We start from the raw sequence: 72,089 nt of genomic DNA on the forward strand, positions 1-72,089 counted from the left end.
TTCCTCCTTGGAATAAACTGATCCTGTACCTTCCGCATTATTCCCAGAAACACTTGCCATTGCTGTTCCACTGTCATCCCTGCTAGGGTATTGATTCATTGAACTTTGGCCAGCTCCTCCCTCATAGCACCATAGTTCCCTTTGTTAACTGTAATACTGACACTTCTGAGTTTCCCTTCTCCCTTTCAAATTGTAGATTAAAACTTATCATATTATGGTCACTACCTCCTAATGGCTCCTTTACCTCGAGGTCCCTGATCAAATCCGGTTCATTGCACAACACTAAATCTAGAATTGTGTTCTCTCTGGTAGGCTCCAGTACAAGCTGTTCTAAGAATCCATCTCGGAGGGACTCCACAAACTCCCTTTCTTGGGGTCCAGCACCAACCTGATTCCTCCAGTCTACCTGCATGTTGAAGTCCCCCATAACAACTGTAGCGTTACCTTTGCGACATGCCAATCAATTTTAACTCTTGATTCAACTTACACCCTACATCCAGACTACCGTTTGGGGGCCTTCTTCCCCGGGTGGCTGAAACAGGCTGTAAACGGTGCCCAGCAAGTCCAGCTCTGCTGCAATAAGCAACTGGCTCGTGGAGTAGGTCTGCCGTACTTGATCAGCGGCAGTGTCTAACAATCGTAAAAAAAAATGTAAAGGATGAACAATTACACTTTGGTTCAACGCAGGGACACCTCTGCATTCGAGCACGGCGCCATCTTACTGGCACAGGAGGTACCTAATAAAGTGGCCACTGAGTGTCTCTCTGTAATCGATTTATTTTGTATATTCATACGTGTGATGTAATGGGCCCTCACTAATCCTTCCCGGGCTTTTAAGGCTATGGCTTCAGCCGCTCTTTCCCCTCTGTCAGTTTTACTCGCTGTTAACTCAAAGCACCAGACAGCTGCGTGCACACATCGCAGGCGAGAGGCGACAAAGATGTCTTGAACTAAATATATGACTGATGTAGGATGCACAAGAACTTGGAATCGATTAGACCCGCTTCTGGGACTGGGAGAGTCTGAGAGAGGGCAATTAGGACCCACACACATTTCACCGTCTCTGTGGGAACAGGCTGGTTTCTGAACGCAAGTTAGAAGGCAACGTAAAGAAAGTTGTAAAAAAGTGGGATTTACCAAAGACCAAAGCTCAGGTAAGAGATGGAAAACTTTTAACTCTTTTGCTCAGGCTGCACAGAATCTAGAGGAGCAGAGGAACACAGGGGAAAGAACAAGTAATTTTTCTAGGAAAGAGATGAACACTTTTGATAGGGCAGGGAATAACTCTCTTTTAGTTACATATCGCTATTTATTGTGTTTGTGTTAATAGTTCACAAAATAAAATTATTTCCTCTGCCTTTTGATCCTGATGTGAGGATTGTGCAGTGGCACTGAAATTGGTTTATTATTGTCAGGTACACAGCTATACAAAATTATGACGGGTATTGATAGGGCAAATGCAAGCAGACTTTCCCACTGAGGTTGGGTGAGACTAGAACTGCAGGTCATGGGTTATGGGTGAAAGGTGAAATGTTTAGGGAACATGAGGGGAACTTCTTCACTCCGAGGTTGGTGCGAGTGTGGAATGAGCTGCCAGCACAAGTGATGGATGTGGATTCGATGTTAACATTTGAGAGAAATTTGGATAGGTACACTGATGGGAGGGGTATGGTCCAGGTGCAGGTCGACGGAACCAGATTAATAGTTCGCCATGGACTAGATGGGCTGAAGGGCCTGTTTCTGTGCTGTAGGGCTCTATCGCTCTGTGACTCTATGTAAGAAAGAAAAAATATTCAAAGGGGAGGGTGAGGTAACCGTGACTGACAAGGGAAGTCAAAGACAGCATAAAAGCAAAGGAGAGGGCATATAACATAGCAAAAATTAGTGGGAAGTTAGAGCATTGGAAGCTTTTAAAGACCAACAGAAGGCAACTAAAAAAGTCATAGGGACAGAAAAGATGAAATATGAAGGTAAGCTAGCCAGCAATATAAAAGAGGATGCCAAAAGTTTTTATAGATATATAAAGAGTAAAAAAAGAGGCAAGAGTAGATATCAGACTGCTAGAAAATGACGCTGGAGAGGTAGTAATGAGGGCCAAAGAAATGGTGGCGAACTTATTAAGTATTTAGCATCAGTCTTCATTGTGGAAGGTACTTGCAGAATGCCATAAATTTGAGAGTGTCAGAGGGCAGTAGTGAGTGCAGTGGCTATTACGAGAGAGAAGGTGCTTGGGAAACCGAAAAGTCTGGAGGTAGATAAGTCACCTGGACCAGATGGTGTACACCCCAGGGTTCTGAAAGAGGTGGCTGAAGAGATTGTGGAGGCATTAGCAATGATCTTTCAGGAGTCACTAGATTCTGAAATGGTTCCAGAGGACTGGAAAATTGCAAATGTCACTTCACTCTTTAAGAAGGGAGGGAGGGAGGGAGTGAGGCAGAAGAAAGGAAACTACAAGTCAGTTGCTCAGGTTCCCTCTCACATTCCAAAGGCAAATGGGGTTAGAAGGTTAATTGGTCACATGGGTGTAATTGACTCTTTGGGTGCTACTGTGCTGTATCTCTAGAACATATACTGTATGTGTAGCCCCATTGCCTGCACCTGACCCATATCTTGCTAAACCTTTCCAATCCACTTACTGTATCTGCCTGTCGGATCTGGAGATCTTGTGATGCAGGGGTTCTTCAGAAGTCAAGAATGAAGCATGAACCTTGCTGGTTATGACCATTGTCACAAGTGTTATAGGGTCACAAAGTCATAGAGCAGAGAAATAGGACCTTTGGCTCATCTAGTCTATGCTGAAATACTACTTTGCCTCGTCCCATTGACCAGACCCATGCCACAGCTCTCCATACCTAACCAAATTACTCTTAAATGTTGAAATCGACCCCAGATCCACCACTTCTGCAGGTCGTTCCACACTCTGTTCCTCGTGAACATTTCACCTTTCACCCTTAACCCATGACCTCTAGTTCTGATCTCAGCCAACCTCAGTGGAAAAAGCCTGCTTACATCTACCCTCATACACTGTGATATAGGAACAGAGAACAAATAAAGAAAAAGACAGGTAACAAAGAAGCAGTGGTAGTCCCATACTAGAAAGCTAGCTCAGATTAGACAGATAACAAGCCATTCCAGTGATAACAATTAACCCAAGAGATAGCCAGATTCAGTGATGTGACACCTGCCGTGGACAAACTTCTCGAAAAATTGTTGGTTGTTCAACGTATCCAATGATGAGAGAACTATGCAGGAGAGTTTTTAAAATGGAAAAGCTTTGCACTGGGGTGGTTCCACTCTCTCGACCCCGGAAGTGTGGGTCCAGTGGTTTGAACAAGCATCACAAACTGGGATCAGATCATTACAGTGTATTGAGGTAGAACAAGGGGAAACAATAACAGGATGCAGAATAAAGTGTCGCAGTTACAGAGAAGGAGCAGTGCAGGCGGACAATAAGGTGCAAGTTCATAACGAGATAGATTGTGAGATCAAGAATCCATCACATGTATCAAAATACAGTGAAACACTTGGTGATAGTAGGTGATTCTAACTTTCCACATAGTCACTGGGACTCGCACTGTAAAAGGGCTGGATGGAAAAGAGTTTGTCAAATGTGCTCAGGAGAGTTTCCTCAATCAGCACATACAACAGAAAATCTGCAGATGCTGGAAATCCAAGCAACACACAAAATGCTAGAGGAACTCAGCAGGCCGGGCAGAATCTCTGCAAAAAAAGTACAGTCGACGTTTCGGGCTGAAACCCTTCGGCAGGACATTGCAGTCCCAACTAGAGAGAGAGCGAAACTGGATCTCCTGTTAGGGAGTGAGACGGGACAGGTGACAGAAGTTTGGAAAGGGGAACTCTTTGCACCTAGTGATCATAACGCCACTAGTTTCAAAGTAATTATGGAAAAGGATAGGTCAGGGCCTCCATTTGAGATTCTAACTTGGAGAAAGGCCAATTTTGATGGCGTCAGAAAGGATCTGGCAAGTGTGGATTGGGATAAGTTGTTTTCTGGCGAAGATGTGAGTGGGAGGCCTTCAAAAGTGACATTTTGAGAATACAGAGTTTGTACTGTATGTTCGTATCAGAATAAAAAGCAAAGACTGTGCAATTCTGGTCACCTACTTACAGGAAAAAAGTCAATAAGATTGAAAGAGTACAGAGAAAATTTACAAGGTTGTTGCCAGGACTTGAGAACCTGAGTTAAAGGGAAAGATTGAATTGGTTAGGACTTTGTTCCCTGGAGTGTAGGGAAATGAGGACAGATTTGATAGAGGTATACAAAATTATGAGGGGTATAGATAGGGTAGACTTTTTCCCTTGAGGTTTGGAGAGACTAGATCTAGAGGTCATGGGTTAAGAGTGAAAGGTGAAATGTTTAAAGTGAGCATGAGGGGGAACCTCTTCACTCAGAGGGTGGTGAGGGTGTGGAACGAGCTGTCAATGGAGGTAGTGGATGTGGGTTTGATTTCAACACTTAAGAGAAAATTGGATAGATACATGGATGGAAAGGGTATGGAGGGCTATGGTTCAAGTATAGGTCGTTGGAACTAGGCAGACTAATGGTCTGGCACCGACTAGATGGGCTGTTTCTGGCCTGTAGAATTCAATGACTCTATGACTCTACAGGATCAGCTATACTGCAATTACTAAAAGTTTCACTGAACTATTAAATGTATAGTGAACTGAGCAGCAGTGAACCATCTGATTGGCCTATCAGAGTTCTCTTTGGGAACTCGTTGACTTGATCAGCGTTTCTGATCTGGCTATTGTTCACGATTGCACTTAATAAAAAAAACGTGATTATATAAAAATACCAGCGAGCATAGAAAAAGATTAAAATATAACAATTTTACACTCTTTTCCAAAACATATATCACTTCTTCTGGCAGGTCATTCCATAAACCCACAACTCTCTGAGTAGCAAACAGGTCCTCTTTAAATGCCGACAACACAAGAGGCTGCAGGTGTTGGTGCCTGGGGCATCAAACAATCTACTCAGTGGGTCGAGCAGCTTTTCTGGGTGGAAAGGAATTGTCCATGTTTGGGTTAACTATTCCTCTTTACATCTCTATAAAACCCTGGTTACACCGGACTTGGAGTAGCGAGTTCGGTTCTGGTCACCTCATTACAGGGAGGATGTGGGACCTTTAGAGAGGGTGCAGAGGAGGTTCACCAGGATGCTGCCTGGATTAGAGAGGGTGCAGAGGAGGTTCACCAGGATGCTGCCTGGATTAGAGAGGGTGCAGAGGAGGTTCACCAGGATGCTGCCTGGATTAGGGAGGATGCAGAGGAGGTTCACCAGGATGCTGCCTGGATTAGAGAGGGTGCAGAGGAGGTTCACCAGGATGCTGCCTGGATTAGAGAGGATGCAGAGGAGGTTCACCAGGATGCTGCCTGGATTAGAGAGGGTGCAGAGGAGGTTCACCAGGATGCTGCCTGGATTAGAGAGGGTGCAGAGGAGGTTCACCAGGATGCTGCCTGGATTAGAGAGGGTGCAGAGGGGGTTCACCAGGATGCTGCCTGGATTAGAGAGGGTGCAGAGGAGGTTCACCAGGATGCTGCCTGGATTAGAGAGGATGTCTTATGAGGAGAGGTTGCGCGAGCCGGGGTTTTCTCTTTAGAGTGAAGGAGGATGAGAGGTGACTTGATAGAGGTTTACAAGATGATGAGGCATAGATCGAGTTACAATGTAGGGAAGTGTATGGTTATGCTCTTTGGCAGAAGAAATAAACGGGCAGACTATTATTTAAATAGGGAGAGAATTCAAAGTTCGGAGATGCAACGGGACTTGGGAGTCCTCGTACAGGATACCCTTAAGGTTAACCTCCAGGTTGAGTCGGTAGTGAAGAAGGCAAATGCAATGTTGGCATTCATTTCTAGAGGAATAGAGTATAGGAGCAGGGATGTGATGTTGAGGCTCTATAAGGTGCTGGTGAGACCTCACTTGGAATACTGTGGGCAGTTTTGGTCTCCTTATTTAAGAAAGGATGTGCTGACATTGGAGAGGGTACAGAGAAGATTCACTAGAATGATTCCGGAAATGAGAGGGTTAACATATGAGGAACGTTTGTCCGCTCTTGGACTGTATTCCTTGGAGTTTAGAAGAATGAGGGGAGACCTCATAGAAACATTTCGAATGTTGAAAGGCATGGACAGAGTGGATGTGGCAAAGTTGTTTCCCATGATGGGGGAGTCTAGTACGAGAGGGCATGACTTAAGGATTGAAGGGCGCCCATTCAGAACAGAGATGCGAAGAAAATTTTTTAGCCAGAGGGTGGTGAATCTATGGAATTTGTTGCCACGGGCAGCAGTGGAGGCCAAGTCATTGAGTGTATTTAAGGCAGAGATTGATCGGTATCTGAGTAGCCAGGGCATCAAGGGTTATGGTGAGAAGGCAGGGGAGTGGGACGAAATGGGAGAATGGATCAGCTCATGATAAAATGGCGGAACAGACTCGATGGGCCGAATGGCCGACTTCTGCTCCTTTGTATTATGGTCTTATGGAGTTGACAGCCGAGATGGCTAATAAATGGTTAATAAATGGGGAACATATTTCTAAGATGTTGGAGGAAAGTATAGGGGAAAGTCAGAGAAGATCTTTACACAGTGAGTGGGAATCCTGTGTGCATTCACTGTGTTGGTGCCCCTAGAAGAACAGTGGTTTCTCAGCCAATGTTTATTCCTCAGTTGACATGCCAAGTGCCGCGTCTCCTCTGACATGACAAGGACAGCAAGATGGCACAGTGCATAGATCCACTTCCTCACTGCTCTAGAGCCCCAGGTTTGATCCTGACCACTGCACTGTCTGTGTGGAGGTTGAACATTCTCCCAGAAATGCATGCTTTCCCCCAGATGCTCAGCTTTCTTCGCATAACCCAGAAACACGTAGGTCTCCAAGCAGACACTATCAGCATCGATTTTTCTAACTCCAGGTAACCATGCTGCTCTGTCCCCTTATCCCACTGACTCCCATCACCTCTCCTCTTTCCCCCTCTGCCCTCTTAATCTCCTCATCACCCACATTTCTCCCGCTGGATCCTCTCTCCAACTCCCTCCCTCTTTTCCACGGTCCATCCTCTCCTGTCAAATTCCAACTTCTTCCGCTCTTTTTCATGTCCATCTATAACCTCCTAGCCTCTTACACCATTCCCACTCTCCCCCTCCCTCACTTGGATCCACCTATCACCTGCCAACCTCCGCTACACCTTTCCCCCTCACCACCAGTCACCAGCAGTCAACCAGAATTGGCCGCCATTATTCCCACTCTTTGCCTTCTGCCAATCAGCCAATGCCCTGTCCGTGCTAGTATCTTTCCTATCATACCATGGGCACTTATTTTGTGAAGCAGCATCATGTGTGGCAGCTTGTCAAAGGCCTTCTGAAAATCCAAGTAAACAACATTCACCAATTCCCTTTTGTCTATCCTGTCTTATTTTCCTCAAAGCATTCCAACAGATTTGTCAGGCAAGATTTCTCCTTAAGAAAACCATGCTGACTTCAGCCTATTTTTCCACGTGCCTTCAAGTTCAATGAAACCTCATCCTTTATAATGGTCTCCAACATTTTCTCAACCACTGAAGTCAGGCTAACTGACCTGTAATTTATTTTCTTCTGCCTCTCTCCCTTCTTAAAGAGTAGAAAGACATTTGTGATTTACCAGTCCACTGGAACCATGACAGAATCTAGTTATTCTTGGAAGATCACTACTGAAGCGTGTTCTGATGAAGGGTCTTGACCTGAGATGTCATCTGTTCATTTCTCTCCGTAGATATTGCCTGATCTGCCAGTTTTTCCACCATTTTCTATGTGTTGTATCCAGATAAGCTGCTTTCTATAGTCCATCAATAAAAATTGATAAGGGTCGAGGGGTCATGCCGAATTCTTTTGGCCTCCTGAGGAAATAGAGACATTGATGACCTTTATTGGCCATGACATCAGCTTGGTTCCACCTGTTTGTTGATGTCACTACTAGGGCCTTGAAGTTCTGGCTAGCACACATAGTGCAGCAGTTAGCATAATGCTTTACAGTTGGGGTGTTAGGGAGGGCTAGCACCTCTGGTGAATGGGCTTGTCGTGTCCAGTCTGGGGCAGCTCACTCACCTTTGGGCACTCACTGGGCACTCAATGCTCATTTGCGGTTCCAAGTAGCTGTTTGCATGCAACTGTGGCCACACCCCGGTGTACCACTTGGACAGGTGGGATAAACCAGGAGAGGGTAGCTGGTGGGCCTCATACCCCAGTGAGATAGAGACAACCTGTTTTCTAGCTCCGGCTGGCTGGGAGATGAGAGCCACGGTGACATCTGATGGCCAGGGATGCCATACTGCAATGTTGCATGGAGAGTGAAGGCAATAATGAGGCACAGAAGTCACAGTCGTCCACTGCAACCATGGAGGACTCCATTCGTACCACTGCACCTGGGCATCTGAGTGCCCCAGTGCACTACGTTGAAAGCTCTCCTGCACACGGTTCCTGTCATCATCGGACACAATAGACAACCACCAATATTACAACCCCAACGATCGGAGTTAATTTCTGCTGCTGTATGTAAGAGGTTGAATGTTCTCCCCATGACCACGTGGGTTTCCTCCAGGTGCTCCAGTTTCCTCCCACATTTCAAAGACGTGCGGGTTGGGTTAGTGAGTGCTGGACATGCCACGTTGTCAGAAACATGGCGACATTTGCAGGCTGCCCCAACATAATCCTCGGACTGTGTTGGTCGTGGATGCAAACAGTACATTTCACTGTGTGTTTCGATGTTTCAGTGTAGATGTGACAGTCTTAATCATAAGCTTAATCTGAGGAAAATGACCCCTCATCCTCAGCACCATGTTACAGGCACATTAATGCAAATGTCCAATCAGCCAATCATGAAGCAACAACTCAATGCATAAAAGCATGCAGGCATGGTCAAGAGGTTCAGCCATTAGTTAGAATAACATCAGAAGGCTGAAGAAATGTGATCTAAGTGACTCTGACTGTGGAATGATTGTTGGTGCCAGATGGGGAGGTTTGAGTATCTCAGAATCTGCTGATCTCCTGGAATTTATGTGTATAACAGTTCCTAGAACTTACAGAGAATGGTGCGGAATACATATAAAACATGCAGTGAGCTGCAGTTGTGTGGAGGGAAATCGTCTTGTTAACGATAGAGGTCAGAGGAGAATGGCCAGACTGGTTCAAGCTGACAGGAAGGTGACAGTAACTCAAATAACCTCACATTACAACAGTGCTGCGCAGAAGAGCATCTCTGAACGCCCATGTTGAAACTTGAAGCGGATGGGCTACAGCAGCAGAAGATCACAGAATCGAGTCATAGAAAATCACAGCACAGGAACTGGCTATTTGGCCCTTCTAGTCAATGCTGAACTATTTAAAGTGCCTAGTCCCATCAACCTGCACTGGGCCCATAGCCCCCCATACCCTTCCCATCCATGTACCCATCCAAATTTCAGTTAAACACTGAAATCAAGCTCACACCCATCACTTCCACTGGCCGCTCGTTCCACACTCTGAGTGAAGAAATTCCCCCTCAGGTTCCCCTTAAATATTTCACCCTTCACCCTTAACCCATGACCTATAGATGCAGGCTCACCCAACCTTAATAGAAAATTCCTGCTTGCATTTTTTTTTGTGTGCCATACTCTGCCAGAGTCTCGGCAAACACTTCTTCACGTGGTTGTCTTGGAGGAAAGAACCTGTGAGTGGTCTCACAGCGCAGGTTTTTTTTACGAGGCCAAGTTTCGAGCTCGACACTCAACCCAGCACGGATGGAAAGCGTGCCCGGGAGCAAACTCGGGAACCTTTGCTGCGGAGTCCGGCGCTGATGTCACTGCGCCACCAGCCGGCTGGCATTTACCCTGTCGATACTCCTCATGATGAGCACACGCTCGGTGGCCATTTTGCGAGGTAAGGAGGTACACAATAACCTGGCCACTGAGTGTTTACCGTATGTGCACCGCCAACACACAAAGTCAACGGGGAGCTCCTTTGTGCTGCCGACATTGAGGGGAAGCTGGTTGTGACTAGATTCTCGATCTCCTCCCCACCGCAGTCCCTCTAGTTCCATTCTATTTGAGAGTGTAAAGTTGAGAAGATAAATATTCCGTGCCAGCCGTGGCGACAATGATGACTGACTGGCCTGATTTATCGTGGCCTTCCAGTTCCCAATTTACTTAGTGCTTACATGGGGGAATGTGATCTGCCTCACAGGGACGGTACGATTAACTGCTACACCCCTGTTCTCACATCTTAGAGTGAGAGGATCAGAGAGTCAGACACCACAGAAACAGGCCCTTCGCCCATCAAGTATCTACTGACCAGCAGCAACTTTCACAAAATGCTGGAGGAACTCAGCAGGTCAGGCAGCATCCATGGAGATGAATAATCAGTCGGCGTATCAGGCCGAGAGTCTTCAACAGGACTGGAAAGGAAGGGGGAAGGAGCCAGAAAAAGAAGGTAGGAGGGGGGGGATGAAGTGAGACACTGGGAGGTGATAGGTGAGACCAGGTGAGGGGGAAGGTGGGTGGGTGGGAGAGGGGGATGAAGTGAGACACTGGGAGGTGATAGGTGAGACCAGGTGAGGGGGAAGGTGGGTGGGTGGGGAAGGGGGGATGAAGTGTGAAGCTGGGAGGGGACAGGTGGAAAAGGTAAAAGGCAGGAGTGGAGAGGAGAGTAGATCATGGGTGAAAGTGGTGGGGAACCAGGGGAAGTGATAGGTCGGAGAGGAGAAGAGGAGAGATATAGAAGGTGCCAGAGTGGGGAATGGAGAAAGAGGGAAGGGGGAGTGGGAAAAATTATCGGAAGTTAGAGAAATCAATTTTTGCCCAGCAAGAATTTTTGCCCTGACAGTCTATATCAGTACAGCTCCTGAGTGTGATAAGATGGACTACTGATTTCACATTCTGCGTTGTTATGGTTTTGTACCTCACTGTCTGCCTGCTCTGCACTTTCTCTGTAACTGTGACACTTTATTCTGCATCCTGTTATTGTTTTACCTTGTTCTACCTTCATGCTTGAGTCTGAGGCCTCTGTCGGTCAGTCAACCATTGATGTTGTGTCCTAGCTGTCTAGATACGCCAGCCGGGGCAGTACGATACCCGTGTAGCCATCTCCCCCTCTTCACACATCTGATGATCCCAAAGGAACGGCAGAGACCCAGCAGCCTCACACCGTGTAATGAAATCATCTGTAGAGCTGACATGCAAAACAAAGCTTTTTACAGTACCTCAGTACACATGACAATAATAAACCGTTATCACAACATCAGGGTAGTAAACAGAAAACAGAACGCAGTTACCTTCACAGAGAAAGTGCAGGGCAGGCAGACAAGCAGCATTCAAATGTGACGATGAAGTGGGTAGGAAGATCGAGGTCAGTGTTTAGAGTATGAAGTGTCTGGTCAACAGTCTGATAACAGTGAGATAGAACTGGAATTCCAGCCCAAGGCCATGCTAACCTCACTGCTGCCATTGGGAAGGACGAACAGGAGCCTTAGATCTCACACTACCAGGTTCAGGAATTGTTATTACCCTTCAACCATCGAGTTCCTGAACTCATCTCAACACTAAACCGAATCAGTTATAATGATCGAGCCTGGGCCCAAAACATCGGCCTCAGAAGGGGTGAGATGAGGCAACACACACCAATCCTCATGGAGGGATCGGTAGTGGGGAGGGTGAGATGAGGGAACACACACCAGTCCTCATCGGTAGTGGGAAGGGTGAGATGAGGGAACACACACCAGTCCTCATCGGTAATGGGGAGGGTGAGATGAGGGAACAAACACCAGTCCTCACGGAGGGATCGGTAGTGGGGAGGGTGACCACTGCCAAGGTCCTGGCTGTCAACATGTCAGGAGGCGTTAGGGGAGAACTGATGAGGAGACACTGACAAAAAAGACAGATGCACTGTGGAGGGCATTCTAACTGGCTTCCTGGAGCCATGCCTCAAAAAGGCAGCATCCATCAATAAGGACCCCCATCATCCAGGACATGCCATGTTCTCATGTTCAGGTACAGGAGCCTGAAGACACTCACTCAACGATTCAGGAACAGCTTCTTCCCCTCTGCCATCTGATTTCTGAATGAACAATGAACCCATGAACACTACCTCACTATTTTTCTCCTTTTGCACTACTGATTTAATTTAACTTTTTAAATACAAACACCTTTTGCTGTAGTTACAGCTGTTTTATCATTATGCAATGTACTGCTGCCACAAAACAACAAATTTCACGACATAAGCCAGTGATATTAAACCTGATTCTGATGCTAAATCACAAAGAAGCCAGTCACTCTACTTCATTCACAGTTTGAGGAGGTTCCGTATCTCACCAAAGACTCTTGCAAATTTCTACAGATGCAATGCACAGAGCATCCTAACTGGCTGCATTGCTGTCAGGTTTGGAAGGGCTGCTGCCCAGGATCGGAAAAGGCCGCCAAGGGTTGTAAACCCAGCCAATTTCATCATGGCCACCAGCCTCCCCAGCCTCAAGGATGTCTTGAAGAGTTGATGCCTCAAGAAGATGGCATCAATCACTAAGGGTCCTCACCACCTGGGACCTGCCCCCTTCTCATCGCTACTATCTGGGAGGAGGTACAGGAGCCTGAAGACACACACTCAACGGTTCAGGAACAGCTTCTTCCCCTCTGCCATCCGATTTCTGAACAGTCCATGAAACCATGGACACTATCTCAGTATTCCTTTTTTTTGCACCATTTATTTATTTTGAAATGTATGGTAATTTGATGTGTTTGCGCTGTGCTTTATATTCCATGTAATGAAACAGCAGGGGAGATGAGGCTGAGTACAGGGCTACGGTGGGAAACTTTGTCACATGATGTGAGCAGAATTATCTGCAGCTTAATGTGAAAAAAGACTAAGTAGCTGGTGGTGGACCTGAGGAGGGCTAAGGTACCGGTGACCCCTGTTTCCATCCAGGGGGTCAGTGTGGACATGGTGGAGGATTACAAATACTTGGGGATACGAATTGACAATAAACTGAACTGGTCAAAGAACACTGAGGCTGTCTACAAGAAGGGTCAGAGTCGTCTCTATTTCCTGAGGAGACTGAGGTCCTTTAGCCGGATGATGCTGAGGATGTTCTACGAGTCCGTGTTGGCCAATGCTATCATGTTTGCTGTTGTGTGCTGGGGCAGCAGGCTGAGGGTAGCAGACACCAACGGAATCAACAAACTCATTCGTAAGGCCAGTGATGTTGTGGGGATGGAACTGGACACTCTGACGGTGGTGTCTGAAAAGAGGATGCTGTCTAAGTTGCATGCCATCTTGGTCAATGTCTCCCATCCACTACATAATGTACTGGGTGGGCACAGGAGTACATTCAGCCAGAGACTCATTCCACCGAGATGCAGCACAGAGCGTCATAGGAAGTCATTCCTGCCTGTGGCCATCAAACTTTACAACTCCTCCCTTGGAGGGTCAGACACCCTGAGCCAATAGGCTGGTCCTGGACTTATTTCCTGGCATAATTTACATATTACTATTTAATTATTTATGGTTTTATTACTATTTAATTATTCATGGTGCAACTGTAACGAAAACCAATTTCCCTCGGGATCAATGAAGTATGTCTATCTATCTATCTATAATGTGAGTAAATGCAATTGGTATAGATGAGCAAAGAGGTTAGCATGGATGATGTGGGCAGAAGGGCCTGGTTCTGTATTCTATGACTCTGACACTGACAGAATTCATAGTTTAAAGTAAATTTATTGTCAAAGTACGTACATGTCACTGGGTAGCCAACGGCCTCGTAGGAACATGCCTGTCCTAGCATGAGAATCTGCTCTGGCGGACTGGGCAGATGACATCTCCAGTGAGATCCAACGGCCAGGAAGCTGGCACTGCGATGCTCCATGGAGAGCGAAGAGTATCGAGGCACAGAAGACATCGTGGTCATCCAGTGCAACCACCAAGGAAGATGCCAGTTTGTGACACTTGTTCGTACCACTGGACGTGGACTTCTGAGGTGGAGATAGTGGAAGTGACCCAGTGCAGCGGCGTTTCCACTTTAAAAACTCTCCCACACAGCTTTCCTGTCATCACTGAATACATGATGGACAACCACCATCATACATCGTATGACCCTGAGATTCATTTTCTTGCAGGCATTCACAGAAGAACAGAGAAATACAATAGAATCAATGAAAAAAATACACACAAAAGACTGACAAACAACCAATGTGCAAAAGAACTCCATCTCTGAAAATAAAAATAAATAAGGCAATAAATAATACTGAGAACATGTGCTGTAGAATCGTTGAGGGTGAGTCTGTAGATTGTGGAATCAGTTCAGAGTAGTGGTGAGTGAAGTTCTCTACTCTGGTTCAGGAGCCTGATGGGTGAGGGATAATAACTGTTCCTGAACCCGGTGGTGTGGGTCCTGAGGCTCCTGTATGTCCCTCGTGGCAGCAGCGAGAAGAGAGCACGTCCTGGATAGTGGGGGTCTTTGATGACAGCAGCGTTCCATGTAGATGTGTTCAACAAATTTCACAATGTACCGTCTGCTGACGATATTAAGCCTGTTTCTGATGGGGGGGGGAGGGATTTTCCTGTGATGGACTTGGCCGTGTCCACCACTTTTTGAGCGCTGGTTTTTCTGTCCCTGGGCATTGGTGTTTCCATACCAGGCTTCAGGACACTCTCCACTGTGCATCTGCAGAAGTTTGTTAAAGTTGGAGATGACATGAGTTGTGCTGTGGAGAAAGAGGCTCTCTCCTCCTGAAGGACTATTGTAAACCCAACAAGGTTTTTAAACCCATTCAAACTGAGTGTGATCGACAGACCGGAGATTGTCTTGTTACTGTGATGAACCTAACTCGCAAACCAGTTATGCTGAGAAGCAGCTCCTCGTGAGGTCTCTCCGTTGGTCGGGGATGACCATGGATGTTTGTCCCAGCTGTCTATGTGGTATGCAAGCCAGGCTGGACAATATGGAGAGCAAGCTGCTGCCCATGTGCCAGGCTTTCCCTCTCCTCATAGCTGATGAACCCAAAGGAACGTAGGGACCGATACAGGTTTGCCAACAGTGGCATGACAGGAGTTCCAGTCAGTGTGGAGCTCAATGTAGGACCCCAGCTCTTGATTTTACCCTCGGGTTTACTCCCAAAGCCTTCTCCACGCGTGGGTGTAGCCGGAAGACAGTGGAGGCATGAGATCAGAGCTTTCCTTCTCCTGGACGAACTGTCATCCACAGCCGCCGAGCCCCGTCTGCCCAAAGCGACTGGTTACAAAAGCAGCTACATGTGGCTGGATCAGTATTCCAGGCCCCACAGTTACATGTGGCTGGATCAGTATTCCAGGCCCCACAGTTACATGTGGCTGGATCAGTATTCCAGGCCCCACAGTTACACAGAAACAGAAACATAGAAAATAGGTGCAGGAGTAGGCCATTCGGCCCTTTGAGCCTGCACCGCCATTCAGTATGATCATTCCTGATCATCCAACTCAGAACCCTGTACCTGCCTTCTCTCCGTACCCCCTGATCCCTTTAGCCACAAGGGCCATATCTAACTCCCTCTTAAATATAGCCAATGAACTGGCATCAACTGTTTCCTGTGGCAGAGAATTCCACAGATTCACCGCTCTCTGTGTGAAGAAGATTTTCCTCATCTCAGTCCTAAAAGGCTTCCCCTTTATCCTCAAACTGTGACCCCTCGTTCTGGACTTCCCCAACATCGGGAACAATCTTCCTGCATCTAGCCTGTCCAATCCCTTTAGAATTTTATATGTTTCAATAAGATCCCCCCTCAATCTTCTAAATTCCAGAGAGTATAAGCCTAGGCGATCCAGTCTTTCATCATATGAAAGTCCTGCCATCCCAGGAATCAATCTGGTGAACCTTCTTTGTACTCCCTCTATGGCAAGGATGTTTTTCCTCAGATTAGGGGACCAAAACTGCACACAACACTCCAGGTGTGGTCTCACCAAGGCCTTGTACAACTGCAGTAGTACCTCCCTGCTCCTGTACTCAAATCCTCTTGCTATGAATGCCAGCATACCATTCGCCTTTTTCACCGCCTGCTGCACCTGCATGCTCACTTTCAATGACTGGTATATAATGATACCCAGGTCTCGTTGCACCTCCCCTTTTCCTAATCCACCATTCAGATAATTAACCTGTTTTCCTGTTCTTGCCCCCAAAGTGGATAACCTCACATTTATCCACATTAAATTGCATCTGCCATGAATTTGTCCACTCACCCAACCCATCCAAGTCACCCAAGTTACATGTGGCTGGATCAGTATTCCAGGCCCCAGCGTGAGACTGTAGCCTTGAGACTGGTGACCTCCCCCCTCCCTCCTTCTTTCTCTTTCCATTCCCCATTCTGGTTCTCTCTCATGCAGTCCTTCCCCATCTCCTCCCTCTGGTTCCCCTTCTCCTTCTCTTCCTCCCGTGGTCCACTCCCATCTCCTATCAGATTCCACCTATACCTTCTCAGCTTCTCACTTCATCCCCCCTCTCCCACCCACCCACCTTCCCCTCACCTGGTCTCCCCTATCATCTTCAGCTTGCGCCTTCTCCCCTAACCCTACCTGCCTTCTGTCCCCTTCCTTTCCAGTCTTGATAAAGGATCTTGACCTGAATCGTTGACTATTTATTCCTCTCCGTAGATGCTGCCTGACCTGCTGAGTTCCTCCAGCATTCCGTGTGCGTTACTCTGGATTTCCAGCATCTGCAGAATCTCTTTTCTTTGGATGTCGAGTGTGCCTGGAAGCCAGCGTGACTCACCTCAGTCTAACTTCTCTCCCTAGCCCCTCGACGCCGGAGAAGGAAGGGGGAATAATGTCGTACGCCTCGCTGATCAGGGAGAGAAAGGAGAAGGCTTCGGCCATTGCCCGGGAATTCCATGGAGAAGGTAAGGACTGTCAGACCAGTTATTTAAGAACAGAGGAGGCTATTTGGCACATCTTGTTTATTCCGGCCTAAAATAGACTGTAGGTTAATGAGGTGAAAACATCTTGTTGGCCTCACAATCTACCTCGTCATTACCTTTGCCTCACTTGTACTTTCTCTGTAGTTGTTACACTTAATCTTGCATTCTGTTATTAGTTTTCCTTTATGCTACTTCAATGTCCACAATGGTCACCTCCATGGTACTGAGGCTATGTAGACTGCCCCCGACTATGGTGCTCCATACCCGCTAACGTAATGAACTCATAAGTGAGGCTTTGGGCCTACTCTGGGCTGCTCCTGGCTGTCCAATATGAGGACTCATTCTTGGTTCGCAACGCTGTTATTCACTTCAATTGTTGGCATGATTTATGTTTCTTTTTCTTCCTTTTGCACATGGGGTGCTGGTCTTTTATTTTCATTTTTGTTATTTTTTCTCTTTAATTGGGTCCTTTCAGGTTTCTTGCTTTGAGGCTATCTGTGAGCCAGCAAATGTCAAGGCTGTATAGTTTCTTTGATGATAAGTGTACTTGCAGCTTGAGTGCTGAATGTACTGCGGTGATGAGATGAACGGTGTGAATGGTGTGCCAGACAAGCTTTTCCATTGTATCTCTGACCGGGTGATGATGATAAACCAACTTACCAATCAGCTTATTACGCTTTTCTTCCAAATTCTGACAAAGTTCAAGCTTATCGTCGTCTGGTTATACATATATACAACCAACGTTCCTTCGGGCCACGGTGCACCCATTATACAGATATCACACACAGCACAAGCTGTAAAACAAAATATTACCTCAAATACTGCAAGTTAATAAAATATATGTAAAGCACAGCACAGGTAAAGAGCAATCAGTAAAACAGTACAGGAAACAGTGAACAGCTCGCTGTCCTAGTGACGAGACCCCGGTGGGGCAGGGTATTCATTAGTCTCACAGCCCGGGGGAAGATGCTGTCCTAGTCCTGATGCTCCTGTACCTCCTTCCTGACGGTAGTGAGTCAGAGAGATTGTGGGATGGGTGGTAGAGATCTTCAACAATGCTTTGAGCTCCTTGTCTACGACACTCCTGGTAAATGTCACAAATAGGGGGGGAGGGAGACCCCAATGATTCTCTCGGTGGTCAAACTATCCTCTGCAGGGTCTTTGCGGTCAGATTACTGCTCAGCAATCAGGCTCCTGAACGAGCGTGGATAACTTCAGTTGCCTCAATTCTGAACTAAATTTTACAACCTACAGACTCACCTTCAGGAACTCTTAACAACTTATGTTCGTAGTAGTAATTTTAATTTGCACAGTTTGTCTTCTTTTGCACTTTGTACGTTTGTTCGTCCTGTACTGCCTCGATGTAGAATATAGAACATAGACCAGGAGCAGGGTCTACTGTCAGCGATGTTGTCTTGAACTAGTTAATCTAGTAATTAAAAGTAAGTAAATTCAAGTTCCATTTTCATTCAACCATACATGAATACCCATTGTCACGTACCCCGTGACGGGTTAAACATCCAGCAGAAATGGAAAACACTTTGGAGTCCAGTATTGCTATTAACTAATGGTATTTATTAGTAACTACGCAATACAGTAATATAAATGCAGATATATAAAACAGGTTAGCAATGATTATATATATATGTAAGTGTGGAAATACATGAAAACCAAGCTTCTTCAAGTCTAGGGGTAAATAGATAGTCTTACGATAATGAGTGAAGTTCAGTTCAGTTCGTGGTATTTAGTTGAGTAGTGATGGAGAGAGAGGGGGAGAGATTTGAGTCTTCAGGTGAGCTGATGCCATTGATCTTCCCGTTGTCTAACGAATTCCTTTAGAAGTCACCGGCTGTGACCACAACAAAGGGAACCGTTCTTCTGTGGTAGAATTATCAACCCAGGCGAGGGTTGGCACATGAATAACCCCCCACCGGTCACACCCTTTTCACACTGCGAGAGCCACTGATCGATCCACCTGATTGATCCTCCAAAGCCCACCTTTCTGTGGGCACAACAAAGCTCATTCAGTGTCCAAAACCATGTGTCTGTAGGTCTGACAGCTGACCTATTTATCTCACCGTGCTGAACACCAGCTGTCCATCAAGCAGCTCCTCCTCTCTCTCTCTGTAAGAGCTTGGAAGCTGCCAGTGTCCTTGCAGAAAGTATAAACAAACTGTGAGCAGTCTTCGCCTCTCTCTCTCTTTCTTTCTCTCTCATTTTAACAAGGTGTCTGTGTTGAACAACTCTCTCTTTTTCCATGGCAACCCAAAAGCTGACAGCAGCAGTCAGTCTCCTTGTAAAAGTATAAAAACGCTTCCGAAAAACTATAACACCATCTCAAAGCAGTCTTTGCCCCTCTGTCTCTTTCTTTTTAAAGGTATAGTCCATTAAAAAAAATGACCCCTAGGGGTACATAACACCATAAATACAGCCGGAAGTTCTTTAAAGTTGTTATAGCCAGGGATGGTAATGGGGATGAGCTCCCAACAGCGTGCACCTCAAATAGCCTCTGACAACCAAGTCCAGCTCCTGGCCTTCATGTGTAGCTTAGCTACTAAGCCCGGCAGAAATGTTTCTGCTGATAAGAGAAGGGGCAAAGGCCGTTTATTGGTGCCTTAAAACCAGTCACATCAGGCAGATAGGGCTCATCAGCTGCGTTTGCCAGCTCATAGAAACATAGAAAACCTACAGCACAATACAGGCCCTTCGGCCCACAATGCTGTGTCAAACGTGTACTTACTTTGGAAATGACCTAGGGTTACCCATAGCCCTTTATTTCCTAAGCTCCATATACCATTATCTAGGAGAAGAAAAACTCTGATCTCAAACCTCCCCTGCCATGCGATGATACCCACTCATAGGAAGGCTTCGGGAGTAAGCTACAAGGAAAAATCCAGAACTGGAGTCTCTAAGGCAATACATTGAGTTCAACGCTGAATGGCAACTCCTGCAAAGCTGCTGGTGCCAAACTGTAATGGTCTCTGCTGTTTCTTGGGATTCATAGAAACCCTACAGTACAATACGGGCCCTTCAGCCCACAAAGCTGTGCCGAACATGTCCTTACCTGAGAAATTACCTAGGGTTACCCTTAGTCCTCTATTTTTCTAAGCTCCATGTACCTGTCCAGGAGCTGCTTAAAAGACCCTATCGTATCCGCCTCCACCACCGTCGCTGGCAGCCCATCCCACGCACTCACCACTCTCTGAGTAAAAACTTACCCCTGACATCTCCTCTGTATCTACTTCCCAGCACATTAAACCTGTGCCCTCTTGTGCTAGACATTTCAGCCCTGGGAAAAAGCCTCTGACTATCCACACGATCAATACCTCCCATCATCTTATACACCTCTAACAGGTCACCTCTCATCCTCCGTCGCTCCAAGGGGAAAAAGCCAAGTTCACTCAAACTATTCTGATAGGCATGCCCCCCAATCCAGGCAACATCCTTGTAAATCTCTTGCAATGAATGCTAACAATGCATTTGCCTTCCTCACAACAGACAACCTGCAAATTAATCTTGAGGGAATCCTGTGCGAGGACCCCTAAATCCCTTTGCACCTCAGACTTTGAATTTTCTCTCCATTTAGAAAGTAGTCAACCCTTTCATTTCTTCTACCAAAGTGCATCCTGATTCCATCTGCCATGTCTTTGCTCATTCTCTGAACTTGTCCAAGTCGTTTCTGCAGCCTCAGAGCTACCTGCCCCTCCATCTATCTTCATATTGTCCACAAACTGGCTACAAAGCCATCAAGTCCGTCATCCAAATCATTGACATATTGAAGGCACACACTCACCAAATCAGGAACAGCTTCCTCCCCTCTGCCATCCGATTCCTAAATGGACATTGGACCCATGAACGCCACCTCACTTTTTAAATATATATTAGAACATTACAGCACAGAAACAGGCCTTTTGGCCCTTCTTTGCTGTGCCGAACCATTTTTCTGCCTAGTCCCACTGACCTGCTCCTGGACCATATCCTTCCATACACCTCTCATCCATGTACCTGTCCAAGTTTTTCTTAAATGTTAAAAGTGAGCCCACATTTACCACTTCATCTGGCAGCTCATTCCACACTCACACAGAGATTATTTCTGTTTTTGCATGATTATTAATCTATTCAATATACATATGCTGTAATCAATTGACTGATTAATTAATTGATTTATTTATTTTCTGTATTATGTATGGCATTGAACTGCTGGTGCCAAGTTAATAAATTTCACGACACATGCCGGTGATTATAAGTCTGATTCTGATAAAACATAAAAAGAATCGGTCCCAACACAGACCCCTGTGGAACACCACTAGTCACCGGCAGCTGGTCAGGAAAGGCTCCCTTCATTCCCACTCTTCGCCTCCTGCCAATAAGCTGCTGCTTCATCCATGCTAGAATCTTTCCCGTAATAACATGGGCCCGTAACTTGCTGAAACCATGCTGACTAAGCCTATCTTATCACGTGCGTCAAAGCAGTTAAACTAGAAAGAGTGCGGAGAGGACTTACGAGGGTGACAGAGTGCCCCTCCCTCAGTCCTGCCCCTCTGACGGTGGGAATAGTGACAGAGGGAGCAAGTGGTGAAGGTGACGGGAAATGGTGGAGGAAGAGCTGGCAGGCGATGGGTGGATCCAGATGGGGAGGGGGATGACAATGAGGAGGGGAGAGTGGGAATAGTGACAGAGGCTATGAGAATTTGATTGGAGAGGAAGGTGGAACATGGAACCAAGTGAGGGAATAGGGGAACAATGGGGGGGGTCCAGTGAGAGGGGTGTGTGGGTGATGGGCAGATGGAGGAGGGGAAAGAGACAGGGTGAGTTCACGATCCATGAGGTAATGTTGCCGCTCTATAAAACCCTGGTTAGACCACACTGGGAACACTATTGTGTTCAGTTCTGGTTGCCTCATTATAGGAAGGACATGAAGCTTTAGAGAGGGTGCAGAGGAGGTTTACCAAGAGAGCATTTCTTATGAGGATACGTTGGAACGAAGGAGGATGAGAGCTGTACAAGTTGATAAGATGCATAGACAGAGTGGACAAACCAGAGATTTTTTTTCTCGGGGTGGAAATGGCTAATACTAGGGGGCTCAATTTTAAGTGATTGGGGGTAAATATGTATATGGGGCATGTCAGAAGTTTTTTTACACAGAGTGCTGGGTGTGTGGAACAGCTTGCCAAGGGCGGTGGTAGGGGCAGATACATTTGGGGCATTTAAGAGACTGTTAGATAGACACATGGATGACAGGAAACCGCAGGACTGTGTGGAGGGAGAGGTCAGACTGATCACGGAGGAGGCTGAAAGGTCGGCACCACATTGTGGGAAAGGGCCAGTGCTGTGCCATACAATGGAGCTGGGGAGGGTGTAGCAGGAACTGGGTAGAAGAGGAGGAGAGAAAATAATGTCAGGCCCGGTCACAGGAGCGGGACTCAGGTCACAGAGTGTTCTCGAGTTTCACCAACTGCAACAGCACTCCCGGAATCCTCACTCGACCCTCAAACGTCGATGCTGTGCACAGCTGCGGGGTTTCGGATAACAGTGCCTAATTTAACCGCCGCTTTGATTGGCGGAAGGAGAGGGTTGCTTAGTAAGGAGGGAGGGAGAGAATTTAACTGTGAACATTTGACTCTACTTGCTTGGAAAGTCCGAGTTTGGAACCTCCTGCCCCAGGTCTCATGAAAATGGAGAGACTATTTAGGACTGAGATGAGGAGAATTTCCCACCTATGAAGGCTATTCAATTTTAGAATTTCCTCTCCTGGAGAGATCACCTTTGGGAAAGAGTGAAGCAGTATTGAGAGAGGAGGCCCTCTGTTGGTCAGAGTTGACCTTGGATATTGTCTACGTTGTCAGTCAATTCACACACCAGTACGCAAGCCAGGGCAGTATGATATGGAGAGCGAGCTGTTGCTCTCGCCACACAGCTGATGAATGCAAAAGAATGGCAAAGACCAATACAGTTTGGCACCAGTGATGGGATAGGGGTTGTCAGTTAACGTTGAACTCACCGTTGGACTGCTTTAGGTCCTCCAGCTCTGGATTTTTCCCTTGGCATTTACTCCCAAAGCCTCCCCCATGAGTGGGTATCGCCGCAAGGCAGTGGAGGTTTGAGATCAGAGTTTTCCTTCTCCTAGGTGAGCTGCCAACCATGGCTGATTAGCCCCATCTGCCTGAAGTGACTGGTTTTAAGGCGTCAGCAGCCCACCTTTGCCCCTTTGCCCCACCTTCGTCAGTAGAAATAGTTCCACAGGGCTTAGTAGCTAGGCCATGCGTGAAGGCCAGGAGCTGGACTTAGTTGTCAGAGGCTATGTGAGATGCAAACCCATCGGGAGCATTTCAAAGATTCAAAATACATTTGTTATCAAAGCATGTATGTAGTAAACAACCCTGAAATTCAACGTCTCCACAGACAGCCATGAAACAAATAAACTCCATGGAACCCGTCTAAAGAAAACGCCAAGCACCCAACGTGTAAAAAAAAGAACAAATCACTCAAATGGCAAAAAAAAAAGAGCAAAAGACACACATAATATAAAGGTGCATTTAGTAGGTAATAGGATCTTATCCCCACTAACCACACCCACCGTCCCCCCGGCCACTGGCTGAGACAACCTTAAGGAACCGTTGAGGGAGAAGGGTCGAAGATACCCAGAGAGTGAGAGTCACACAAAACAGAACAAGGCTCTTTTGTCCAATCTACCCTCCCGACCAAGGAGCCCGCATACACGGTCCCATGTGTCCACAGTTGGTGCATCGCCCTCTAAAGCTTCCCTATCCATGTACCTGTCCAGCCCAAGTATCTGTTAAACATTGTTCACATCCCTGCCCCAAGCAGCCCAGACATAGACAACAATACACAGGCAGATTCAGAGTGAGATGTATCAGCTAGCTGAGTGGCATTGCAGCAACGATCTTGTTCTCAACAGTAGGACCAAAGAACTGATTGTAAACTTCAGGAAGGGTAAGACAAGGGAAGACACATCAGTCCTCATAGAGGGATCAGAAGTGGAGAGAGTGAATAGCTTCAAGTTCCTGGGTGTCAATGTCTCTGAGGACCTAAACTGGACCCAGCATGTCGATGCGATCATAAAGAAGGCATGACAGCAGCTGTATTTCATTAGGAGTTTGAAGAGATTTGGTATGTCACCAAAGACGCTTGTAAATTTCTACAAATGTCCTATGGAGAGGCAGTCTAACTGGCTGCATCAGTGTCTGGTATGGGGTGGGGTGGGAATGGGGTGGACAGGAGTGAAGTAAGCTGCAGGAAGTTGTCAGCAGTCAGCTCCATCATGGGTACCAGCCTCCATAGTATCCAAGAGGTCTTCGAGGAGTGATGCCTCAGGAAGGCGGCGTATGTTATTAAGAACCCCCTCCACCCAGGACATGCCCTCTTCTCACTGTTACCATCAGGGAGGAGGTACAGAAGCCTGAAGGCACACACTCAGCGATTCAGGAACAGCTTCTTCCCCTCTGCCATGAACCCATGAACACTACCTCACTTCTGTCACTTCTTTGCCCATTCTCCTAATCTGTCTAAATCCTCTGTAGCCTCTCTAATTCCTCAACACTATGTGCCTCTCCACCTGTCTTCATATCGTTTGCAAACTTGGCCGTAAAGCCACCAATTCCTTCATCCAAATCATTAACATATAACATAGAAAGAATCGGTCCCAACAGAGACACCTGTGGAACACCAGTCACCAGTGTGTGTAGCCTCCGTCGGCCGTGATCGACCTTGGGAGCTGCGCCTATGGTAGTCACTGGTTTGTCGAGCAGCGTCAACTGTGGCTACTGAGACCGATCCTGGAACGGCAGGCTCTGCTATAGTTGCTGCATGTGTAGGGTATCGTGGAATTGTTGTCCACTGTCCGCTGTGCTCTCTGTTTAGTTCTGCGCTCCTCAAAGCGACTCAGGATCACTCTTTCGCCTTGCTCTAGGTGTTGCTGAAGAGTACCTCGCCATTTGTTGCGGTCATCTGCTGTATCCTCCCAGCACTCTGCGTTGATTTTTAAGGCTTTCATGTTGCGCTTGCGGAGGTCCTTGAAGCGAAGCTGGGGTCTACCAACGTTCCTCTTGCCTGTTGCTGGTTCTCTGTAGAGGATGACCTTTGGCAATCTACCATCCTTTATACGACGGATGTGGCCCAGCCAGCGCAGTCTGCGTTGTCTTAAAAGCATGAACATTGTGGGAAGTCCAGCGCGGGAGAGGACCTTAGGGTTTGGGACTTTGTCTCTCCAGGTGATGCCGAGGATGCGGTGAAGGCTGCGCAGGTGAAAACTATTGAGTTTCCTCTCCTGCTTGGAGAAGATGGTCCAAGTCTCGCTACCATACAGGAGGGTGCTGATAACGCATGCATTGTACACAGCAGTCTTGGTCTTTGTAGCGAGTTTCGGATTTTCCCAGACCCGCGAGTAGAGTCGAGCAAGGATTGATGCTGCTTTGCCGATACGCCTATTGATTTCAGCATCGAGGGAGAGAGTGTCGCTAATGGTCGACCCCAAGTACGTGAGCTTGTGGACCACTCCTAGATCGTAACCCCTCTATGTCGCTTTCATCGAGTTGACCAAGGCATTCGACCTTGTCAGCAGGGATGGGCTCTTTCAGATTCTCCTCAAGATCGGCTGTCCCCTGAAACTCCAAAGTATCATCAAGTCATTCCATGACGAATTGAGGGCTACTGTTCAGTACGTTGGCAGTTCATCCGAACCCTTTGCTATTCGTAGTGGAGTCAAACAAGGATGCGTGTTGGCCCCAACATTATTCGGCATTTTCTTCTCTCTGCTATTGAAGCACGCGTTTGGGACGTTGACAGAAGGCATCTACATGCACAGCAGGTCTGATGGGTGGCTGTTCAACCCTGCGCGCCTGAGAGCAAGACCAAAGGTGCGAAAGATCTTAATACATGACATGCTATTTGCCAATGACGCTGCTATAACCTCGCACACCAAACAGCAACTACAAACTCTCATGGACCGCTTCTCTAAGGCATGCAAGAACTTCAGGCTTACCATCAGCCTAAAGAAAACAAATATCCTTGCCCAGAACCTGGTGGAGACTCCAGTCATTACCATCGACAATTACAATCCAGTCACCAGTAGTCAACCAGAAGAGGCCCCCTTCATTCCCATTCTTTGCCTCCTGCTAATCAGCCACTGTTTTATCCATGCTAGAATATTTCCTGTAATATCATTGGCTTGTAGCTTGTTAATCGGCCTCATGTGTGGCACCTTGTCAAAGGCCTTGTGAAAATTCAAGTTGTCAACATCAACTGATTCTCCTTTGTCTATCCTATTTGTTATTTCTTCAAAGACTTCCAACAGATTTGTCAGGCAAGATTTTCCCTTAAAGAAACCATGATGACTATGGCCTATTTTATCATGTGCCTCCAAGTACCCCGAAACCACATCCTTAACAATCGATTCCAACATCTTCCCAACCACCAATGTCAGACTAACTGGCCTGTAATTTCCTTTCTTCTGCCTCTCTCACTTCTTGGAGAGTGGAATGATATTTGCAATTTTCCAGACCTCTGGAACCATGCCAGAATCTAGTGATTCTTGAAAGATCATTACCAATGCCTCCACAATCTCTTCAGCCACCTCTTTCAGAAACCTGGGGTGTAAACCATCTGGCCCAGGTGACTTATTTACCTCAGACCTTTCAGTTTTCCAAGAACCTTCTCCCTTATAGTAGTAACTTCACACACTTCATGACCTCTGAGACCTGGAACTTCCACCACATTTCAGTGTCTTCCACAGTGAAGACTGATGCAAAATACTTATTCAGTTCGTCTGCCATTTTATTGTCTCCCATTACTACCTCTCTGGCATTATTTTCCAGCAGTCCAATACCCACTCTTGCCTCTCTTTTCACACTTTATGTATCTGAAGAAAACTTTGTATCTCTTTATTATTATTGGCTAGCTTACTTTTGTATTCCATCTTTATCTTCTTGATGACTTTTTTAGTTGCCTTCTATTGGATTTTAAAAGCTTCCCAATCCTCTAAATTCCCACTAATTTTTTGCTCTATTCTATGCCCTCCCTTTGGCTTTTATGCAACACACATCAAAGTTGCTGGTGAACGCAGCAGACCAGGCAGCATCTGTAGGAAGAGGTGCAGTCGACGTTTCAGGCCGAGACCCTTCGTCAGGACTAACTGAAGGAAGAGTGAGTAAGGGATTTGAAAGTTGTAGGGGGAGGGGGAGATCCGAAATGTTAGGAGAAGACAGGAGGGGGAGGGATGGAGCCAAGAGCTGGACAGGTGATAGGCAAAAGGGGATACGGGAGGATCATGGGACAGGAGGTCCGGGAAGAAAGACGGGGGGGGGGACCCAGAGGATGGGCAAGAGGTATATTCAGAGGGACAGAGGGAGGTATGAGGGGGAGGTGGGGCCTTAGCGGAAGTTAGAGAAGTCGATGTTCATGCCATCAGGTTGGAGGCTACCCAGACGGAATATAAGGTGTTGTTCCTCCAACCTGAGTGTGGCTTCATCTTTACAGTAGAGGAGGCTGTGCATAGACATGTCAGAATGGGAATGGGATGTGGAATTAAAATGTGTGGCCACTGGGAGATCCTGCTTTCTCTGGCGGACAGAGCATAGATGTTCAGCAAAGCGGTCTCCCAGTCTGTGTCGGGTCTCGCCAATATATAAAAGGCCACATCGGGAGCACTGGACGCAGTATATCACCCCAGTCGACTCACAGGTGAAGTGTTGCCTCACCTGGAAGGACTGTTTGGGGCCCTGAATGGTGGTAAGGGAGGAAGTGTAAGGGCATGTGTAGCACTTGTTCTGCTTACACGGATAAGAGCCAGGAGGGAGATCAGTGGGGAGGGATGGGGGGGACGAATGGACAAGGGAGTTGTGTAGGGAGCGATCCCTGCGGAATGCAGAGGGGGGGGAGGGAAAGATGTGCTTAGTGGTGGGATCCCGTTGGAGGTGGCAGAAGTTACGGAGAATAATATGTTGGACCCAGAGGCTGGTGGGGTGGTAGGTGAGGACCAGGGGAACCCTATTCCTAGTGGGGTGGTGGGAGGATGGAGTGAGAGCAGATGTACGTGAAATGGGGGAGATGCGTTTAAGAGCAGAGTTGATAGTGGAGGAAGGGAAGCCCCTTTCTTTAAAAAAGACATCTCCCTCGTCCTAGAATGAAAAGCCTCATCCTGAGAGCAGATGCGGCGGAGATGGAGGAATTGCGAGAAGGGGATGGCGTTTTTGCAAGAGGCAGGGTGAGAAGAGGAATAGTCCAGATAGCTGTGAGAGTCAGTAGGCTTATAGTAGACATCAGTGGATAAGCTGTCTCCAGAGACAGAGACAGAAAGATCTAGAAAGGGGAGGGAGGTGTCGGAAATGGACCAGGTAAACTTGAGGGCAGGGTGAAAGTTGGAGGCAAAGTTAATAAAGTCAACGAGTTCTGCATGCGTGCAGGAAGCAGCGCCAATGCAGTCGTCGATGTAGCGAAGGAAAAGTGGGGGACAGATACCGGAATAGGCACAGAACATAGATTATTCCACAAAGCCAACAAAAAGGCAGGCATAGCTAGGACCCATATGGGTGCCCATAGCTACACCTTTAGTTTGGAGGAAGTGGGAGGAGCCAAAGGAGAAATTATTAAGAGTAAGGACTAATTCCGCTAGACGGAGCAGAGTGGTGGTAGAGGGGAACTGATTAGGTCTGGAATCCAAAAAGAAGCGTAGAGCTTTGAGAGCTTCCTGATGGGGGATGGAAGTATATAAGGACTGGACATCCATGGTGAAAATAAAGCGGTGGGGGCCAGGGAACTTAAAATCATCGAAAAGTTTAAGAGCGTGAGAAGTGTCATGAACATAGGTCGGAAGGGATTGAACAAGGGGTGATATAACAGTGTCGCGGTATGCAGAAATGAGTTCGGTGGGGCAGGAGCAAGCTGAGACAATAGGTCGGCCAGGACAGGCAGGTTTGTGGATCTTGGGTAGGAGGTAGAAACGGGAAATGCGGGGTGTGGGAACTATAAGGTTGGTAGCAGTGGATGGGAGATCCCCTGAGCGGATAAAGTCAGTGATGGTGTGGGAGACAATGGCCTGGTGCTCCTTAGTGGGGTCACGATCGAGGGGTAAATAAGAGGAGGTATCCGCGAGTTGTCGCTGTGCCTCGGCAAGGTAGAGGTCAGTACGCCAGACTACAACAGCACCCCCCTTATCGGCGGGTTTAATAATAAGGTTAGGATTAGTGCGGAGGGAGTGGAGAGCAGAGCGTTCCGAAGGAGTGAGGTTGGAATGGGGACAAGGTGCGGTGAAGTCGAGACGGTTGATGTCCCGTCGGCAGTTAGCGATAAAGAGATCCAGAGCAGGCAGAAGACCAGAGTGGGGTGTCAATTCCTCCGTCTCCGCCGCATCTACTCTCAGGATGAGACTTTTCATTCTAGGACGAGGGAGATGTCTTCCTTTTTTAAAGAAAGGGGCTTCCCTTCCTCCACTACCAACTCTGCTCTTAAACGCATCTCCCCCATTTCACGTACATCTGCTCTCACTCCATCCTCCCGCCACCCCACTAGGAATAGGGTTCCCCTGGTCCTCACCTACCACCCCACCAGCCTCTGGGTCCAACATATTATTCTCCGTAACTTCCACCACCTCCAACGGGATCCCACCACTAAGCACATCTTTCCCTCCCCCCCTCACTCTGCATTCCGCAGGGATCGCTCCCTACACAACTCCCTTGTCCATTCGTTCCCCCCCCATCTCTCCCCACTGATCTCCCTCCTGGCACTTATCCGTGTAAGCGGAACAAGTGCTACACATGCCCTTACACTTCCTCCCTTACCACCATTCAGGGCCCCAAACAGTCCTTCCAGGTGAGGCAACACTTCACCTGTGAGTCGACTGGGGTGATATACTGCGTCCGGTGCTCCCGATGTGGCCTTTTATATATTGGCGAGACCCGACACAGACTGGGAGACCGCTTTGCTGAACATCTACGCTCTGTCCGCCAGAGAAAGCAGGATCTCCCAGTGGCCACACATTTTAATTCCACATCCCATTCCCATTCTGACATGTCTATCCACGGCCTCCTCTACTGTAAAGATGAAGCCACACTCAGGTTGGAGGAACAACACCTTATATTCCGTCTGGGTAGCCTCCAACCTGATGGCATGAACATCGACTTCTCTAACTTCCGCTAAGGGCCCACCTCCCCCTCGTACCCCATCTGTTACTTATTTTTATGCACACATTCTTTCTCTCACTCTCCTTTTTCTCCCTCTGTCCCTCTGAATATACCTCTTGCCCATCCTCTGGGTCCCCCCCCCTTGTCTTTCTTACCGGACCTCCTGTCCCATGATCCTCTCGTATCCCCTTTTGCCTATCGCCTGTCCAGCTCTTGGCTCCATCCCTCCCCCTCCTGTCTTCTCCTATCATTTTGGATCTCCCCCTCCCCCTCCAACTTTCAAATCCCTTACTCACTCTTCCTTCGGTTAGTCCTGACGAAGGGTCTCGGCCTGAAACGTCGACTGCACCTCTTCCTACAGATGCTGCCTGGCCTGCTGCGTTCACCAGCAACTTTGATGTGTGTTGCTTGAATTTCCAGCATCTGCAGAATTCCTGTTCTTTGGCTTTTATGTTGGCTTTGACTTCTCTTGTTAGCCACAGTTTGTCATCTTGCCTTTAGAATACCTCTTCCTCTTTGGGTTGTATATATCTTGTGCCTTCCAAATTGCTTCCAGAAATTCCAGCCATTGTTGCTCTGCCGTCATCCCTGCCAGTGTTCTTTTCCAATCAATTCTGGCCAACTCCTCTCTCGTGTTCTGTAATTCCCTTTACTCCACTGAAATACCAATAGATCTGAGTTTTGTTTCTCCTCAAATTTCAGGATGAATTTGATCATATTATGATCACTTTCCCCGAAGGGTTCTTTTACCTTAAGATCTCTAATCAATTCCAGTTCCTTGCAAAACACACAATCCAGAAAGGCTGATCTCCTAGTGGGCTCAACCATGAGCTGCTCTAAAAATCTATTTTGTAGGCATTCTAGAAATTCCTTGTTTTGGAATCCCACACCCACCTGATTTTCCCAGTCTATTTGAGTATTGAAATCCATTATGACTATTGTAACATTGCCCTTTTGGCATGCATTTTCTATCTCCAATTGTAATTTGTAAACCACATCCTTACTACTGTTTAGGGGTCTGTATATAACTCCCATCAGGGTCTTTTTACCTTTGCAGTTCCTTAACTCTATCCACAATGATTCAACACCTTCCAATCCTATGTCACCTCTTTCTACAGATTTGATTTCATTTTTAACCAACTTAGGAACGCCACCCCTTCTGTCCTCCTGCCTGTCCTTTCAATACAATGTGTATCCTTGGACATTAAGCTCCCAGCTGCAATCATTTCAGCTATGATTCAGTGATACCCACGACATCATACATGCCAATCTGTAACTGTGCTGCAAGTTCATCTACCTTATTTTGTACACTGCACACAGTATAGGGAATAAGATCTTGTGATGAAAACGCAAACAAGAGGAATTCTGCAGATGTTGGAAATTCAAGCAACACACATCAAAGTTGCTGGTGAACGCAGCAGGCCTGGCAGCATCTCTAGGAAGAGGTACAGTCGACGTTTCAGGCCAAGACCCTTCGTCAGGACCCTTCGTCATGAATGTTGCTTTCTTGTGGCCTCAACAAAGTCCTAAACTAAGGGACAAAGCTTCAGGAAAAGAAGGCAACACTTTAGGACTGAGATGAGACGAACTTTCCATGTCCTGATGTTGTCTGAGGTTGGAGGTTTTTCTCCCAGAGAGATAAGGATCAGGCCACCCTTCGGACAGAGTGAGGGGGCATTGAGGAACAGCACCTGACTGGTTGCATCATTGCCCGGTACGGAAACTCCAGTGCACAGCATCACGAGCGGGTTGTAGACACCGCCAGCCAGGATGGACATAACCCATCGAGGACATCTTCAGGAGGCAGTTCCTCAAGAAGGTGGCGTCCCTCACCAAGGATAGGGACCCTCACAATATGGGACATCTTATTACCACCATCGGGGGGAGATACAGGAGCCTGAAGACACAATAATTCAGGAACAGCTTCTTCTCCACACCTTCAGATTTCTGAATGGTCTACGTACACTACCTCATTATTCCTTTTTATGTCTTTGCACTTTATGCTGCTGCAAAATCAAAAACTTCACATCCGATAGGATGGTGACAATGAACCTGATTCTGATTCTCTCTCCACAGATACTGCCTGACCTGCTGAGAATTTCCAGCTTTGTCCGTTTTTATTTCAGAGATTCATCAGCTGCGGCATTTTTTTTGTTGCTCTAATTTCTGGTTTAAAACTTGTGATCTCTCTCTCTCTGTTTTCAATAAGTGGTCGAGCTTGACCTGGGAAAGAAGGTCAGTGTACCACAGGATGTGATGATGGAGGAACTCTCTCTTCTCACCAACAAAGGATCCAAAATGTTTCAGATGCGGCAGAAGAGAGTGGACAAGTTCACAGTGGAAGGGATAGGAGGACAAGCGGCAGGGAGTGGCCCCCAAGGTGGCGTAATTGCTGGAGAGCATCTCGGCCAAGGCCATGTGGTAAATCAACATTGTTGAGATGAGCATTGATTGGCTTACTGGGGCTTGGGTCGAGGGTCAATGGTCTCACAGTGGTGGGGGAAGTCAAGGTCCCTGGGCAGAGGTAGATTGATGGTCCCACGGTGGAGGGGAGAATCAATGGTCCCACGGTGGAGGGGAGAATCAATGGGTCCCAGACAGAGAAAGATTGAGTGGTCCTTGGACAGAGGGAGAAATCAACGATCCCCTGATGGAGAAGGATTTAATGGTCCCCAGATGGAGGGAGAGTCAATGCTGTCTGGACAGCACGAGAATCAATGGACCCAAATCAGAAAGTGATTCAATGTCCCTGGTCAGAAGGGAAATAAATGGTCACCTGACAGGAGGAATTTAATGATCCCTGTGTGAAGTGGGAATCACTGGACCCCGAACAGAAGGGGATTCAATTGCCTCTGGACATAGAGGGATTCAATAGCCCCTGTGCGGAGGGGGATCAATGGTCACCATGCGGAGGGGGATCAATGGTCATCGGGCAGAGGGGGATCAATGGTCATCGGGCGGAGGGGGATCAATGGTCTCAGGGTGGAGGGAGATTCAATGGTCCCTGAGCGGAGAGGGACTCAATGGTCCCTGGACGGAGGGGACTCAATGGTGGCAGGGCAGAGTGAATTTGCTAGTCTCTGTGTGGAGCTAGTTTGGGAGATTTGGAACTAATAGTAGGGTTTGGCAAACATTTCTTGAGCCCCTCGCTCCAGTGTAGCTGCTGTGTGATACCCTGCCTCCTCCCTTCTATTCACAGGAGTCAGATGAAGAGGGAGGGATATCCCACTGATGTCAAACAATCTGTCACCATGCCTCATCTGGCTACCTTCAGACCTGCCACTAGTTCGGAGGACATCCCATTCTAGAGGCTCACATCGCACATTGAACTTTACAGCACAGTACAGGCCTTTCAGCCCACAATGATGTGCTGACCCTTAACCGATTCTAAGATCAATCTAACCCTTCCCTCTCACATTGCCCTCCACTTTCCTTTCATCCACCTGCCTAAGAGTCCCTTAAATGACCCTAAGGTATCTGCTTCTACCACCACCCACGGCAGTGTGTTCCACACACCCACCACTCTCTGTGTAAAAGAAAAAAACTACCTCTGACATCCTCCCCCCTGCCCCCACTATACTTTCCTCCAATCACCTTAAAATTATGCCCCCTGTATTAGCCATTACTGTCTTGGGAAGAAGTCTCTGTCTTCCACTTGATCTCTGCCTCTTATCATCTTGTACACCTCTATCCAGTCAACTCTAATCCTCCTTCACTCCAAAGAAAAAAGCCCTACCTCACTCAACCTGTCCTCATATGACACCCTCTCTAATCCAGGCAGCATCCTGGTAAATCTCCTCTGCACCCTCTCTAAAACTTCCTCATCCTTCCTATATTGAGACGACCAGAACTGAACACAATACTCCAGGAGAAGAATAAACAACAAAAACGTAACTTATGGCAACACACACGTAATGCTGAGGAACTCAACAGGTCAGGCAGCACCTGTGGAAATGAATAAACAGTCGACATTTTGGGCTGAGAGCCTTCTTCAGGACTGGAAAGGGAGGGCAAGGCACCAGAATAAAAATATGGGGGGAGGGGAAGGAGGAGAGCTGGAAGGTGAAGCTAGATGTATGGGAAAGGTCAAGAGCTAGAGAAGAAAGAATTGGAGAGAAGAGTGGACAATAGGAGAAAGGGAAGGAGAATGGGAACCAGGTGAGAGGAGGTAAGGGGCCGGAGTGGAGAATAGAAGAAGAGGGGAGGGAGGAGGGAATTTTTTTTTCCCTGAAGGAGAAATCGATGTTCATGCCATCAGGTTGGAGGCTACCCAGACAGTACAAAATGTTGCTCCTCCACCGTGAGGGAGGCCTTATCATGGCACAAGAGGAGGCTGTGGACCAGCATGTTGGGACGGGAGTCAGAATTAAAATGTTTGGCCACTGGGAAGCTCTGTTTTTGGTGGATGGAGTGGAGATGCTCAACAAAGCGGTCCCCGACTTATGGCGGGCCTCACCAGTGTAGAGGAGGACACATTGGGAGCACCGGACACAATAGACAATCCAAACAGATTCACAGGTGAGATGTTGCCTCAGCTGGATGGAATGTTGGAATGGAAGTGAGGGGAATTTATGGACAGGTGTAGCATTTTGGCCACTTGCAGAGATGAGTGCCAGGAGGGACGAATAGACAAGGGAATCGCGGAGGGAATGATCCATGTGGAAAGCAGAGAGGGTAGGGGAGGTAGAGATATGCTTAGAGGTAGAATCCCTCTGGGGACGGCACGAGGTGCGGAGGATGATGTGGTGGCTCATGGGGTGGTAGGTAAGGACGTGAGGAACACTGTTAAGACGGTAGGAAGATGCGGAGAGCGTGGATGTTCATGAAATGGAGGAAATATGGGTGAGGGGAACATCAGTAGTGGAGCGAGGGAACCCCTGTGCTTTGAAGAAGGAGCTCACATCTCTGATGTCCTGGAACAGAAAGGAACAGATGCGGTGAGGCGAAGGAACTGAGAGAAGGGAGATAGGGTGGGAAGATGTATAGCTGAGGTAACTGTGGGAATCGGTAGATTTATAAAAGATAATAATTTATGTTCTTCGTGTGAATGCTGCTTATCTGATGCTGTGTGCCTGTGATGTTCACACAGCAATAAATGCAACTTGAACTCCAACAATCGCCTTGATCACCTTCTCCAAAAACATAACTGAGTTTCCACAAGACATAGGATCAGAGTTAGGCCATTCAGCCCATCAAGTTTGCCCTGCCATTCCATTATGGCTGATTTATTATCCCTGTCATCCCCATTCTTCTGCCTTCTCTCCATAACCTTTGACACCATTATGAATGACTAGACCTCCACTGCCATCTGGTGCAATGACTTCCACAGTTCACCACCCTCAAGCTGCAGAAATTCCTCCTCATCTCCATTCTAAATGGACATCTCTCTATTCTGAGGCTGTGTCCTCTGGTCCTTGATACCCCTGCTATAAGAAACATCTTCTCCGCATCCACTCTTACTAGGCCTTCCAGTATTTGATAGGTTTCAGTGAGATTCCCCTTATTCTTCTAAACTCCAGCGAGTACAGGCCAGATCCATCAAATGCTCCTCATATGTTAACCCTATCATTCTCAAGAACCTCCTCATATACACATACGTACTGTGCCTATAAAAATGTTTTAGAACATTGTTTTACAACATTGAATCACAGTGGATTTAATTTGGCTTTTTTGACATATCAACAGAAAAAGACTTATGTGTCAAAGTGAAAACAGATCTCTACAAAGTGATCTAAATTAATTAAAAATATAAAACACAAAATAATTGATTGCATAAATATTCACCCTCTTTAATATGACACACCAAATCATCACTGATGCAGCTAATTGGTTTTAGAAGTCTCATAATTAGTTAAATAGAGATCACCTGTGTGTTTCAATTGATTGTAGTAAAAATACACCTGTATCTGGGAGGTCCAACTGTTGGTGAGTCAGTGGCTGAGATGGGAGAGACTGTGCATACAACAACTGTTACCCAGTTGCTTCACCAGTCACAGCTTTATGGGAGCGTGGTAAAGAGAAAGCCACTGTTGAAAAAAAACTCACATGAAATCTTGACTAGAGTTTACCAGAAGGCATGTGGGAGACTCTGAAGTCAACTGGAGAAATGTTCTATGGCTTGATGAAACCAAAATTGAGATTTTTGGCCATCAGACTAAATGTTATCGAAAGCTTCTGAAAGTAAAGGGTAAAATGAATGCAGCAAAATACGAGGAAAACCTGATGCATCTGCAAGAGAACTGCGACTTGGGAGAAGACTTGTTTTCCAGCAAGACAATGACCTTAAGCATAAAGCCAAAGCTACACAGGAACGGCTTAAAAACAACAAAGTGGCCAAGTCAGAATCCAGACCTCAATCTAATTGAGAATTTGTGGCTGGACTTGAAAAGGGCTGTTCACTCACCATCCCCATGCAACTTGATAGAGCTTGAACAGTTTTGTAAAGAAGAAAGGGGAAAAATTGTAGTGCCCAGATGTGCAAAGCTGATAGAGACCTATCCACACAGACTAGAGGCTGTAATTGCTGCCAAAGGTACTTCTACTAAATACTGACTTAAAGGGGGTGCAGATTTTTGCATTGTAGGGGAATTAAAGGTTATGGGGAAAAGACAGGCAGTTGGAGATGAGTCCGTGGCCAGGTCGACCGTGGTTTTATTGAAAGACAGAGCAGGCTCGATGGGCCAGGTGGCCGACTCCAGCTCCTATTTCTTATGTACTTATGCAATCAATTATTTTGTGTTTTATGTGGAGATATATACATATATAATATAGCGACAAGTGCTGGCCCAGAGTCATCAAATTATCTCATACATTATGTCATTCATTGCTTTCCCTCTCCGCAGGGCGCTGGTCAATATGTGGACGGGTTGAAGGAGAACTACAGGACAGAGGTCCACATGTACCCCAGTAAAGGGTCTGGGCCGGCTGTTCCCCCCAAACCCTTCGCCAAACTCTCCGCCGCCAAGAACATCAAGGTTGTGTTGAACCCTAACATCATTGCTCCAGGTAACTTCCGCCACCATGGTCGTAGTGAAGGAGCCATTTCTGTTCACTAGCAGGATGGACGAGGGTCACAAAGTCAGGACCCGCTGGAGCAGATCTTCATCTGGGTGTGGAAAAGATTACGAGAGAAAGGTCACCACTCCAATGGGAAATGGAGTCACCCCAGACAATACTCACAGGAATTCAGAGGACTGAGAGGGGATCCTAGAAACATATATAAAATATAGAGCACTATAGCATAGTCCAGGTCCTTCAGCACACAAAGTGCTAAATTTTTGATCAATCTCAATGGTTCCATTTAATATGAGAGAATGTACACAGTTCACAGCCTGAAATTCGTACTCTCCGCAGACATCCTCGAAACAGAAAACCCCAGAGAATGAATGACAGAAAAAAAACTTTAGAACCTCAAAGCCCCCCGCCCCCTCCCATGCACAAGCAGCAGCAAACTATCAACCCTCCCCCCCCCCACACTTTTTCCAGCAGAAAGCATCAGCCCCCCACCTTGCAAGCAATACTGAAGCCCCCAAAGAGACAATGATCTGTGGTCCATCAGAAACTATAGTCCACAACCCAGCAGGTTATTGGGTGTACTTAAGGCAGAGGTTGACGGATGCTTGAGTGGTCAGGGCATGAAGGGATACGGGGAGAAGGTAGGAGATTGGGGCTGAGAGGGAAGTGGAGCAGTCAGGAAATCGCAGAGCAGACACATTAGGTCAAATGGCCTAAATCTTCTCCTTTATCTTATGGTCTTAATCAGAAGTCAAAGGATTTTCCCTTGTTCTACCTCAATACACTGTGTAATGATTTGATCTGTGTAAAGCAGGATACAAGACGAGCTTTTCCCTGTAACAATAATAAACCAATTTACCAATTCCAATTGATGTATTATTGTCATATTATTATACCAAGATGCAGTGAAAGAATTTTTTTAATGTGCCATCCAGACACATCATTCCATGCATGAAGGTAGTATAAAGGAAAACATAACTCAGAATAAAGTTCCTGAGAGAGTGCAGTGCAGACAGAGAGACAATAAGGTGCAAGGGGCAAGATGGAGTAGATTGTGAGTTCTAGAGTTAGCATTTAGCGTGTGGAGAGAGGGAAGGGCTACTGCACAGGATTGATATAAGCGGCAGAGACTTGTAGACATAGTCAGCTCCATCATGGGCACTAGCCTGCATAGCTCCAGGACATCTTCAAGGATCAATGCCTCAAAAAGGCAGCATCCATCATTAAGGATCCCCATCTCCCAGGACATGTCCTCTTCTCATTGTTACCATCAGGGAGGAGGTACAGGAGCCTGAAGACACATACTCAATGTTTCAGGAACGGCTTCTTCCCCTCTGCCATCAGATTTCTGAATGGACAATGAACCCATGAACACTACCTCAATACTTTTTGTTATCTTCATTTTTGCACTACTTAATTATTTTAACTATTTATATATGTACTGTAATTCACAGTTTTCTGTTATGTATTGCATTGTACAGCTGCCTCAAAGACAAAAAATTTCACAACATATGCCAGTGATGATATGACATAGGTCAGACATATGCATGTCAACAAATACACTCAAAAACTTCTCCAGATGTGCCGTGGAGAGCATTCTGACAGGCTGCGTCACTGTCTGCTATGGAGGGGCTACTGCACAGGACCAAAAGAAGCTGCAGAAGATTGTAAATTTAGTCAGCTCCATCTTGGGTACTAGCCTACAAAATACCCAGGACATCTTTAGGGAGCGGTGTCTCAGAAAGGCAGCATCCATTATTAAGGACCTCCAGCACCCAGGGCATGTCCTTTTCTCACTGTTACCATCAGGTAGGAGGTACAGAAGCCTGAAGGCTCACACTCAGCGATTCAGGAACAGCTTCTTTCCCTCTGCCATCTAATTCCTAAATGGACAATGAACCCTTGGACACTACCTCACTTTTTTAATATACATTTCTGATTTTTAAATATTTCTGATTTTTGCACATTTTTAATCTATTCAATATACGTATACTGTAATTGATTTACTTATTCATTATTTTTTTCTCTCTGCAAGATTATGTATCGCATTGAATTGCTGCTGCTAAGTTAACAAATTTCACGTCACATGCCGGTGATATAAACCTGATTCTGATTTTAAACCTGATCCTGATTAGAGGCCTGGGGAAGAGTCTGGAGACTACCCGGTAGAAGTTGTCCTTGAGTCTGGTGTCATAAATGAAATAAGGGATGTGGACATCAGTTGTCCTTGGGTCTGCTGATATTATCAGACATCCCACCTCTCCCGGAAGTTCCAGGAGTCTCCCGCATATTAATAGCAGCTCCCCGACGCCCGCAAATTATATCCAATATCCCAGAAATGAGAGGGGGAGCAGGAGTGGGCATCCTGATAGGTCTACTTAGCACAAAGAGACCAATCAGTTTTCCCTCTGGGCGGGCTTTACAGTCGACCTCTGTCTCTCCATCAGTTCAGTTTCGTGTCCTGCACCGCCATGGTAGGGTGTTTCAAAAAAAGAAAATATAAAACGTACGTCACCCCAGACTACACTGAAGTGTACCCCTGCCTAATAGGGGTCAAAAATAATGACAGTGTTGCTCGCTGCACTGTTTGCAACAGTGACTTTTCTATTGCCCATGGTGGGTTAAGACTGTAAAAGACATGTTGAGGTGAGTTTAACAGGTGTCATTCGTTCATTAGCATAGCTAACGTTATTTAAACTAGCTGGCCAGCTGCTCAGGAGCTACTCTACTGAAGACATCCCACCTCTCCCGGAAGTTCTGGAAGTCTCCCGCAAATTGATGGTGCTACCTCCCTGAAATGAGTTTTTGCAGGGTGGGATGTCTGTATTATACATGTGTAAGGGATGTGGACATTGGCTGTCCTTGGGCCTGCTGGTATATGTTTTACATGTGTAAGGGATGTGGATGTGGAGCATTGTGAGTGGTTTTGGGCCCCACAATTAAGAAAGAATGTGTTGACATTATGAGGGTCCGGGGGAGATTCATGAGAATGATCCTGGGAATGAAGGGGTTAATGTATGAGGGCTGTCTGATGTTTTGGGCCTGTACTCACTGGAGTTCAGAAGAACGAGAGGGGAATTGCAGTGAAACCTTTTGAATATTGAAAGGCCCAGACGGAGAGAACGTGAAAATGATGTTTCTAACAGTGAAGGACTCTAGGACCAGAGGGCACAGCCTCAGAATAGATGGACGTCCCTTTAGCACAGGGATCAGTTGAAATAGGATTTCTCCAGGTGCTCCAGTTTCCTCCCACAGTCCAAAGATGTACCTGTTGGGAGGTTAATTGGTCATTGTAAATTGTCCTGTGATCAGACGAGTGTTAAAAATAGTTGTGTTGCTGGGGAATGCTGCTTGCTAAGCTGTGGGCAGCCAGTTCTGCATTGTATCTCAAAATAAAATTGATTTCTTTTGCCAGATCTGTGGAATTCATTGCCACGGACGGCTGTGAAGGCCAGATCATTGGGTACATTTAAAGTGGAGGTTGGTAGGTTCCTGTCTAGTCAAGGCTTCAAAGGTTACGAGGAGAAAAATGGGGTTGAGAGGGTTCCATGATGGAACGGTGGAGCAGAATCGATGGGCCAAATGGCCTAATTCTGCTCCTACGTCTTATGGTCAGCGGCTGGGAAAGAAGTCAGACTGTGGATCAGGTTTGATTGTGCTCTCTCCTCTCCGACCAGGTTACTCTGGCCCCCTGAAGGAAATCCCACCGGAGAAGTTCAATGTCACGGCCATTCCCAGATCCTATCAATCACCCTGGGCTGAGGCACTGGGTGAGCAGGCGGACATCCTGGAAACTGTGACTACTCAGCTGCCAGAGGCCCCTCCAAAGGCCGAGGCCCAGGCGTACAGGTGCTTCAACAGGTAAATCTCAGCGAGTTGCTCTTGTCTTTATCTTCATGTACTCCCTCCCAACATCAGTGCACACCTCCCCCATTCCAAACTCATTCCACTCCGGGATCGAGCGCAAAGTCCCGGTGAAGGCTCTCAGCCTGGGATGCCCATTGCTTATTCCCCTCTATAGGTGCTGTCTGACCCAGAACAGAGACCAGTACAGTACAGGAACAGGCCCTTCAGCCCACAATGCTGTGCTGACCCAATTAAATTAGTCATCAAGTGGCTAACTAAACTAACCTCCTCTGCCTACACAATGTCCAACTCCTTCCACTTCCCTCACAATTGTGTGCCTATCTTCTCTTAAAAGTCTCTAAAGCCTCCACCACCACCCCAGACAGCACATTCCCGTCACCCACCACTCTCTGTGTGAAAAAACTTGCCCCCGCATCTTAAATGCATGCCCTCTGGTATTGACATTTCATCACTTGGAAAAAAATATTGTCTGGCTACTCTATCTATGCCTCTCATTATCTTATACACCTCTATCGGATCTCCCTTCGACCTTAGCCACTCCTGAGAAAACAACCCAATACTGTCCAACATCTTGTTATGGCCCATGCCCTCGAAACCAGGCAACATCCTGGTAAACATCTCCTACACGCCCTCCAAAACTTGACATTCTTCCTGTAATGGGGTGACCAGAACTATACACAACCCAGGCTGCATCCTGGTGAACCTCTTCTGCACCTTCTCCAAAGCCTCAACATCCTTCCTATAATGAGGTGACCAGAAGTGTATGAGCTCCTCCGGTGTTGTGTGTCACACCAATTTGTTTCTGTGGTGTAGCAGGTAAAGCCGCTACCTTCCAGCTCCAGGTTCAATCCTGATGCCCAGAGCGATCTGTGCTTTCCCTGTGAACGTTTAGGAATGAGAATCCGGTTTATTATCACTGACCTCTGCGATGTGAAGTTTATTGTTTTGTGGCAGCAGTACAGTGCAAAGACACTTACTGGAAATCCAGCAAGAGCACAAGCTTTAGACCGGAAACGAGAGCACGAAATAAAATTCTGCAGATGATGAAAGTCTAAAATAAAAACGGACAATGCTGGAAATACTCAGCGTGTCGGCAGCATCTGCAGATAGAGAATCGGAATCAGGTTTATTGTCCCCATCCTACAGGATGTGAAATTCATGTTTTTTACATCAGCACTACAGTGCTAAGATGTAAAATTACTATAAATGACAAAATAAATAGTGCAATAAGAGGAAATAGTGAGGTAGCGTTCATGGGTTCATGGAATGTTTAGAGATCTGGCAGAGGGAAAGAAGTTGTTCCTGAAACATTCAACATGTGTCTCTGGTTACCTCCTCCCTGATGGTAGCAATGAGAAGAGGGTATGTCCTGGGTGGTGAGGGTCCTTAATGATGGATGGCACCTTCTTTAAGATTGACCTTCCAAAGTCAATCACGTCACACTTTTCCAGATTGAACTCCGTTTGCCACACCTCAGCGCTGCCCTGCATCCTGTCGATGTCCTGTTGTAACCTCCTGTCCACAACATCACCACCTGCAAACTTACTAACCCACCCTTCCACTTCCAAGTCATTGATAAAAGTCACAAAGAGCATGGGTCCCAGAACAGATGCCAGTGTAAAATCACTGGTCACCAACCTCCAGGCAGAATACCCTCCATCTATTCCCACCCTCTGCCCTCTGTGGGAAGCCAATTCTGTTTCCACACAGCCAGCTTTCCCTGGATCCTATGCCTCCTGACTTCCTGAATGAGCCTACCGTGAGGAACCTTGTCAAACAGCTGACTGAAGTCCAAATACACCACATCCACTGCTCTACCTTCATCAATATGTTTTGTCAGATGTTGAGATGCTCCCACTGGTGGGAGAATAACAAACAAGGGGACACAGCTACCAAATATGAGGCCTGTCACTTAAAACTGAGGGTGTAGAAATTCCTTCTGTCAGAGGTGATGAATCTCTGGTATTCTCTGCCCAGAAGGGTGGTGGAGGCCTAATCACTAGACATAGAAAAATACCTGAACTGTCAGAAGATTTTCCATTGTATGTCGTTCCATGGGGTTGCCTCATTAGTCGAGATTGAGTTCAAGAGCTGTGAGGTAATGTTGCAGCTCTATAAAACTCTGGTTACACCACACTTGGAATATTGTGTTCCGTTCTAGTTGCCTCATTATAGGAAGGATGTGGAAGCTTTTGAGAGGATGCAGAGGAGATTTACCAGGATGCTGCCTGGATTACAGAGTGTGTCTTATGAGGATAGGTTGAGTGAGATAGGGTTTCTCTTTGGAGCGAAGGAGGATGAGAGGTGATTTGACAGAGGTGTACAAGATGATGAGAGGCAAAGATCGAGTCGACAGCCAGGGTGCAAATGGCCAACATGAGGGGCACACAGTAATTTTAAGGGAAATGGAAGAAAGTATAGTGGGTATCTCAAAGGTGGGTTTTTTATACACAGAGTGGTGGCTGTTGGGAACAAGCTGCCAGGGTTGTGTCAGAGGCAGATCCTGCATTAACCCTGAACTCTGCTGTCAAAGTGAATCACATCACACTGACTGTATAGGAGGGATGTCAGAGGTAATTTTTTTTTTACATAGCGTGGTGGGTGTGTGGAACACGCTGCCAGGGGTGATGGTAGAAGCAGATATGTTAGGGACATTTAAGAGTCTCTTGTATGGGCACATGGATGAGAGAAAAATGGAGGTCTGCGTAGGAGGGAAGGGGGAGTAAGTTTGGCACATCATTGTGGGCCGAAGGGCCTGTACTGTGCAATACTGTTCTATGTTCCACGTTCTAGAAGTTTGGATAGGAGGAGTATAGCGGGCTTTAGTCCAGGACAGGGCTGAAAGCCGTCAGGTAATATTGCAGCTCTATAAAACTCTGATTAGACCATACTTGGAATATTGTGTTCGGTTCCAGTCGCCTCATTATAGGAAAGATATGGAAGCTTTCGACGGGGTGCAGAGGAGATATCTGCTATCTTTGTATGAGAAGTGGCAGATGGTGTTCAATCACATCCACTTCCTCATCCAGGACCTTCCCCAGAACAGCTCCCTGTGTAAAATCTCTGGTTGCCAACCAGAGATAGCACACTCTCCATCTACAACCACCCTCTGCCTCCTGTGGGCATGCCAATTCTGAATTGAAGGCATGATGGGTCCTGGACAACCAGGGAGTCCCTGCCATAACACTACCAGATCACCTATCACGTGGCCGGTTCAAGTAACTTGTGTGCCCAAGTTTCTGGTCACATTAGAAAATTTTATCCCGAGGTAATTCATTTACCACACGCTCTGTCTGTACACGTTGGAGATCTAACCGGTGTATTCTGGTCCGAGTGATTTCACTGCTTTGGACCGTAGTGAACATATGATCTAAACTGGTCTCAGAGTGCAGAAATAGAGTGTTGCTAGCCCAATAATAATCCTTTATGGGCAGTCTCTCGCTGTCCTCAAGAGGAGGTAACACAAAGACTGAGCTGACCATAGAAGACCCTAAGCCGACGTGCTAGTCCACAGCCTCCTCTTTAGCCACAATTAGGCCACTGTCTGAGTAGAGATCCAACCTGATGGCATGAACATTGATTTCTCCTTCTGGTAATTTCCCCTCCCCCTTCCCTCTTCAATTCCCCAGTCTGACCTCTTGCCCCTTCTCCTTGCTTGCCTCCCCCCTTTGCCAGTATTCCTCCTACTTCCGTTTCTCCCATGGACCACTCTCCGCTCCTATCAGATTCCTTCTTCTCCAACCGATCTGACTTCACCTTTCACCTTCCCCCCGCCTTTTTCATTCTGGTGTCTTTCCCCTCCCTTTCCAAGGGTGTCAGCCCGAAATGCTGACTGTTTATTCATTTCCATTGAAGCTGTCCAACCTGCTGAGTTCCTCCAGCATTTTGTGTGTGTTGCTCTGGGTTTCTGTTAATGACTCCAAGAATTGTATCCCAATCAACTTTTCAAAAGGCTCGAGAAGGAATTTTTTAAGAAGTGGAAAGACTCAGCAGGTCAATCAGCATCTGTGATGAGAGAATTGACATTCCAACTCCTAAGCCCTTCATTGTTTGGACCTGAAATGCTGCCTGTTTCTCCCTCCACAGATACTGCCTGACATGCTGAGTGTTTCCAGTGCACTCTGGTTTTTATCTCAGATGCCCAAAATAAACCAGTGCAGTACAGGACCAGGCCCATCGGCACACAACATTGTGCTGAACCAATTAAATTATTGATCACACTAACTGCTGCAGGAACTCAGCAGGTCAGGCAGCACCTATGGAGATTAATTTATTGTGTTTAAAATTAATAATCAAATGGCCAACTAAACTAATCCCCTCTGCCTACACAACTTTTTTATTAAGTGCAATCGTGAACAATAGCCAGATCAGAAACGCTGATCAAGTCAACTAGTTCCCGAAGAGAACTCTGATAGGCCAGTCAGATGGTTCGCTGCTGCTCAGCGGGAGAACACAAGAAAAATCATATGTACTCATAGCAAGTACATAGAACAGGCACAAGGGTTGCTAGCTCCCGTATCCTAGAAACACACCTGAGCGGTGGGCGGAGGTATGTGCTTTGCACGACCTGATCTGAAAGCATCATGTTGACTCATAACAGATTGTGAACATGGTGGAACAGCTTAGTTAAGGATAGGGTGATCAGCACAGATGGACAAATTATACCTCCACTACCCCATGACAATGTCCATATCCTTCCATTTTCCTCACATTCATCTGCCTATCCGAACATCCCTTGTGTTTCTGGAACACAAACAACAAAAGAAAACAATAGAATTCACAAAAAACACACACACCACAAACATCCAATGTGCGAAAAAGAAGGAACAAATCGTGCAGACAATAACAAGCCAATAATAATCCGCAGAACGTGAACCGTAGAGTCGCAACTTACCCCTCACATCTCCTTTGAAATTACCCCCCTCACCTTAAATGGATGCCCTCTGTTATTAGACATTTCAACCTAAAGAAAAAGATACCGCCTACTCTATCACTGCCTCCCATAATTTTAAAAACCTCTATTAGATCTCCCCTCACCCTCGGCTGCTCCAGAGAAGACAACCCAAGTTTGTTCACCTTCTCGTTATAGCACATCAGCAGGGTTTTATTTTTTAATTTTCATGCAAAAAGGGATTTGGGATTTTTCTACTTCCTGTTCCGACATGTCAGTTCAAGGCCTACTCTACTGCCGCGATGAGGCCACACTCAGGTTGGAGGAGCAACATCTTGTATTCCGTCTGGGTAGTCTCCAACCTGATGGCATGAACATCAATTTCTCAAACCTCTGGTACTTGCCCACCCCCTTCACCATTCCGCATTTCTGTTTCCCTCTCTCATCTTATCTCCTTACCTGCCCATCACCTCCCTCTGGTGCTTCTCCCCCACCTTCCCTTTCTTCCAAGATCTTCAGATACCCCAATCTCCAACCCTGTATCTCTTTCACTGGGAAACAACTTCCCAGCTCTTTACCCCTTCCCTCTCCCGATGTCACCTATCACCTACCAGCTTGTACTTCTTCCTCCCCTCCATCCACCTTCTTATTCTGACTTCTCATCTTTTGTTTTTCCTCCATCCTGATGAAGGGGCTCAGCCCGAGAGGTCGACTGTTTACACTTTTCCACAGATGCAGCCTGGCCGCCTGAGTTCCCCTAGCGTTTTGTGTGTGTTTCTTGGGTTGTTTTACTCGTCTACCTTTACTGGCCACACCTGTTTCCCCTCGAAGGTGGGGGGGGGGGTGAGCCGCCACCTTGTACTGCTGTGGTCCTTCTGGGGAAGGTGCTCCCGTGGTGCTGGTGGCGAGGTTCCGGGATTTAGACCCTGCAGCGATGAAGTAACAGCAATGTAGTTCCAAGAATGGTGGAATGGTGGCTGACCGGGAGGGAAAGCTGGAGGTGAAGGTGCCAGCCATGTAAAGAGCGGGGCCACTTGATCGTTGGGTCCATGCTAGGAAAGAGAGTTTACAACTCAAAGTGGCCATCCAGTGTCCTAACAACAAGGCATCGGAGCAGAGTTAATCAAAATGCTGGAGGATCTCAGCAGGTCAGGGAGCATCCACTGAAATGAACAATCAGCCCAGACTCTTCATCAGGACGACAAAGGACGAGGGAAGAAACCAGAATAGGGAGGGGGAAGGGAAGGAGTACAAGTTAGAAAGTGATAGGTGAAGCCAGGTGGGTGGACGAGCGGTTGTGAAAAAGCTGCCAGGTGATAGGTGGGAAAGGTAATGGGCTGATGAAGAAAGAATGTGAATATGGGAGGAGGGTGGACCATGGGAGAAAGGGAAGGAGGAGAGGAACCAGAGAGAGGTGAAGGGCAGGTGAGGAGAAGAGGGAAGGGGTTGCCAGAGAAGGGAGATCAAAATAAGCCCATTGAGCCCATCAAGTCTGCTCTCCCATTCGATCATGGCAAATTCATTTTCCCTCTTAAACCCACTCTCCTGCCTTTTCCCCATAATCTTCGACATCCTGACTAATCAAGAACCTGCCAATCTCCTCTTTAAATATACCCATGTAGTGCAGACCTTTAAACCAACACCACAATCAATGTCCCTCCGTTTTTCTATCATCCATATGCCTATTGAAGAGTCTCTTCGATGTCCTCGATGTTATGTCGAAGCTGTATAAGATGTTAGAGTACTGTGTGGGGTTCTGGTCACCAAACCTACAGGAAAGATGTCAATAAGGTTGAAAGAGTGCAGAGAAAATTTACTAGGCTGTTGCCAGGACTTGAGGGCCTGAGTAGTATGGGAAGGCTGAATAGGTTAGGACTTTATTCCTTGGGGTATAGGAGAAAGAGGAGGGATTTGATAGAGGGGCATAGATAGGGTGGTTGCAAGCAGGCTTTTTTCCACTGAGGTTGGGTGAGGCTAGAACTAGAGGTCATGGGTTAAGGGTGAAAGGGGAAACTTCTTCACTCGGAGGATAGTGTGAGTGTGAACGAGCTGCCAGAGGTGTAAGGGGGTTGGATTTCAACACTTAAGAGAAACCTGGATAAGTACACGGATGGGGGAAGTATGGAGGGTTCTGGTCCAGATGCAGGATGATGGGAGTAGGCAGTTTGCATGGTCTAGATGGGCCAAAAGGACTGTTTGTATGCTGTACTGGTCTGAGACTCTGTGTGTCAGCAACTGTCAACACCACCGGTTGTGTGTTCCACACACCCACCACTGTCTGTGTAATAAAACCTACCTCTGACATCCCCCTATACTTCCCTCCAATTACCTTAACCAGGGATCCCCAAACTGGAGTCCACAGACCCCTGCTTAATGGCATTGGTCCGATGCATAAAAAACCATTGGTCGCCCTGTCTTAAAAGGACGTCCTCCAGTATTAGTTATTATTTGTGTTGCCTTCAAACTTAGCCAATCCATATTCACATCCACACCATTTATATATAACACAAGGGGCACTTGAAGGTGGAAAACCTGGCTGATGCCCTCCAGAGCGTCAGAAGGTGAGGGCAAACTGCGAGCAAAATATAAAATCACAAGAGGCATAAATGTGATGCTGTGGAAGCGTTAACAGTTAGCATGACACTCTTAAAGCTCAGGGCATCTGAGTTCAACATTCAATTCTGGTGCTGTCTGTAAGGAGTTTGTATGTTCTCCCTGTGACCGTGTGGGTTTCCTCCGGGGGCTCCAGTTTCCACCCACAGTCTAAAGGTATACTGATTAGTAAGTTAATTGGTCATTGTAAATTGTAAACTGTCCTGATACACAGTTCTCAAACGTGCAAGTGTAATAGCTATCACAGGCCGGGCGTCAAAGAGTTCGAATACTGGTGTCCTCGGTAAGAAAGTTTATACGTTCCGTTCTGTGTGTGCATGGATTTCCCCCGGGTGCTCTGGTTTCCTCCCACAGTCTAAAGACCTACCAGTTGGTAGGTTAATTGGTCAGTGTAAATTGTCCTGTGACTAAGCTAGGGTTAAGTGGGTGGGTTGTTCTCACCAGAAGGGCCTGTTCCACGCTGTACCTCTAAATAAATAAACAGGGTAGGTAGAGTCTTTTCTGCAGGGTGGAAATGCCAAATACTAGGTTTAAGGTGGGGGGGGGGAAGAGTCTAAAGGAGTAACACTCACAAAGTGCTGGATGATTTTAGCAGGTCAGGCAACATCTAGAAAGGAATAAACGGTCATCATTTTGGGCCGTAACCCTTCTTCAGAACTGTTCACTTAGGGAGAACTGTTGAAGGGTCTCGGACCGAAACGTCGACTGTTTATTTATTTCAGTCTGACCTGCTGAGTTCATCCAGCATTTTGTGTGTGTTGCTCTGGATCTCCAGTATCTACAGAATCTCGTGTTTATGATTTAGGAGGTATATTTTTTTTTTTTTAGTGGTGGGTGCCAGGGTGGTGGTAGGATAACAATGTTTAAGAGACAGCCACTTGAATGTGCAGAAAATCGACCATGTGCAGGCAGATGGGATTGGTTCAAACTGGCATCGTGGGTTAGTACAAGCATTGTGGACCAAAAGGTCTGTTCCTGAAACGGCAACCAATGACTAAACAGTCCCAATTTGTGTTCCTTCCCCTTTCCCCAGAGCCGCCACGCCGTTTGGTGGTCCAGGCGCCTACAGGAGGCTGCTGGAGGTGAACGGCCCGGAGACCATGGCGACGCCAGTGGAGCCTGATATCGTCGAGACTCCACTGTTCACCAACAGGCCCTGTTTCAACCGCCTGCCCCGAGGATGGACAGGGCCGCCTCTCCCAGAGTCCGCGGAACTCTGAGACCGTCCCCGGACGGCTATCTAACAATTGGAAGCCGCAAGCACATCCGACAGGTGAAGGGAAGGTTTTACAGAGGGCGGTGTGTGCCCCAAATACATCTGATAACCCCTGCTTCCCCATGACTAACATACAGTACTGAATGCAATTGTACTGAACACAACTGGTTTCTGCAGTGCAAACCAGCCAAGATGTTAACCACAGCACAAACACCAACACTGTTAACCTAATATATACTAAATAAATGTGTAGTGTATGAAACTAACGATATTTCACTGTGTTCTCTTTCAGTTTACTGTCCAATACAACAGTTTGAGGGATGGAAATCTGGCCTTACAGAATCCGTATATAAATGCCAACATTCAAAAGTACATTCATTGCCAATGTATGTATACTACTCACAACCTTGACATTCGTCTCCTGGCAGGCCGCCACAAAACAAAGAACCACAATAGAATTCACAAGAAAACACACACACCACAAACATCCAATTTGCGAAAAAGAAGGAACAAATCGTGCAGACAATAACAAGCCAATAATAATCTGCAGAACGCGAAGCCGCAGAGCAGCTCAGCACCGCGACGTTCAGCCACTGAGTTAAAAAAATTGTTCTTGCAGAATTTTAGTCAGAGAGAAAGAACCACAAAAATGAGAAGGAAGCAAATATTTCTGGCAAGGGCTTTCATTACGGGAATTCGATTGTTTTCTAGGAATGAATTAGATTATCACTAATTTTAAAAACGCAAACAACAGGAATTCTGCAGATGCTGGGAATTCAAGCAACACACATCAAAGTTGCTGGTGAACGCAGCAGGCCAGGCAGCATCTCTAGGAAGAGGTACAGTCAACGTTTCAGGCCGAGACCCTTCGTCAGGACTAACTGAAGGAAGAGTTAGTAAGAGATTTCTAAGAGTTTAATAAGAGTTAGTTAAAATCTCTTACTAACTCTTCCTTCAGTTAGTCCTGACGAAAGGTCTCGGCCTGAAACATCGACTGTACCTCTTCCTAGAGATGCTGCCTGGCCTGCTGCGTTCACCAGCAACTTTGATGTGTGTTGTCTATCACTGATTTACATAGCATGAGATCTGTTTTGCGGCCGCCGTACAGCGCAAAGACATAACGTTATTGTAAACTGCAAAATAATGCTTTAAAAAGGAGCAAAGGGAAAGTGTTTTTGGGTTCATGGGCTGCCCAGGACCCAAACCACCAGGCTACCCTACAGCCATCAGGGTCTTCAACCAGCGTGGGCAACCTCATTCACCGATTCCACAAACACAATGTTCTGCAGATGCTGAAACACTAGAGCAGTGCTTCCAAAACTTTTTTGGATGACTGCCCTTGGCTCCCAGACCATGTCCCCGGCCCCCCTCCCTTTCCAGCCATTACATAAAAACAACAATGAAGTTTGATTTGCAATGCACAGTGAAAGCAAACAAGAATCGCAACTTTTCAAACAACATTTACAACTACAAAATAAAATGGTTTCTTTAATTACAGTAAACACAAATTTCACCAATAATTTCAGAGTGTACATTGGTGGTCCAACTATCCTCTCCTTCATTGCTTTTTCACTCTGACGCAGCTCACCCCGGTAGACACAGTGAACTTGAAGATCACCAGCTGGAATTCTTTCCTTCTCTTCCAACTCAGAGAGGCTCAGAAATTGGGAAAGGTTGCGACGGCCAATGTCACATTTAAGTAGGGTTAACTTGGACGCTACCATGGGTGCCGTGGTAGCGCAGTGATTAGCGCAATGCTATTGCAGTTCAGAGTTCAATCCTGGCGACCTCCGTAAGGAGTTTCTGTACGTCCTCCCCACGGAATGCGTGAGTTTTCCCCGGATGCTCTGGTTTCCTCCCACAGCCCAAAGACCAACTGGGTGGGTTAATGGGTCATTGTAAACTGACCTGTGATTGGATTAGGGTGAAGTCGGGGTTGTCAGGGATTGCTGGGCAGCGTGGCTCGAAAGGCTGGAAGGCCTACTCTGCATTGTATTGCTAAATAAATAATAAATACAAAAATGTGGAGACAACTGACTTGACTTTGATAAGGCTCACATCGTTTTCTTGCAATTGAAGAGTGATTTTATGAAACTTCGCAAATAATTCTGACAAATAAGCAACGCCATGCCTAATATTCTTGTGTTGATTACTGAATGAAGCATTCAACTCTTGAAAGAATGTTATCACTGTTTCAAAACGTGCATTAAAAGTGTCTCAGGCAGTTTCCTTTTGAGAGCTGTGTGCTACAGGAAGCCTTCAAACTGTTCATCATTCCAAGTACAAAGCTCTCAGGATTGTCAAGAAATGAAGCATGGGACTTGATTTTATTTACCACTGTGATAACAGTATTTAATGATTTGTGCATGCGATCACTTGGGGGTGTTTTTGTAACAAGATGTCTGTGAATTTCAACTATGTTATGTGTAGCTATTTTTAAGAAAGTGGTGTCCTGTCATTGATGGTGCCTCATCTGTTACACAAGACCCTGCAGCGGATAGTGAGGTCAGCTGAGAAGATCACTGGGGTCTCCCTTCCCGCCATTACAGACATTTACACCACGCACTGCATCCGCAAAGCAAACAGCATTATGAAGGACCCCACGCACCCATGCAAACTCTCTTCCCTCCTGCCATCTGGCAAAAGGCACCGAAGCATTCGGGCTCTCACGACCAGACTATGTAACAGTTTCTTCCCCCAAGACATCAGACTCCTCAATACCCAGAGCCTGGACTGACACCAGCCTACTGCCCTCTACTGTGCCTATTGTCTTGTTTATTATTTATTGTAATGCCTGCACTGTTTTGTGCACTTTATGCAGTCCTGGGTAGGTCTGTAGTCTAGTGTAATTTTTGTGTTGTTTTACGTAGTTCAGTGTAGTTTTGGTATTGTTTCATGTAGCACCATGGTCCTGAAAAATGTCTTGTTTTTACTGTGTACTGTACCAGCAGTTATGGTCGAAATGAGAATAAAAAGCGATGTGACGTGACTTGACTGTGACGAGTGGAGAATGTTGGTGAGTGACATGTCTTTCTCTTTGAAAAATTGCTCTGCAACCCAAGATATTGACTCCCCCTTCGCATCAGTTTCTAGTCCCCTGACAAATAACAGCTCTTGAACCATACTTCTATCTTTTATGAAGCAAACATAACCAAGAAGAAAAGATTAATTACCTGGCATCCTACAACACAGGAAGTTCCGTTGTCCTAAGTATGCTGCACAATGTGTCTTCCACATTCTCAGACATTTTATCGATTCATCTTTGAACAGAGTTGTCATTGAGTAGAATTGCTTTAATTATTTGATCTGGTGACTTACGCAAAACTGTTCTCAGAACCTCCTTTCCTGCTAGCAGAATCAGTTCTTCTTCCATTAAATGGGGATCCCCAGATTTAGCAATGAGCAATGAAATGTTGTGTGAGGCGTGCGAACCATCACTGTTTTGTTGTGAAGTGTTGGCAAACATGTTTTGAAGTGTTTCCTGTTTCTTAAAGTTTTCACAAAGTGACTGAAAATAAGCCAGATTTCTTGTTTGTTTTATCACAGTATATTCTCTTCAAGTGTCCAAGGAGCCTGGACGGATTAAATGCCTCATTTGAAAACCCTTTTCTTGGAACTGACACATTGGCTGCAGCTGGTTGCTTGGTGCTAATATAAATCCATTTTCAGATACTGTACACCAGACTATACTGTCTAAACTCCTTCTCCTTTTGATCAGTTTCTGCCATTTTCATTAGGGATTAACGACCAAATTCAATTGTCTACAGGTTAAGTCCAACCTCGATTGCTGCAGTCAATGAAGGGGAAAGTTATGATGTCATTATGGCTCAGGCAAAACCTGACTATCTGCCAGGAGGTACGCAAAGTGGGGCAGTGTATCTCGATTGGGCTGTGGGCCAGACAAAGGTGGTCAAGACCATTCGAAAGCACAAAGTCTGAACTTTACCCCTTTGAACCCCATTTCTCTAATTCACAGGAAATGCTTTCATTCCATTCTTTCCCCCTTTGTCCAGTCCCTTCCCAGCTACATTGGCGACACATCTCAGGCTCTCGATTGCCTCAGTAACTTCCAATTCCCTGTCCCTGACCACCTCATTCTCATCATGGATGTCCAGTCCCCATACACTTCTATCCCCCATCAAGAAGGCCTTAAAGCTCTCCACTTCTTTCTCAATAAAAGGTCCAACCAATTCCACTCCACCAACACCCTCCTCCATCTGACAGAACTAGTCCTCACCCTCAAATATTTTTCTTTCAGCTCCTCCCACTTTCTTCAGACTTGAGGGGTAGCCGTAGGCGCCCACATGGTTCTGCGTTGACTATGCAGAACAGTACATGTTCCAAGCCTTCCCTGGTAATGCTCCCCAACTCCTTCTCTGATACACTGATGACTGCTTCATGCACCCATGCTGAGCTCATCAATTTCATCAACTTTGCCTCCAGCTTCCACTCTGCCCTTAAATGCACTTGGTTCATCACTGAAACCTCCCTCCCCTTTCTCATTCTCTCTGTCTCCATCTCTGGAGACAAACTGTCAACCTATTTCCTAAACCTACCAATTTCCACAGTTACCTTGACTCTTCCCACCCTGTCTTTGTAAAAATGTTATTCCCTTTTCTCCATTCCTTCATCTCCTGGTACGCAGTTCCAGGACATCAGAGATCTTCTCCTTCTTCAAAGAATAGAGTTTCCCTTCCTCCACTACAGATGCTGCCCTGAGCCACATCTCTTCCATTTCCCAAACATCCAGACTCACCCCAGCTTCTCGCCACCGTAACAGTGACAGAGTTCCTTTTGTCCTTACCTGCCACCACCCTGCAGCTTCTGTCATCCTAAAGGGATCCTACTGGTAAACACACCTTCCTCCCCCTCCCCCTCCCCACTTTCCAGAGGGATCACACCCTCCACAATTCCCTTGTCCGTTCGTCAACCTCCACTAATCTCTCTCCCGGCACGTATCACTGCAAGCAGCCCAAGTACTACACTCCATTGATGCTGCTCGACCTGCCGATTTCCTCTGGTATTTTGTGCGTAATACTTCTCTGACCCACCCCAAGGCTAAAACTATAAATGCCATCTCAGACATGAATACTGTACCATGGACATACAACCTTTCTTCACCTTGATCTTTTCTTGAAGGTCCAAGTCAACCACAGGCAAAGGGAAAAGCCATGGAATTATGACATAAAGGGGGTACAGTGGGATCATATTCCAAATCAAAATATCTCAAGGTTTTGTGCCCCTTGGTTTCCCACCCACCCAGAACTGAAGGCCCTACAAATACAGTGCTTCCAATACTACTGATGTTGCGATATTGGATGACCAACTTTACGCCCTCTTACGTTAACCCAATAAACCAGTGCTAACTGTAACCTGTGTAGAGGTAAAGATACTCCACCCATTTCTACCAAAACTGGGGATGGTTTAATAGCACCACAACATCATCTCAATGCTTGAGCATTAACTTTAGCTTGGAGCTTTAAGACCGCCGGTGAGAAATAAGGTGGTGGGAGGAGGGAAAGGAAGACAAGCTGGAAGGTGATAGGTGAAGCCAGGTAGGTGGGGGAGGGGCCATGAAGTGAGAAGCTGGGAGGTGAAAGGTGGAAAAGGTAAAGGGCTGGAGAAGAAGGAATCTGATAGGAGAGGAGAGTAGATCATAGGAGAAAGGGGAGGAGGAGGTGCATCTGAGGGAGGAGATAGGCAGGTGAGGAGAAGAGGTAAGAGGTAAGAGGCCAGAGCTGGGAATTAAAGAAGAGGGAAGGGGGAAGGGGAAAAGTACTGGCAGTTGGAGAAATTAATGTTCATGCCATCATGTTGGAGGCTACCAGGATAGAAGTTGGGGTGCTGCTCCCCAACTTGAAAGTGCCCTCATCGTGACAGTAGGGGAAGCCATAGGCTAATATGTCGGAATGGGAATGGAGATTGGAATTAAAATGATTGGCCTCCGGGGAAAACCTGCTTTTTGTGAATGCAGATGTTTCCATGACATATAGATTCACTTTCAAAGTCTCTACGATGCACGTCCTCAGTATCATTTATTTACTTGGCTGCACAATCTGTCCTCTCTTGCACATTGGCTGTTTGCTAGCCTTAATATCCAGTTCTTCAGAAATTCTATTGCTTGTTTTTATTTTCTCCCGTAAATGCCTGCAAAAAAAAGGATTTCAAGGTCGTGTATAGTGAGATGTGTGAGATATAGTGGATATGTATTTTGATGACAAATTTACTTTGACTTTGAAGTCCGATGGTGAAGGGAGGGTTGCTGAATTGTTGAGTTGAGTGTGGGTCTTCAGGCTCCTGTACCTCCTCCTTGACACAAATACAAAAAATTAAAATGACTGCAAATAAAACTTCATTAATGAGGAATTGAATGACATTTTTGTAAATTGTGTTAAAATTCCACTAATTCTATCAAAATTCTGATTTGAAAACGGCAAACCTTAGCTTCGTTTGCAAGTGTAGAACTATTTTGCTCCTGAGCTGCCCCCAGGCCTGCTTGGTTGTCGTGGCGCTGGCAGCAGCTGAGCCGGTCACATGCCAGCGGCAAGCTGGCGAACGGCTGCTGGTTGTAATGGTGCTGCCTGAAGTGCTGGATGACACGCTCCTTAGTGAACCGGACCCGCTGGTGCACCCAGGGACCTTGGGCCTCCCTGGCCATGGCGGCCACCGTGCTATGGGCGAGGCAGAAGTGCGGCGCCGAGGCTGCGGAGGACCCGCCCGTACTTGGCCTCAGGCCGTGGGTGTCTCTCCTTGATGCCCTGGCTTCTGGAAAAAGTCATCCCCGCTTTTCCCTTTTCCTTCTGTGGCAGCTTCGTGAAGCTAGAAGATCTACTATGCAATCGGGAGGTAGACATCCAAAGTAGAATCCACTTCCTCGAGTGTTAGGTATGGTCAGTGCTGAGGTATGGATCAGAAACATGGACCCTGAAGAAGGATGTCATGAAACGGATTAATGATTTTGAAATGTGGTGCTATCGACGAATGTTGAAGATCAGTTGGGTAGAGAAAGTTTCAAATGAGAGGGTTTTATCTGAAGCTGATAGACCACGAATATTGCTGGAGAAGATTATGAAGTTAAAAGTTGCTTATTGTGGACACGTTACGCAGAGAGATAACATCTTGTCGGACTTGCTATACGGAAAGGTGAGGGGAAAGAAAGGAAGAGGAAGGCAAAGAACAACATGGCTGGGTAACATCAAGGATTGGACCAAGCTGGACAAGACTAGGGATGTTGTGGACAAGTGTCAGGATAGAGCGGCGTGGAGGGAAATCGTCCGCCAACTGGAAATTCCAGATGTGACAGCCTCCTCCTTAACAGTGATACCTGGAACTGCTCTGTAACATGGAGGTGGACTGTATTAGATCAAATAGACACTGTCCATAATGCCTCCTTTACCTCATACAATACCCTTTTCTCCTCAAAGTTCAATGTAAATTTATTATCAAAGTACATATATGTCACCATTTTCAACTCTGAGATGTATTTTTCTGTGGGCGCTCACAGTAAATTCAAGAACCATAATAGAGTCAATGGAAAACCACACCAACAGGACAGACAACCAACCAATGTGCAACAGACTGCAACCTCTGCAAATACTAAAGGAAAGAAAAAGTAATAACAATAAATAAATGAGCAATAAGTATCGAGAACATCAAATAAAGAGTCCTTGAAAGTTAGTCCATAGGTTTTGGAAACACCTCAATGGTGGGCAAGTGAGATGGAGTGAAGTTATCCTCACTGGTTTAAGAGTCTGATGGTTGAGTTCTGGTGCTGAGTTAGTGTTCTGCTAACTGATATGTTACCATGCCATAACATAAAATAGAGGAGCAGAATTAGGCTATTTGGCCCATCAACTCTGCTTTGCCACATCATCATGGCTGATCCATTTTCCTATCAGCCCCAGTCTCCTGCCTTCTCCCCATGGCCCTTCATGCCCTGGCTAATCAAAATCTATCAGTCTCTGCCTTAAGTGTACCTTGGCCTCCACAGCCACCAGATTCACCACTCTCTGGCTAAAGAAATTCCCCCACATCTCCACTCTGAAAGGTTGTCCCTCTATTCTGAGACTGTGGCCTCTGGTTTCAACTCTCCCACCATAGGAAACATCCTCTCCACATCCACTCTATCAAGGCCTTTCACCATTCGATAGGTTTCAGTGAGGTCAGCCCTCATTCTTCTGAATTCCTGTGAATACAGACCCAGAGCCATCAAATGCTCTTCATATGGCAAGCCTTTCAGTCCCAGAATCATTTTTGTGAACCTCCTTTGAATCCTCTCCAGTTTCAGCACATCCTTTCTCAGATAAGGGGATAAAAACTGTTCATAGTACTCCAAGTGAGGCCTCTCCAGTGCTTTATAAAGTCTTAACATTACATCCTTGCTTTTATATTCTAGTCCTCTTGAAATGAATGCCAACATTACATTTGCCTTCCGCACTACCAAATCAACCTGCAAATTAACCTTTAGGGAATCCTGCACAAGGACTTCCAAGTCTCTTTGTACCCCAGATGTTTGAATTTTCTCACCATTTAGAAAATAGCCAACCCTTTTAGCTCTTCTACCAAAGTGCATGACCATACACTTCCTGACACTGTATTCCATCTGCCACTTCTCTATCCATTCACCTAATCTGCCTAAGTCCTCTGTAGCCTCTCTAATTCCTCAACACTATGTGCCCCTCCACCTATCTTCATATTGTTTGCAAACTTGGCCATAAAGCCATCAATTCCTTCATCCAAATCATTAACATATAACGTAAAAAAAATCGGTTCCAACACAGACACCTGTGGAACACCACTAGTCACCATTAGCCAACCAGAAAAGGCTCCCTTCATTCCCACTCTTTGCCTCCTGCTAATCAGCCACTGTTTTATCCATGCTAGAATATTTCCAGTAATATCATGGGTATGTATTCAGTTCATCCGCCATTTCCTTGTGGCACAGTACCACCTCTCCAGCATTATTTTCCAGCAGTCCAATATCTACTCTCACCTCTCTTTTACCCTTTATTCATCTGAAGAAACTTTTGGTATCCTCTTTAATACTGTTGACTAGCTTACTTTCGTATTCCATTTCTTCCTTCTTTACGACTTTTTAAGTTGCCTTCAGTTGGTTTTTAAAAGACTGCCAATCTTCTAACTTCCCACTAATGATTGTTCTATTTATATGTTTTCTCTTTGGTTTTGATGTTGGCTTTGTGTCATCCTGCCTTTAGAATACTTCATTTTTGGGATGCATATATCCTGCACCTTACGAACTGCTCCCAAAAATTCCAGCCATTGCTGCTCTGCTGTCATCCCTGCTAGTGTTCCCTTCCAATCAATTGTGGCCAGCTGCTCTTTCCCTTTACTCTACAATAATATTGATACTTCTGACTTTAGCTTCTCCTTCTCAAATTTCAGGGTGAATTCTATCATATTATGGTCATTAGGGTTCCTTTACCTTAAGCTCCTTAATCTATTCTGGTTCATTTCACAACACCCAATTCAGAATAGCTGATGTCCTTGTGGGCTCTACCATGAGCTGCTCTAAAATGCCATCCTGTCAGCATTCTAAAAATTTTCCCTATCGGATCCGGCAACCAACCTGATTTTCCAAATCTACCTGCATATTGAAATCCTCCATGACTATCGTAACATTGACCTTTTGACATGCATTTTCAATCTCCAGTAATTTGTAAACCACATCATTACTACTGTTTGCAGGTATGTATAGAACTCCTCCCAGGGTCTTTTTACCCTTGCAGTTCCTTAGCTCAACCCACAGCTATTCTACACCTTCTGATCCTATGTCACATCTTTCTAAGGATCTGATTTGATTTTCTAGTCAACAGAGCCACCCCACCTCCTCTGCCTACCTGCTAGTCCTTTCGATAAAATGTGTATCCTTGAATGTTGCTCCCAGCTATAATCCTCTTTAGCCATGATTCAGTGATGCCCACATCATAGTTGCCAATCTGTAACTGTGCTACAAGTTCATCGACTTTATTCCATATACTGTATGTATACAAATATAACATCTTGTCCTGTATTCACCCTTTTTAGTTTTGACCGCCTTTTACGTTGCAGCTCATCCTGCTGACTGATTTTGCCCTATCATCAGTCTCCCCTTGCTAGCAGTCTCTACACTCTGCCTCAGACTGTAAACCAACTACCCCATCCTCAGCACGATCCCTCCAGTTCCCACCCCTTGCCAAATTAGTTTAAACCTTCCATGACAGTTCTTCCAAACCTGCCCACAAGGATATTGCTCCTCCTGGGGTTCAGGTGTAACCTGTCCCTTTTGTACAGGTCATACCTGCCCCACAAGAGATCTCAATGATCTACAAACCCTGCCTCCATACCAGTTCCTCAGCCATGCATTCACCTGCCAAATCATCCTATTCCTCACGGGCATGTGGCATAGGCATCAATCCAGAGATTATTATCCCGGAGGTCCTCTTTTTCAGCTTTCTACCTAGCTCCCTAAAATCTATGTTCAGGACCTCTTCACCTTTCTTATCTATATCATTGGTGCCAATATGTACCTAGATTTCTGGCTGCTCACCCTTCCAATTTCAATGCCATGGACCCGATCTGAGACATACCTGACCCTGGCCCCTGGGAGGCAACATAGCATCCGGGTGTCCTCTATTGCACCCATAGAATCTCATCTCTGTTCCTGTGACTATGGAATCTCTTATCACCACTGCAGTTCTCTTCAGCTCTCTTCTCTTCTGAGCCACAGCACCAGTATCAGTGCCAAGGACACAGTCACTGTGGCTCCTCCCTTGTAGGTCGTCCCCCTCAACATTATCCAAAGTGGTATACTTATTACTGAGAGGAACAGCCACAGGGGTACTCTGCACTGGCTGCCCATCTTCCTTCCTTCTCCAGGGGTGACCACCTCCCTGTCTATCGCTTCCTCAGTCTCCTGCATGAGCTGAAGGTCCAGTTCCTTAACACATTCTCAGAGGAGCTGCAGCTCGGTGCACCTGGTTCAGATGTGGTTATCCGGGAGGCTGAAGGTCTCCTAGAATTTTCACATCTCACACACAGAAGAAAACACAGCCCCTGGAGCCATTCTCACTGCACTAACTGACAAAGAATTAAAAAGAGGAAAAAGAAACACACTGAATACTTACCTCTCCCAAGCCTGATAAGCCAAAGCCACTCCAACACTAGCCCACTCACATAATGGCCGCTCCACTTGTACCAGCCTTATTTTTATTCCACCTTTTCTGTAAATCCCGTTCACTGATCGGGTGCAGTCTAACTCCAAAAACTGTGGCAAAGTGCTGCCTTTTTCACCCTCAGTGGTGTGAGAGGCATTAAAAGGCTAGACAGTCAGTATCTTTCTTCCATGGTAGAAATGTCAAATACAAAAAGACTAGAATTTAAGGTGAGAGGGGGAATATTTAAAGAAAATGTGTGAGCAAGGTTTTTTTAAACACAGAGAACATGGGGCACCTGAAGCAGGTTATTAGGATGGAAACAGTAGTCAGGAAGCTACGTTGCAGCTTTATAAAACTCTGAATAGCCTTCATCTGGAGTAAGATCATGTGCCATGTACTGCCTTCAGATCTGGTTGCCAATGATAGGATGAGGAAGCTTTGGAGAGGCTTATCAGGGCTCTGCCTAGATTAAAGTTCAAAGTAAATTTATTATCATAGTACATATGTATGTGTCACCATATACTACCCTGAGATTAATTTTGTTGTGAGCATTCACAGTAAGTACAAAACACAACAGAATCAATGAAAAACTACATACAACAGACAACCAACGTGCAAAATACAACAAACTGTGCAAATACAAAAAGAATAAAACTAACAAAATAATAGCAATTAATTATAAGCAATATCAAGAACGTGAGATGAAGAGACCTTGAAAACGAATCCATTGGTTGTGGGAACCATTCAGCGATGGGACAAGTGAAGTTATCCCCTCTGGTTCAAGAGTCTGATGATTGACGGGTAATAACTGTTCCTGAACCTGATAGCGTGGGACCTGAGGTTCTTGTACCTTCTTCCTGATGGCTGTAGTAGTAAGAAAGCATGGTCTGGATGGTGAGGTTCCTTGACTGGAGGGTATGCACTATAAGGAGAAATTTGATTGTTTGCTCTGGAGCAGCAGAGACTGAAGGGAGATCTGAAAGAGATTTACTACATTATGAGGCGCAGGTAGGCTGATGGTTATCTTTTCTCCAGGGTCGAAATGTCAAATACCAAAGGGTCCACATTTAAGGTGAGAGGGGAAAAGGTGCAGAGTATTTTTTTTAAAAACAGAGTTGTGGGTGCTTGGAACGTGTTGCCTGGGGTGGTGGTGGAGACAGATACGACAGAGATGTTTTGGGAGGCTCTGAGTAGATGTGCAGAGAATGGAGGTATATGGATGTAGTAAACAGAAGAGATTCTTTTTGAGGTCCTCCATGGCAATTACATCCCAGCTGTCTACATGATACACGCCAAGGCAGTATGGTATGTAGAACATGCTGTTACCCATGTAGCACCAACTCCTCTTGCCAAAGGAATGGCAGAGACTGATACCATTTGGCACCGGTGGCATCACTGAAGGGCCTCTAAATCCTGAAGCCTTCCCCATGAGTGGGTACATCCCCAAGGCAGTGGAGGTTTGTGATCAGTTTTCCTTTTCATAGCTGAGCTGCCAACCACAGCTAACGAGGTCCATAAGACTATAGGGCATAGGAGCATAATTAGGCCATGGAGTCTGCTCCACCATTTCATCCTGGCTGATCCATTTCCCTCTCAAACCCATTCTCCAGTCTTCGTCCTGTAACCTTCCATGCCCTGACTGTCCACCTGCCTGAAGCAACTGGTTTTGAGGTGCTAGTAACCTACCTTTGTCCCTTTTCCTGTCAATAGAAACGGTTCCACCAGGCTTAGTAGCTAAGCCACATGTAAAGGCCAGGAGCTGGACTTGGTTGTCAGAGGTTATTTGAGAGTTGTATGATTGGGAGCATTTAATAGGTAGCAGGAGCTTATCCCCTCTACTTCCTCCGGCTATGACAACCTTAAGGAAGTAAATGGGATTCGCAAGCATTTAATTACAAGTTTTATTAGTTTGGCACAGCACCATGGGCTGAAGGGCCTGTTCCTGCGCTGTACCAGAAACATTTAGGAGGCATTTAGACAGACAGGGAATGGAGGCAAAACACACACAATATGCTGGAAGAACTCAGGTCAGGCATCATTTAGCGGAGGCAGGGGTGAATAACCAGTCAGCATTTTGGGACACGACCCTTCATCAGGGCTGGAAAGGGGCAGAAGCCAGAATTAGAAGGTGGAGGAGGGGAAGGAAGACAAGCTGGTAGGTGATAGGTGAGGGGGGGGGGAAGGAAGTGAGAAGCTGGAAAGTGATAGGTAGGACCAGGTGAGGAGGAAGGTGAGTGGGTGGGGATGGTGCGAAGGACGAAGGGGATGCGGAAACCTGGGCCACATGCTGACAGACGGAATTAATTTAAATTGGCATGATCGCTGGCACACGCATTGTGGGCCGAAGGGTCTGCACCTGTGTTGTATTGTTCAGGGTTCTGTGTAACCAAGTTACTTTTTTAGGCGGAAAAAAAACACCCACAACAATCCCTACTCGTCTCATGTTACATCTTTAAATAGTGAAACACATGCAACTTTTTAAAAAGAACCTTAAAGATATCATCCAATCATATTTCTCAGAAGGCAGCTTTAAATAAATCATAAACACAAGAGATTCTGTAGATGGTGGAAGTCTTGGGCAACGCACACAAAATGCTAGAGGGACTCAGCAAATCAGGCAGCATCTATGGAAAGGTAAGAAGCCATTTTCCTCCCCCTTCCCTTTCCAGTACCGATGAAGTGTCTCGGCCCAAAACGTCGACTGTCTATTACTCTCTGTAGCCTGACCTGCTGAGTTTCTCCAGTATTTTATGTATTTGTTGCTTTAAATGAACCAGACTCAGAAACCATTTTTTAAAAAGACGAATCTTTAGAAGTGTGAGGTGTGAAGGTCAACATCCAACATACCTTGCCACTCGGTGACTTGGGCTATGTATTTTTTGTGACTATGATTTTTCTGCTATCGTAACCATATGTGCTGTGTGTCGTTGGTAGTGTTTTGCACTGTGGCCCTGGAGGAACATTTTCGTTTTGCTGCATTCATGTATGGTTAAATATGAACGTTTTTGCTGAGTTCATGGCGACAGGTCACCTGCAGTTTCCCTGTATTCAGGATAAGATGAACCATCTCCGGAGGTGTATGATTATATACAGCCATACATAATTCAGTCACGTAATGGTTCAGAGGCACTGAGGCTTGCGCGGTGGCGGCTGCAGAGTTGAGGAATACGAATTGCGACGTGAGTTTTGAAAGGGGTGGGTGTCGAACAGTGTGATGTAGGGAACGGAGACTCTCAGCTACAGCGGGGGCGCATTTCTCCCTCCTCCCCCCCCCGCCCCCCCGGGACAGCTTTAGTTTAACCTTAAACACAAGAAAGTCTGCAGATGCTGGAAATCTTGTGTAGCACACACAAAATGCTGGAGAAACTCAGCAGCCCAGGTAGCATCTATGGAGAGGAATAAATAAAGTCTTGATGAAGTGTCTCCGTGAAACGTCAACTAGTGGAACAAAGGGATCTGAGAATACACGTCCATAATTCATTGAAAGTGGCATCACAGGTAGATAGGGTCGTAAAGAAAACTTCTACCACATTTGCCTTCATGACTCAAAGTATTGAGAGCAGGAGACTGGATGTTATGCTGAAGTTGTATACGACGTTGCTGACGTCTAATTTGGAGTATCGTGTGCAGTTTTGGTCACCTACCTACAGGAAAGATGTAAATAGGGTTGAAAGAGTACAGAGAAAATTTACAAGGGAGTTGCTAGGTCCGGAGGACCCGAGTTAGGGTAAGATTTAATAGATTAGAACTTTATTCCCTGGAGTGTAGGGGAGGTTTGATAGATGTGTACAACATTGAGAGGGGTATAGATAGGGTTAATGCAAGCAAGCTTTCTCCACTGAGGCTGGGTGGAACTACAACTGGAGGTTATGGTTAAGGGTGAAAGGTGAAAAGCTTAAGAAGAACATGAGGGGAAACATCTTCACTCTAAAGGTCGTGACATTGTGGAACGAGCTGTGGTGCATTTGAGCTTCATTTCAATGTTTAAAAGAAATTTGGATAGGTACATGGATAGCATGGGTAGAGGTCGACAAGAATGGGCAGTGTAAATAGTTTGGCATGGACTAGATGGGCCAAAGGACCTGTTTCTGTGCTGTACTTTTCTGAGTTACAGCACAAAACAGGCCTTTCCAGCCCAATGAGCTGCGCTGCCCAGCAACCCACTGATTTAACACTAGCCTAATTACGGGACAATTTACAGTGATCGATTAACCTAACTGGTACTTTTCTTGACTGTAGGAGGCATCTGGAGCCCCCGGAGGAAACCCACACGGTCACAGGGAGAATGTACAAATTCCTTCGAGAGGACACTGGAATGAACTCCAAACTCTAGTGTCCCTAGCTGTAATAGCGTCGTGCTGTCACGTTACTGTGCTGCCCATTCTCCGATCACCTCAAACCAATGCTCAATCCACCAGCTTCACTCACACTTGACCGCTATGCCCTTGATTTAAGGTGCTGCAGAATGGTGGGGGAGAACTGTGGAAGAAACTGGCAGACCCCAACAGGGACACAGCAGTTTGCTCCTGACATACTGGTACCCAGTGCGAGGGGTGGGGGTGAGGTCATTGGATTTCCAGGTAGGCTTTCTCCTGAGCCTAGCCAATTTGGGTATTTGTGGGTCTAGACAGCAGGTTGCTGCAGGCAATGTCTGAGCCAGCTGCCTTCCGGGGTGAAGTTCATGCCCCGGTGTCCTTGAAGAGGGAAATTACGGTCACTATGGGTACAGTGGGGGATTTCCAGGAATGGTGTCGTTTCCCCCCCCCCCCCCCCGGGAACTGAGTGGTTTAATAGATGGTAAAACCTCTATTTTAATTTGAATTCATTAACAGCATTGTAACTCCTAACCTTTGCATGATGCAATGGTAGTGTAGCCGTTAACATCGTGTGGTGCAGCTCAGTGGCTGGAGGGGTCTGCCCCATGCTCCATCTCTAAATACAATTGGCTGTTGTAAGTTGCCCTTAGTTGTGTAGGTTGAGGGGTAGAATGGGGCGGGGGGGGGGAGTTGATAGAAATGTGAGTATAAAATGGGCTGGAATGGGATTAGTGTAAATGAGTGTTTCATAATTAGCACAGACTCAGATGGGCTGAAGGGTCTGTTTTACTCTCTCCCTGGCATCTGGAACTCCACTAGCAAAGACTAGAGGGGGACAAATAATCCCAGTAAGTATCCTGGGATGTTTTGACTCAATAGAACTTTGATGTAACAGTACTGTACCACATCTGTTACCTTTATCTGGCTCCCTCTGGAAATGCATGGTTACTTGGCCCATTCACGTGCCGTACTGTGCTATGTTTAAGAGACACTTAGACACATGAACTCCCCAACCCAGCAGGTTGGGCAAGAGGTTAACAACCCCATCCCATAAAAACCCACAGCTACAGAAATGCCAGCTGAAGTTCCAAAGACCTCATCCCTGGGAGAGGAAGGAACTTTGCCTAGAAGTATGAAGTCACGTGGCAAAAGCAGAACCCAGAGGGCTGATCAACCTTCGGCCCAGGACAGAGGACTCCGGTGAGCTGCTGTTGCCGTAGGCTGCCGACAGCAGCTCCCCAGATTCCTGTCATGGGTGATAGGCTTAAAATGAAGAGAGACATGGAATGTAGGCATACAGGCAGATGGGATTAATTATGCATATGTATCATGAGCCAAAGAGCCTGTTGCCGCACTGTACTCTGTGCAAACAAGTTATTTTCCTGGGCAAAACAGACAGGAAGAAGCAGGTGAAAGCAGCCCCTAAACCCTCAGAACCCTTTTTCAATAAAACAGACTGCTCCCAGGCCGCAGTTAGACTCGATCATCGACACACATCTCAGGCCGCTGATGGTAGGCGTGTGTTTATTTTTCTTTAGCAGACCTTTGACCCATTACCCTCACTTCAAAAACTTTGCTGGAGCCAGTGCCCAAACAGACAATAAAAATCCGCCCAGCCAAGGCTCCCTGCTCCCTCCCTGTTTTGAGGCAAGGTCCGGGAAATAACGCAGGAAAAGCTGGTCCTCGAGTCCCGTGGGTTAAGACCTCCAATGTTTCTCCTCCCACAAACCCAGACCAAACAGCATGGTCTCCAGATTCAGCGCTCTTTCACTGTGTAACTGGTGGGGTGACAGGAAGGTACACACCTCACTTCCAGCCAAAACCCAGTACGCAGGGAGTCTCGTACGAGACAGCAAGCCCCTTGAAAGGGGAAGCTGAGTGGGCACTCCAAAGGCATCCTGTTAATATTCAGACTGTGCAGGTCTGACCGACACAGAGACAGTCTCTATACCAGAATTCTTCGGCTGAGACAGATCAGAGGGAAATAAAAACTAAACTAATTCCTCAACACATATGTATAAAAAAAAATAAACTCCACTGGAATGGTTGGGGGCCCAGTTTAAACCGACGCTCACCCAGCTCTGACGCCTGCCCGTCCTTTCACGGCTAGCGAGGCAGGCGGAGGGGGCGAGAGTGACGGGGTGCGGGACTTGGAGGAGTTAGGCGCTGTTGGCTTTGTTCGTGTGAGCACCCATGCGCTGTGGGTCCTGGGATGGGTAGTGGATGGGTCCTGGTGCCCGGAGGAAGGGAGGTGGTGGCGGAGGCATGCCGTGGAATACAGTGGGTCCAAATCCTGTGGGGAGAGACAGACAGAGAGAAGAAAAGACACGAGTTAGTGATCCAAAGTTGTAGAAACATGCAGTATACATAGAACTCCCAAGAAGGCATCAGAGGCGGTGCGCGATCTGACGGAGAGTGCGGGTGATTGTCCTGGATGCTTGTGTTGTGATATCAAGATCCTGTTGGACATCGGTTATGTAGAATACTGCGAGTCCGATGCACTGGTTCGTTGATGAGACTGACGATGGGGAGCAGAGTGCACTCGTTTCTGGCACGGAACAGGGCTCATTTCTGCCTGTTGCGGCTGCCAAGGAAGGAGACGCTGGAGTCGGCTGTGAGTCACCGGATTCAGTGCTGGGTTGGGGGCAGGCCCCTCCCATTCATGCTGCTCTCCAGTGTTTGCTCGGTGGGAAACACGCTGGATTGCAGCTGCACTGAGCGAGATGAGGAACTGCTGTGGGCTTACTCTTGCAGAAACGAGGCTCCAGGACAACATCCACGCACCATCAATCTACAAGCCTCGACACTCAGGGTCTTGGACTATTATGTTTTTAAATCTTTTTTGTAACAATGTTTCTTAGCTGTCATAATTATATGTGCTATGTGTGCCGTGTGTGACTATTGGTATTGTGTTTTGCACCTTGGCCCCAGAGCAACACTGTTTCATTTGACTGCAGTCCTGTGTGTAGTTGAATAACAAATAAACTTGAACTTGTCTGAACTTGGACAAAAAAACCATATAGCAGAGAAACAGACCCTTAATAAATAAACTAAATGGCCATTCCATCATGGCTGATTTATTTTCCCTCTCAACCCCATTCTCCTGCCTTCTCCCTGTGATCTTTGATGCCCTGACTAATCAAGAACCTATCAACCTCTGCTTTAAATATACCCAACGACTTGGCCTCCACAGCTATCTGTGCCAATGAAATCCACAGATTCATCACCCTTTGCTAAAGAAATTCTTCTCATCTCCTTTCTAAATAGACACCTCTCTATTCTGAGGTTGTGTCCTCTGGTCCTAATTTCTCCCACTCTCATAAACATCCTCTCCACATCCACTTGATCAAGGCTTTTCAGTATTAGATCACCCCTCATTCTTCTAAACTCCAGCAGGTACAGGCCCACAGCCAGCATATGCTCCTCATACGTTAACCCTTTTATTCCCAGGATAATCCTTGTGAACTTCCTCTGGACCCTCTCCAATGTCAGCACACCCCTCCCTCGTTTGTGACATTCACCGGGAGCATTACAGATGAAAGGCCTGAAGCATTGCTGAGGATACTCACCAGCCATCACACAATCTTTCTCACCCACTCCCATCAGGAAGGAGGTACCAGAGCATCAGGACAAGGTCTGTCAGACTGGGTAACAGCTTCTTCCTCCAGACCGTGAGACTAATGAATACCCTGTCACCACTGAAGTCTCATCATCAGGACAGAGAGCTGTTTACTGTTTACACTACATGCATATTCATTTATATTAACTTATTTGTGGTAATATTAGTTTTACAGTATGTGCTGTGTGTGATATATGTTTTGTGGGTGCACTGTGATCCAGGGGAATATTGATTTGTTTGCTTGATAACTTTGCTCAGATATGGGATCCAAATTGCTCATGATATTCCAAATACTCCAGTGAATTTAGCAGCCTTGAGCCCCAGCAAACCAGAACCCCTCCCCCCCACCCCGAGTTTTCCACAGTGGAGACCCACACCCACGAGGCTCACGGAACAACCAAAGTAACGACATTGCGGTGCATACACTGAGAGACCGATATGAGCGCTTGTACCTGGGGGTGGGGGTGGAGCGAGTCCCGGCGGGGGAGGCAGCGAAATGTTCACCACAGCCGGAGGGGCACTGGGCGGCAGGTTAAAGAAGTTAGCGGGAGCCTCCTCCTCGACGGCCGTGGGTGGTGGAGGCAAGGCTATGAGAGAGAGAGAAAGCAGGGAATAAGTTTGCAAGCCATTCACGTATGTCAGTTCATGGCCCCTTCTACTGCCATGATGAGACCACGCTCGGGTTACAGGAGCAACACCTCAAGTTCCATCTGGGAAAAGTCTAACCTAACGGCATTAGCATCAACTTTTCTAATTCCAGTAATGTCTTCCCTCTTCCCCCATTCTAATTCCCCTCTCAGCCCTTCTCTACTCCTCACCTCCCTCTTGTGCCCCTTCTCCTTCTCCCACGGTCCACTCTCCTCTCCAATCACATTCCTTCCTCTTCAACCCTTTTCCACTTATCAACCTCTCAGCTTTTCACTTCTCCCCTCCTTCCCCACCCACCCACCCAGCTCCCCCCTCATCTGGTTTCACCAATCCCCTGCCAACGTGGACGCCTTCCTCTCCCCTAACCCTATTATGGATTCTGCCCCCTGCCTTTCCAGTCCTGAAGAAGTGTCTTTGCCCGAAACATTGAATGTCCATAGACGTGGCTGACCTGCTGAGCTGCAGTTGCTCCAACATTTCACGCGTGTTCCATACCCCCTTCTCCTGGAGAAGGGGCAAAGGTGGGCTACTGGGGCTTCAGGCAGATGGAGCACATTGGCCATGGTGGCAGCTGTCTAGGGCAAGGAACACTGATCTTAACCCTTCACTGCCTTGCAACTACACCCACGCATGGTGAAGGCTTCCGGAGTGAACCCTGAGGAAAAGTTCTGGAGCTGGAGTCCCTAAGGCAGTCCTACATTGAGTTCAATGCTGGCTGGCAACTCCTGTGATGCCACTGGTGCCAACTCTCCGCCGTTCCTTTGGATTCATCAGCTGCGTGAATAGGGGGGAGCGTGCAGCATGGGCAACAGCTTGCTCTCCGTGTCATACGGCCCTGGCATGTGCGTCAAGCCTGACCAACAGAGGGGCTCCCTTATCTCTGTAGAGCTTCCCTATCCATGTCGCTGGCCACACTTCCTATCTACAGTGGGCTGGTTACATCGCCTCTACTTACCACCAGGCAGCCCGGGCACAGGCTCCAACTTCATCCCTGACTCTGTCAGATTGGAGTCCTTATCCTTCTCCTTCCCCCTCGCGGCCTGAGACCTGCCATGAGTAAAAGAAGGATCAAAGATCGGAACGGTTAACGCCCCACAAACAATGCGGCAGAAACCCCTCCTGACCTCAAGGAAAATGTCACAAAGCCAAGGTGCTTGGCATTAAGAATAAACAGAAAATGTAGGAAACCAGCCAGCAGGTCAGGAAGCTTCTGTGGAGAAAGATAGAGTCATGGAGACACAGGAACAAACAGGCCCTTCAGCTCAACTAGTTCATGACCAGCCATTTCAACTGCACAGTCCCATCGAAGCCTTTTCATCGAGGTGTTCAAACCTATTCCAAAAGCTCCCTTCTGAAGAGTGCTACAGGCGAGTAAACCAAAAACTTCACACCATCTTCTTCTCCCAGGCAGTTAATCAGATCAAACATACTAGTTAGTCCCCTCAGACGCCCCTCTGTCTGTCCCCTCACACTCCCCTCCGTCTGTCAGTCCCCCCACACTCCCCTCTGTCTGTTAGTACCCTCACACTCCCCTCTGTTAGACCCCTCACACTCCCGTCTGTCATTCCCCTCACACTCCCCTCTGTTAGACCCCTCACACTCCCGTCTGTCATTCCCCTCACACTCCCATCTGTCATTCCCCTCACACTCCCCTGTTAGACCCCTCACACTCCCCTCTGTCTGTCAGTCCCCTCACACTCCCCTCTGTCTGTCAGTCCCCTCACCCTCCCCTCTGTTAGTCCCCTCACACTCCTCTGTTAGTCCCCTCACACTCCCCTCTGTCTGTCAGTCCCCTCACCCTCCACTCTGTTAGTCCCCTCACACTCCTCTTTGTCTGTCAGTCCCCTCACACTCCCCTCTGTCTGTGTCTCCTCAGACGCCCCCCTGTCTGTCAGTCCCCTCACCCTCCCCTCCGTCTGTTAGTCTCCTCATTGCACTGTAAACGCTTTAAACATTTTTATAATATTGTTTACATTGTAGATACTTGCTGGTACTTTTGCACGTTTTATTCCATACTATACTTCAACCTCAGTTTGTACCTTTAGTATAAAAGTATTAAATTTTTGCATAATTTTAAATTGTTGAACGCTGTTTTCTGTTGCATGTTACACCCAGACTAACACACCACAACAAATTTCTAATACATGTAAATGTGTATGCGAATAAAGTTGATTCTTGATTCGTGAGGTACTTGTTGAATGGAGTCTCCAGCCTGGAGCATTAATCCAGTTTCTCTCTCCAGAGATGCTGCCTGACCCTCTGAGTAACATGCACAAAAGTGCTGGAGGAACAGATGAAGTGCACAGTCGATGTTTTGGGCTGAGACATCGACTGTTTATTCCCTCTCCATAGATGCTGCCTGGCCTGCTGAGTTCCTCCAGCATTTTGTGTGTGTGTGTTGCTCTGGATTTCCAACGTCTGCAGAATGCCTCGTGAGTGTCTGTTCACTCCCTCTGAAGCAAGTATATATTGCTTTTGATCAGTCAGGGAGGAATTCCAGGACTTTGACCCAGCCATGGTGAAGGAAGGTGAGGTATTTCCAAGTCAGGACGGTGTGTAGCTTGGAGGCAACTTCCAGCTGGTGCTGCTTTCCTACCATTGTCCTTTGTGGTCTCACCGTTTTCTGTTGTCAACAATTCCTCATCTCCTCACCACCCACCCCTGCCATCTAGATACTCAACAACTGCTGGCTCTCAATGCCTGCCTGATGCC

At 46.7% G+C, this 72,089-nt stretch overlaps 2 protein-coding genes across 3 annotated transcripts in view; one reads left to right on the forward strand and one right to left on the reverse strand.

Moving 5' to 3' along the window:
* Positions 1-888: 888 nt before the first annotated feature.
* On the forward strand, positions 889-50,439 carry LOC140200902 (myozenin-2-like). 2 transcript variants are annotated; one of them, XM_072264549.1, is made up of 6 exons: positions 889-1,154; positions 16,783-16,886; positions 32,250-32,461; positions 36,883-37,045; positions 40,732-40,915; positions 49,459-50,438. In XM_072264549.1, the coding sequence occupies exons 2-6, from the start codon at positions 16,814-16,816 to the stop codon at positions 49,643-49,645; spliced, it is 819 nt and encodes a 272-aa protein (XP_072120650.1). In that variant the 5' UTR covers positions 889-1,154; positions 16,783-16,813; the 3' UTR covers positions 49,646-50,438. The 2 variants fall into 2 exon arrangements, with proteins under 2 accessions (XP_072120650.1, XP_072120651.1); XM_072264550.1 differs by lacking the exon at positions 889-1,154 and adding an exon at positions 10,271-10,461 and having other exon boundaries at positions 49,459-50,439.
* A 16,178-nt stretch (positions 50,440-66,617) lies between these two features.
* Positions 66,618-72,089, reverse strand: part of rbm22 (RNA binding motif protein 22) — a 23,823-nt gene continuing 18,351 nt past the window's right edge. The window contains exons 9-11 of the mRNA XM_072264141.1: positions 70,333-70,424; positions 69,182-69,316; positions 66,618-67,403 (exon numbers count right to left, since the gene is read on the reverse strand). Of these exons, the coding sequence (XP_072120242.1) occupies positions 67,270-67,403; positions 69,182-69,316; positions 70,333-70,424 (361 nt within the window). The 3' untranslated portion in view covers positions 66,618-67,269. The remainder of the gene's footprint in view (positions 67,404-69,181; positions 69,317-70,332; positions 70,425-72,089) is intronic.

Source organism: Mobula birostris, chromosome 7 (genome assembly GCF_030028105.1).
Source record: "Mobula birostris isolate sMobBir1 chromosome 7, sMobBir1.hap1, whole genome shotgun sequence".
In the NCBI taxonomy this organism is placed as follows: Eukaryota; Metazoa; Chordata; class Chondrichthyes; order Myliobatiformes; family Myliobatidae; genus Mobula; species Mobula birostris.

Bases quoted from the DNA above. Each gene is read 5' to 3' on its own strand.
- LOC140200902 (XM_072264549.1), top strand. From the start codon at position 16,814: ATGTCGTACGCCTCGCTGATCAGGGAGAGAAAGGAGAAGGCTTCGGCC. The intron at 32,462-36,882 runs GTAAATCAACAT...CCCTCTCCGCAG, and splicing joins ATCTCGGCCAAGGCCATGTG to GGCGCTGGTCAATATGTGGA. The intron at 37,046-40,731 runs GTAACTTCCGCC...CTCTCCGACCAG, and splicing joins CCCTAACATCATTGCTCCAG to GTTACTCTGGCCCCCTGAAG.